The following is a 72,089-nucleotide window of genomic DNA, read 5'->3' on the forward strand; positions in this document are numbered from 1 at the left end:
CTCCTGGAAGCGTCCCCGGTACACCTCCGGCGGCTTCCCCCACCTGGAAGTCTGACACACGCCTGAAATTTTTAAAGTATGAAAATACGCATTTTCATCCAAAAATTCAACTTTCCCCCCGTGCACCGCAATCTTTACCCGCATTTAGGTCACTGCCTTGGGGTGCTTTACAACATATTGACGCCCCCCTGGGGTGGAAGTAGGGGAAATGTGACATTTTTCACAAAATCGATATTTTCTCAAAATTTTTCTAAGTGTCAAGGACTGTTCCAGAAAATCTTCCCCAGGCTCCTGGAAGCGTCCCCGGTACACCTCCGGCGGCTGCCCCCGCCTGGAAGTCTGACACACGCCTGAAATTTTTAAAGTATGAAAATACGCATTTTCATCCAAAAATTCAACTTTCCCCCCGTGCACCGCAAACTTTACCCGCATTTAGCTCACTGCCTCGGGGTGCCTTACAACATATTGACGCCCCCCTGGGGTGGAAGTAGGGGAAATGTGACATTTTCCACAAAATCGAGATTTTCTCAAAATTTTTCTAAGTGTCAAGGACTCTTCCAGAAAATCTCCCCCAGGCTCCTGGAAGCGTCCCCGGTACACCTGCGGCGGCTTCCCCCGCCTGGAAGTCTGACACACGCCTGAAATTTTAAAAGTATGAAAATACGCATTTTCATCCAAAAATTCAACTTTCCCCCCATGCACCGCAAACTTTACCCGCATTTAGGTCACTGCCTTGGGGTGCTTTACAACATATTGACGCCCCCCCCTGGGGTGGAAGTAGGGGAAATGTGACATTTTTCACAAAATCGATATTTTCTCAAAATTTTTCTAAGTGTCAAGGACTCTTCCAGAAAATCTCCCCCAGGCTCCTGGAAGCGTCCCCGGTACACCTCCGGCGGCTTCCCCCGCCTGGAAGTCTGACACACGCCTGAAATTTTTAAAGTATGAAAATACGCATTTTCATCCAAAAATTCAACTTTCCCCAAGTGCACCGCAAACTTTACCCGCATTTAGGTCACTGCCTCGGGGTGCCTTACAACATATTGACGCCCCCCTGGGGTGGAAGTAGGGGAAATGTGACATTTTTCACAAAATCGAGATTTTCTCAAAATTTTTCTAAGTGTCAAGGACTCTTCCAGAAAATCTCCCCCAGGCTCCTGGAAGCGTCCCCGGTACACCTCCGGCGGCTGCCCCCGCCTGGAAGTCTGACACACGCCTGAAATTTTTAAAGTATGAAAATACGCATTTTCATCCAAAAATTCAACTTTCCCCCCGTGCACCGCAAACTTTACCCGCATTTAGGTCACTGCCTTGGGGTGCTTTACAACATATTGACGCCCCCCCCTGGGGTGGAAGTAGGGGAAATGTGACATTTTTCACAAAATCGGAAATTTCTCAAAATTTTTCTAAGTGTCAAGGACTCTTCCAGAAAATCTCCCCCAGGCTCCTGGAAGCGTCCCCGGTACACCTCCGGCGGCTTCCCCCACCTGGAAGTCTGACACACGCCTGAAATTTTTAAAGTATGAATATACGCATTTTCATCCAAAAATTCAACTTTCCCCCCGTGCACCGCAAACTTTACCCGCATTTAGGTCACTGCCTTGGGGTGCTTTACAACATATTGACGCCCCCCTGGGGTGGAAGTAGGGGAAATGTGACATTTTTCACAAAATCGATATTTTCTCAAAATTTTTCTAAGTGTCAAGGACTGTTCCAGAAAATCTTCCCCAGGCTCCTGGAAGCGTCCCCGGTACACCTCCGGCGGCTGCCCCCGCCTGGAAGTCTGACACACGCCTGAAATTTTTAAAGTATGAAAATACGCATTTTCATCCAAAAATTCAACTTTCCCCCCGTGCACCGCAAACTTTACCCGCATTTAGCTCACTGCCTCGGGGTGCCTTACAACATATTGACGCCCCCCTGGGGTGGAAGTAGGGGAAATGTGACATTTTCCACAAAATCGAGATTTTCTCAAAATTTTTCTAAGTGTCAAGGACTCTTCCAGAAAATCTCCCCCAGGCTCCTGGAAGCGTCCCCGGTACACCTGCGGCGGCTTCCCCCGCCTGGAAGTCTGACACACGCCTGAAATTTTAAAAGTATGAAAATTCGCATTTTCATCCAAAAATTCAACTTTCCCCCCATGCACCGCAAACTTTACCCGCATTTAGGTCACTGCCTTGGGGTGCTTTACAACATATTGACGCCCCCCCCTGGGGTGGAAGTAGGGGAAATGTGACATTTTTCACAAAATCGATATTTTCTCAAAATTTTTCTAAGTGTCAAGGACTCTTCCAGAAAATCTCCCCCAGGCTCCTGGAAGCGTCCCCGGTACACCTCCGGCGGCTTCCCCCGCCTGGAAGTCTGACACACGCCTGAAATTTTTAAAGTATGAAAATACGCATTTTCATCCAAAAATTCAACTTTCCCCAAGTGCACCGCAAACTTTACCCGCATTTAGGTCACTGCCTCGGGGTGCCTTACAACATATTGACGCCCCCCTGGGGTGGAAGTAGGGGAAATGTGACATTTTTCACAAAATCGAGATTTTCTCAAAATTTTTCTAAGTGTCAAGGACTCTTCCAGAAAATCTCCCCCAGGCTCCTGGAAGCGTCCCCGGTACACCTCCGGCGGCTGCCCCCGCCTGGAAGTCTGACACACGCCTGAAATTTTTAAAGTATGAAAATACGCATTTTCATCCAAAAATTCAACTTTCCCCCCATGCACCGCAAACTTTACCCGCATTTAGGTCACTGCCTTGGGGTGCTTTACAACATATTGACGCCCCCCCCTGGGGTGGAAGTAGGGGAAATGTGACATTTTTCACAAAATCGATATTTTCTCAAAATTTTTCTAAGTGTCAAGGACTCTTCCAGAAAATCTCCCCCAGGCTCCTGGAAGCGTCCCCGGTACACCTCCGGCGGCTTCCCCCGCCTGGAAGTCTGACACACGCCTGAAATTTTTAAAGTATGAAAATACGCATTTTCATCCAAAAATTCAACTTTCCCCCCGTGCACCGCAAACTTTACCCGCATTTAGGTCACTGCCTTGGGGTGCCTTACAACATATTGACGCCCCGCTGTGGTGGAAGTAGGGGAAATGTGACATTTTTCACAAAATCGGAAATTTCTCAAAATTTTTCTAAGTGTCAAGGACTCTTCCAGAAAATCTCCCCCAGGCTCCTGGAAGCGTCCCCGGTACACCTCCGGCGGCTTCCCCCGCCTGGAAGTCTGACACACGCCTGAAATTTTTAAAGTATGAAAATACGCATTTTCATCCAAAAATTCAACTTTCCCCCCGTGCACCGCAAACTTTACCCGCATTTAGGTCACTGCCTTGGGGTGCCTTACAACATATTGACGCCCCCCTGGGGTGGAAGTAGGGGAAATGTGACATTTTTCACAAAATCGGAAATTTCTCAAAATTTTTCTAAGTGTCAAGGACTCTTCCAGAAAATCTTCCCCAGGCTCCTGGAAGCGTTCCCGTTACACCTCCGGCGGCTTCCCCCGCCTGGAAGTCTGACACACGCCTGAAATTTTTAAAGTATGAAAATACGCATTTTCATCCAAAAATTCAACTTTCCCCCCGTGCACTGCAAACTTTACCCGCATTTAGGTCACTGCCTTGGGGTGCCTTACAACATATTGACGCCCCCCTGGGGTGGAAGTAGGGGAAATGTGACATTTTTCACAAAATCGGAAATTTCTCAAAATTTTTCTAAGTGTCAAGGACTCTTCCAGAAAATCTTCCCCAGGCTCCTGGAAGCGTCCCCGGTACACCTGCGGCGGCTGCCCCCTCCTGGAAGTCTGACACACGCCTGAAATTTTTAAAGTATGAAAATACGCATTTTCATCCAAAAATTCAACTTTCCCCCCGTGCACCGCAAACTTTACCCGCATTTAGGTCACTGCCTTGGGGTGCCTTACAACATATTGACGCCCCCCTGGGGTGGAAGTAGGGGAAATGTGACATTTTTCACAAAATCAGAACTTTCTCAAAATTTTTCTAAGTGTCAAGGACTGTTCCAGAAAATCTTCCCCAGGCTCCTGGAAGCGTCCCCGGTACACCTCCGGCGGCTGCCCCCGCCTGGAAGTCTGACACACGCCTGAAATTTTTAAAGTATGAAAATACGCATTTTCATCCAAAAATTCAACTTTCCCCCCGTGCACCGCAAACTTTACCCGCATTTAGGTCACTGCCTCGGGGTGCCTTACAACATATTGACGCCCCCCTGGGGTGGAAGTAGGGGAAATGTGACATTTTTCACAAAATCGAGATTTTCTCAAAATTTTTCTAAGTGTCAAGGACTCTTCCAGAAAATCTCACCCAGGCTCCTGGAAGCGTCCCCGGTACACCTCCGGCGGCTGCCCCCTCCTGGAAGTCTGACTCACGCCTGAAATTTTTAAAGTATGAAAATACGCATTGTCATCCAAAAATTCAACTTTCCCCCCGTGCACCGCAAACTTTACCCGCATTTAGGTCACTGCCTTGGGGTGCTTTACAACATATTGACGCCCCCCCCTGGGGTGGAAGTAGGGGAAATGTGACATTTTTCACAAAATCGATATTTTCTCAAAATTTTTCTAAGTGTCAAGGACTCTTCCAGAAAATCTCCCCCAGGCTCCTGGAAGCGTCCCCGGTACACCTGCGGCGGCTTCCCCCGCCTGGAAGTCTGACACACGCCTGAAATTTTAAAAGTATGAAAATACGCATTTTCATCCAAAAATTCAACTTTCCCCCCATGCACCGCAAACTTTACCCGCATTTAGGTCACTGCCTTGGGGTGCTTTACAACATATTGACGCCCCCCCCTGGGGTGGAAGTAGGGGAAATGTGACATTTTTCACAAAATCGATATTTTCTCAAAATTTTTCTAAGTGTCAAGGACTCTTCCAGAAAATCTCCCCCAGGCTCCTGGAAGCGTCCCCGGTACACCTCCGGCGGCTTCCCCCGCCTGGAAGTCTGACACACGCCTGAAATTTTTAAAGTATGAAAATACGCATTTTCATCCAAAAATTCAACTTTCCCCAAGTGCACCGCAAACTTTACCCGCATTTAGGTCACTGCCTCGGGGTGCCTTACAACATATTGACGCCCCCCTGGGGTGGAAGTAGGGGAAATGTGACATTTTTCACAAAATCGGAAATTTCTCAAAATTTTTCTAAGTGTCAAGGACTCTTCCAGAAAATCTCCCCCAGGCTCCTGGAAGCGTCCCCGGTACACCTCCGGCGGCTTCCCCCACCTGGAAGTCTGACACACGCCTGAAATTTTTAAAGTATGAAAATACGCATTTTCATCCAAAAATTCAACTTTCCCCCCGTGCACCGCAAACTTTACCCGCATTTAGGTCACTGCCTTGGGGTGCTTTACAACATATTGACGCCCCCCTGGGGTGGAAGTAGGGGAAATGTGACATTTTTCACAAAATCGATATTTTCTCAAAATTTTTCTAAGTGTCAAGGACTGTTCCAGAAAATCTTCCCCAGGCTCCTGGAAGCGTCCCCGGTACACCTCCGGCGGCTGCCCCCGCCTGGAAGTCTGACACACGCCTGAAATTTTTAAAGTATGAAAATACGCATTTTCATCCAAAAATTCAACTTTCCCCCCGTGCACCGCAAACTTTACCCGCATTTAGCTCACTGCCTCGGGGTGCCTTACAACATATTGACGCCCCCCTGGGGTGGAAGTAGGGGAAATGTGACATTTTCCACAAAATCGAGATTTTCTCAAAATTTTTCTAAGTGTCAAGGACTCTTCCAGAAAATCTCCCCCAGGCTCCTGGAAGCGTCCCCGGTACACCTGCGGCGGCTTCCACCGCCTGGAAGTCTGACACACGCCTGAAATTTTAAAAGTATGAAAATACGCATTTTCATCCAAAAATTCAACTTTCCCCCCATGCACCGCAAACTTTACCCGCATTTAGGTCACTGCCTTGGGGTGCTTTACAACATATTGACGCCCCCCCCTGGGGTGGAAGTAGGGGAAATGTGACATTTTTCACAAAATCGATATTTTCTCAAAATTTTTCTAAGTGTCAAGGACTCTTCCAGAAAATCTCCCCCAGGCTCCTGGAAGCGTCCCCGGTACACCTCCGGCGGCTTCCCCCGCCTGGAAGTCTGACACACGCCTGAAATTTTTAAAGTATGAAAATACGCATTTTCATCCAAAAATTCAACTTTCCCCAAGTGCACCGCAAACTTTACCCGCATTTAGGTCACTGCCTCGGGGTGCCTTACAACATATTGACGCCCCCCTGGGGTGGAAGTAGGGGAAATGTGACATTTTTCACAAAATCGAGATTTTCTCAAAATTTTTCTGTGTCAAGGACTCTTCCAGAAAATCTCCCCCAGGCTCCTGGAAGCGTCCCCGGTACACCTCCGGCGGCTGCCCCCGCCTGGAAGTCTGACACACGCCTGAAATTTTTAAAGTATGAAAATACGCATTTTCATCCAAAAATTCAACTTTCCCCCCGTGCACCGCAAACTTTACCCGCATTTAGGTCACTGCCTTGGGGTGCTTTACAACATATTGACGCCCCCCCCTGGGGTGGAAGTAGGGGAAATGTGACATTTTTCACAAAATCGATATTTTCTCAAAATTTTTGTAAGTGTCAAGGACTCTTCCAGAAAATCTCCCCCAGGCTCCTGGAAGCGTCCCCGGTACACCTCCGGCGGCTTCCCCCACCTGGAAGTCTGACACACGCCTGAAATTTTTAAAGTATGAAAATACGCATTTTCATCCAAAAATTCAACTTTCCCCCCGTGCACCGCAAACTTTACCCGCATTTAGGTCACTGCCTTGGGGTGCTTTACAACATATTGACGCCCCCCTGGGGTGGAAGTAGGGGAAATGTGACATTTTTCACAAAATCGATATTTTCTCAAAATTTTTCTGTGTCAAGGACTCTTCCAGAAAATCTCCCCCAGGCTCCTGGAAGCGTCCCCGGTACACCTCCGGCGGCTTCCCCCGCCTGGAAGTCTGACACACGCCTGAAATTTTTAAAGTATGAAAATACGCATTTTCATCCAAAAATTCAACTTTCCCCCCGTGCACCGCAAACTTTACCCGCATTCAGGTCACTGCCTTGGGGTGCCTTACAACATATTGACGCCCCCCTGGGGTGGAAGTAGGGGAAATGTGACATTTTTCACAAAATCGGAAATTTCTCAAAATTTTTCTAAGTGTCAAGGACTCTCCCAGAAAATCTCCCCCAGGCTCCTGGAAGCGTCCCCGGTACACCTCCGGCGGCTTCCCCCACCTGGAAGTCTGACACACGCCTGAAATTTTTAAAGTATGAAAATACGCATTTTCATCCAAAAATTCAACTTTCCCCCCGTGCACCGCAATCTTTACCCGCATTTAGGTCACTGCCTTGGGGTGCTTTACAACATATTGACGCCCCCCTGGGGTGGAAGTAGGGGAAATGTGACATTTTTCACAAAATCGATATTTTCTCAAAATTTTTCTAAGTGTCAAGGACTGTTCCAGAAAATCTTCCCCAGGCTCCTGGAAGCGTCCCCGGTACACCTCCGGCGGCTGCCCCCGCCTGGAAGTCTGACACACGCCTGAAATTTTTAAAGTATGAAAATACGCATTTTCATCCAAAAATTCAACTTTCCCCCCGTGCACCGCAAACTTTACCCGCATTTAGCTCACTGCCTCGGGGTGCCTTACAACATATTGACGCCCCCCTGGGGTGGAAGTAGGGGAAATGTGACATTTTCCACAAAATCGAGATTTTCTCAAAATTTTTCTAAGTGTCAAGGACTCTTCCAGAAAATCTCCCCCAGGCTCCTGGAAGCGTCCCCGGTACACCTGCGGCGGCTTCCCCCGCCTGGAAGTCTGACACACGCCTGAAATTTTAAAAGTATGAAAATACGCATTTTCATCCAAAAATTCAACTTTCCCCCCATGCACCGCAAACTTTACCCGCATTTAGGTCACTGCCTTGGGGTGCTTTACAACATATTGACGCCCCCCCCTGGGGTGGAAGTAGGGGAAATGTGACATTTTTCACAAAATCGATATTTTCTCAAAATTTTTCTAAGTGTCAAGGACTCTTCCAGAAAATCTCCCCCAGGCTCCTGGAAGCGTCCCCGGTACACCTCCGGCGGCTTCCCCCGCCTGGAAGTCTGACACACGCCTGAAATTTTTAAAGTATGAAAATACGCATTTTCATCCAAAAATTCAACTTTCCCCAAGTGCACCGCAAACTTTACCCGCATTTAGGTCACTGCCTCGGGGTGCCTTACAACATATTGACGCCCCCCTGGGGTGGAAGTAGGGGAAATGTGACATTTTTCACAAAATCGAGATTTTCTCAAAATTTTTCTAAGTGTCAAGGACTCTTCCAGAAAATCTCCCCCAGGCTCCTGGAAGCGTCCCCGGTACACCTCCGGCGGCTGCCCCCGCCTGGAAGTCTGACACACGCCTGAAATTTTTAAAGTATGAAAATACGCATTTTCATCCAAAAATTCAACTTTCCCCCCGTGCACCGCAAACTTTACCCGCATTTAGGTCACTGCCTTGGGGTGCTTTACAACATATTGACGCCCCCCCCTGGGGTGGAAGTAGGGGAAATGTGACATTTTTCACAAAATCGGAAATTTCTCAAAATTTTTCTAAGTGTCAAGGACTCTTCCAGAAAATCTCCCCCAGGCTCCTGGAAGCGTCCCCGGTACACCTCCGGCGGCTTCCCCCACCTGGAAGTCTGACACACGCCTGAAATTTTTAAAGTATGAATATACGCATTTTCATCCAAAAATTCAACTTTCCCCCCGTGCACCGCAAACTTTACCCGCATTTAGGTCACTGCCTTGGGGTGCTTTACAACATATTGACGCCCCCCTGGGGTGGAAGTAGGGGAAATGTGACATTTTTCACAAAATCGATATTTTCTCAAAATTTTTCTAAGTGTCAAGGACTGTTCCAGAAAATCTTCCCCAGGCTCCTGGAAGCGTCCCCGGTACACCTCCGGCGGCTGCCCCCGCCTGGAAGTCTGACACACGCCTGAAATTTTTAAAGTATGAAAATACGCATTTTCATCCAAAAATTCAACTTTCCCCCCGTGCACCGCAAACTTTACCCGCATTTAGCTCACTGCCTCGGGGTGCCTTACAACATATTGACGCCCCCCTGGGGTGGAAGTAGGGGAAATGTGACATTTTCCACAAAATCGAGATTTTCTCAAAATTTTTCTAAGTGTCAAGGACTCTTCCAGAAAATCTCCCCCAGGCTCCTGGAAGCGTCCCCGGTACACCTGCGGCGGCTTCCCCCGCCTGGAAGTCTGACACACGCCTGAAATTTTAAAAGTATGAAAATTCGCATTTTCATCCAAAAATTCAACTTTCCCCCCATGCACCGCAAACTTTACCCGCATTTAGGTCACTGCCTTGGGGTGCTTTACAACATATTGACGCCCCCCCCGGGGTGGAAGTAGGGGAAATGTGACATTTTTCACAAAATCGATATTTTCTCAAAATTTTTCTAAGTGTCAAGGACTCTTCCAGAAAATCTCCCCCAGGCTCCTGGAAGCGTCCCCGGTACACCTCCGGCGGCTTCCCCCGCCTGGAAGTCTGACACACGCCTGAAATTTTTAAAGTATGAAAATACGCATTTTCATCCAAAAATTCAACTTTCCCCAAGTGCACCGCAAACTTTACCCGCATTTAGGTCACTGCCTCGGGGTGCCTTACAACATATTGACGCCCCCCTGGGGTGGAAGTAGGGGAAATGTGACATTTTTCACAAAATCGAGATTTTCTCAAAATTTTTCTAAGTGTCAAGGACTCTTCCAGAAAATCTCCCCCAGGCTCCTGGAAGCGTCCCCGGTACACCTCCGGCGGCTGCCCCCGCCTGGAAGTCTGACACACGCCTGAAATTTTTAAAGTATGAAAATACGCATTTTCATCCAAAAATTCAACTTTCCCCCCATGCACCGCAAACTTTACCCGCATTTAGGTCACTGCCTTGGGGTGCTTTACAACATATTGACGCCCCCCCCTGGGGTGGAAGTAGGGGAAATGTGACATTTTTCACAAAATCGATATTTTCTCAAAATTTTTCTAAGTGTCAAGGACTCTTCCAGAAAATCTCCCCCAGGCTCCTGGAAGCGTCCCCGGTACACCTCCGGCGGCTTCCCCCGCCTGGAAGTCTGACACACGCCTGAAATTTTTAAAGTATGAAAATACGCATTTTCATCCAAAAATTCAACTTTCCCCCCGTGCACCGCAAACTTTACCCGCATTTAGGTCACTGCCTTGGGGTGCCTTACAACATATTGACGCCCCGCTGTGGTGGAAGTAGGGGAAATGTGACATTTTTCACAAAATCGGAAATTTCTCAAAATTTTTCTAAGTGTCAAGGACTCTTCCAGAAAATCTCCCCCAGGCTCCTGGAAGCGTCCCCGGTACACCTCCGGCGGCTTCCCCCGCCTGGAAGTCTGACACACGCCTGAAATTTTTAAAGTATGAAAATACGCATTTTCATCCAAAAATTCAACTTTCCCCCCGTGCACCGCAAACTTTACCCGCATTTAGGTCACTGCCTTGGGGTGCCTTACAACATATTGACGCCCCCCTGGGGTGGAAGTAGGGGAAATGTGACATTTTTCACAAAATCGGAAATTTCTCAAAATTTTTCTAAGTGTCAAGGACTCTTCCAGAAAATCTTCCCCAGGCTCCTGGAAGCGTTCCCGTTACACCTCCGGCGGCTTCCCCCGCCTGGAAGTCTGACACACGCCTGAAATTTTTAAAGTATGAAAATACGCATTTTCATCCAAAAATTCAACTTTCCCCCCGTGCACTGCAAACTTTACCCGCATTTAGGTCACTGCCTTGGGGTGCCTTACAACATATTGACGCCCCCCTGGGGTGGAAGTAGGGGAAATGTGACATTTTTCACAAAATCGGAAATTTCTCAAAATTTTTCTAAGTGTCAAGGACTCTTCCAGAAAATCTTCCCCAGGCTCCTGGAAGCGTCCCCGGTACACCTGCGGCGGCTGCCCCCTCCTGGAAGTCTGACACACGCCTGAAATTTTTAAAGTATGAAAATACGCATTTTCATCCAAAAATTCAACTTTCCCCCCGTGCACCGCAAACTTTACCCGCATTTAGGTCACTGCCTTGGGGTGCCTTACAACATATTGACGCCCCCCTGGGGTGGAAGTAGGGGAAATGTGACATTTTTCACAAAATCGGAACTTTCTCAAAATTTTTCTAAGTGTCAAGGACTGTTCCAGAAAATCTTCCCCAGGCTCCTGGAAGCGTCCCCGGTACACCTCCGGCGGCTGCCCCCGCCTGGAAGTCTGACACACGCCTGAAATTTTTAAAGTATGAAAATACGCATTTTCATCCAAAAATTCAACTTTCCCCCCGTGCACCGCAAACTTTACCCGCATTTAGGTCACTGCCTCGGGGTGCCTTACAACATATTGACGCCCCCCTGGGGTGGAAGTAGGGGAAATGTGACATTTTTCACAAAATCGAGATTTTCTCAAAATTTTTCTAAGTGTCAAGGACTCTTCCAGAAAATCTCACCCAGGCTCCTGGAAGCGTCCCCGGTACACCTCCGGCGGCTGCCCCCTCCTGGAAGTCTGACTCACGCCTGAAATTTTTAAAGTATGAAAATACGCATTGTCATCCAAAAATTCAACTTTCCCCCCGTGCACCGCAAACTTTACCCGCATTTAGGTCACTGCCTTGGGGTGCTTTACAACATATTGACGCCCCCCCCTGGGGTGGAAGTAGGGGAAATGTGACATTTTTCACAAAATCGATATTTTCTCAAAATTTTTCTAAGTGTCAAGGACTCTTCCAGAAAATCTTCCCCAGGCTCCTGGAAGCGTCCCCGGTACACCTGCGGCGGCTGCCCCCTCCTGGAAGTCTGACACACGCCTGAAATTTTTAAAGTATGAAAATACGCATTTTCATCCAAAAATTCAACTTTCCCCCCGTGCACCGCAAACTTTACCCGCATTTAGGTCACTGCCTTGGGGTGCCTTACAACATATTGACGCCCCCCTGGGGTGGAAGTAGGGGAAATGTGACATTTTTCACAAAATCGGAAATTTCTCAAAATTTTTCTAAGTGTCAAGGACTCTTCCAGAAAATCTCCCCCAGGCTCCTGGAAGCGTCCCCGGTACACCTCCGGCGGCTTCCCCCGCCTGGAAGTCTGACACACGCCTGAAATTTTTAAAGTATGAAAATACGCATTTTCATCCAAAAATTCAACTTTCCCCCCGTGCACCGCAAACTTTACCCGCATTTAGGTCACTGCCTTGGGGTGCTTTACAACATATTGACGCCCCCCTGGGGTGGAAGTAGGGGAAATGTGACATTTTTCACAAAATCGATATTTTCTCAAAATTTTTCTAAGTGTCAAGGACTCTTCCAGAAAATCTTCCCCAGGCTCCTGGAAGCGTCCCCGGTACACCTCCGGCGGCTGCCCCCGCTTGGAAGTCTGACACACGCCTGAAATTTTTAAAGTATGAAAATACGCATTTTCATCCAAAAATTCAACTTTCCCCCCGTGCACCGCAAACTTTACCCGCATTTAGGTCACTGCCCTTGGGTGCTTTACAACATATTGACGCCCCCCTGGGGTGGAAGTAGGGGAAATGTGACATTTTTCACAAAATCGAGATTTTCTCAAAATTTTTCTAAGTGTCAAGGACTCTTCCAGAAAATCTCCCCCAGGCTCCTGGAAGCGTCCCCGGTACACCTCTGGCGGCTGCCCCCGCCTGGAAGTCCGACACACGCCTGAAATTTTCAAAGTATGAAAATACGCATTTTCATCCAAAAATTCAACTTTCCCCCCGTGCACCGCAAACTTTACCCGCATTTAGGTCACTGCCCTTGGGTGCTTTACAACATATTGACGCCCCCCTGTGGTGGTAGTAAGGGAAATGTGACATTTTTCACAAAATCGAGATTTTCTAAAAATTGCACTAAGTCCCAAGGACTCTTCCAGAAAATCTTCCCCGGGCTCCTGGAAGCGTCCCAGGTACACCTCCGGCGGCTGCCCCCGCCTGGAAGTCTGACACACGCCTGAAATTTTTAAAGTATGAAAATACGCATTTTCATCCAAAAATTCAACTTTCCCCCCGTGCACCGCAAACTTCACCCGCATTTAGGTCACTGCCTTGGGGTGCCTTACAACATATTGACGCCCCCCTGTGGTGGTAGTAGGGGAAATGTGACATTTTTCACAAAATCGAGATTTTCTAAAAATTGCACTAAGTCCCAAGGACTCTTCCAGAAAATCTCCCCCAGGCTCCTGGAAGCGTCCCCGGTACACCTCTGGCGGCTTCCCCCGCCTGGAAGTCCGACACACGCCTGAAATTTTTAAAGTATGAAAATACGCATTTTCATCCAAAAATTCAACTTTCCCCCCGTGCACCGCAAACTTTACCCGCATTTAGGTCACTGCCCTTGGGTGCTTTACAACATATTGACGCCCCCCTGTGGTGGTAGTAGGGGAAATGTGACATTTTTCACAAAATCGAGATTTTCTCAAAATTTTTCTAAGTGTCAAGGACTCTTCCAGAAAATCTCCCCCAGGCTCCTGGAAGCGTCCCCGGTACACCTCCGGCGGCTGCCCCCGCCTGGAAGTCTGACACACGCCTGAAATTTTTAAAGTATGAAAATACGCATTTTCATCCAAAAATTCAACTTTCCCCCCGTGCACCGCAAACTTTACCCGCATTTAGGTCACTGCCTTGGGGTGCTTTACAACATATTGACGCCCCCCCCTGGGGTGGAAGTAGGGGAAATGTGACATTTTTCACAAAATCGATATTTTCTCAAAATTTTTCTAAGTGTCAAGGACTCTTCCAGAAAATCTTCCCCAGGCTCCTGGAAGCGTCCCCGGTACACCTGCGGCGGCTGCCCCCTCCTGGAAGTCTGACACACGCCTGAAATTTTTAAAGTATGAAAATACGCATTTTCATCCAAAAATTCAACTTTCCCCCCGTGCACCGCAAACTTTACCCGCATTTAGGTCACTGCCTTGGGGTGCCTTACAACATATTGACGCCCCCCTGGGGTGGAAGTAGGTGAAATGTGACATTTTTCACAAAATCGGAAATTTCTCAAAATTTTTCTAAGTGTCAAGGACTCTTCCAGAAAATCTCCCCCAGGCTCCTGGAAGCGTCCCCGGTACACCTCCGGCGGCTGCCCCCGCCTGGAAGTCTGACACACGCCTGAAATTTTTAAAGTATGAAAATACGCATTTTCATCCAAAAATTCAACTTTCCCCCCGTGCACCGCAAACTTTACCCGCATTTAGGTCACTGCCTTGGGGTGCCTTACAACATATTGACGCCCCCCTGGGGTGGAAGTAGGGGAAATGTGACATTTTTCACAAAATCGGAAATTTCTCAAAATTTTTCTAAGTGTCAAGGACTCTTCCAGAAAATCTCCCCCAGGCTCCTGGAAGCGTCCCCGGTACACCTCCGGCGGCTTCCCCCGCCTGGAAGTCTGACACACGCCTGAAATTTTTAAAGTATGAAAATACGCATTTTCATCCAAAAATTCAACTTTCCCCCCGTGCACCGCAAACTTTACCCGCATTTAGGTCACTGCCTTGGGGTGCTTTACAACATATTGACGCCCCCCTGGGGTGGAAGTAGGGGAAATGTGACATTTTTCACAAAATCGATATTTTCTCAAAATTTTTCTAAGTGTCAAGGACTCTTCCAGAAAATCTTCCCCAGGCTCCTGGAAGCGTCCCCGGTACACCTCCGGCGGCTGCCCCCGCTTGGAAGTCTGACACACGCCTGAAATTTTTAAAGTATGAAAATACGCATTTTCATCCAAAAATTCAACTTTCCCCCCGTGCACCGCAAACTTTACCCGCATTTAGGTCACTGCCCTTGGGTGCTTTACAACATATTGACGCCCCCCTGGGGTGGAAGTAGGGGAAATGTGACATTTTTCACAAAATCGAGATTTTCTCAAAATTTTTCTAAGTGTCAAGGACTCTTCCAGAAAATCTCCCCCAGGCTCCTGGAAGCGTCCCCGGTACACCTCTGGCGGCTGCCCCCGCCTGGAAGTCCGACACACGCCTGAAATTTTCAAAGTATGAAAATACGCATTTTCATCCAAAAATTCAACTTTCCCCCCGTGCACCGCAAACTTTACCCGCATTTAGGTCACTGCCCTTGGGTGCTTTACAACATATTGACGCCCCCCTGTGGTGGTAGTAAGGGAAATGTGACATTTTTCACAAAATCGAGATTTTCTAAAAATTGCACTAAGTCCCAAGGACTCTTCCAGAAAATCTTCCCCGGGCTCCTGGAAGCGTCCCAGGTACACCTCCGGCGGCTGCCCCCGCCTGGAAGTCTGACACACGCCTGAAATTTTTAAAGTATGAAAATACGCATTTTCATCCAAAAATTCAACTTTCCCCCCGTGCACCGCAAACTTCACCCGCATTTAGGTCACTGCCTTGGGGTGCCTTACAACATATTGACGCCCCCCTGTGGTGGTAGTAGGGGAAATGTGACATTTTTCACAAAATCGAGATTTTCTAAAAATTGCACTAAGTCCCAAGGACTCTTCCAGAAAATCTCCCCCAGGCTCCTGGAAGCGTCCCCGGTACACCTCTGGCGGCTTCCCCCGCCTGGAAGTCCGACACACGCCTGAAATTTTTAAAGTATGAAAATACGCATTTTCATCCAAAAATTCAACTTTCCCCCCGTGCACCGCAAACTTTACCCGCATTTAGGTCACTGCCCTTGGGTGCTTTACAACATATTGACGCCCCCCTGTGGTGGTAGTAGGGGAAATGTGACATTTTTCACAAAATCGAGATTTTCTCAAAATTTTTCTAAGTGTCAAGGACTCTTCCAGAAAATCTCCCCCAGGCTCCTGGAAGCGTCCCCGGTACACCTCCGGCGGCTGCCCCCGCCTGGAAGTCTGACACACGCCTGAAATTTTTAAAGTATGAAAATACGCATTTTCATCCAAAAATTCAACTTTCCCCCCGTGCACCGCAAACTTTACCCGCATTTAGGTCACTGCCTTGGGGTGCTTTACAACATATTGACGCCCCCCCCTGGGGTGGAAGTAGGGGAAATGTGACATTTTTCACAAAATCGATATTTTCTCAAAATTTTTCTAAGTGTCAAGGACTCTTCCAGAAAATCTTCCCCAGGCTCCTGGAAGCGTCCCCGGTACACCTGCGGCGGCTGCCCCCTCCTGGAAGTCTGACACACGCCTGAAATTTTTAAAGTATGAAAATACGCATTTTCATCCAAAAATTCAACTTTCCCCCCGTGCACCGCAAACTTTACCCGCATTTAGGTCACTGCCTTGGGGTGCCTTACAACATATTGACGCCCCCCTGGGGTGGAAGTAGGTGAAATGTGACATTTTTCACAAAATCGGAAATTTCTCAAAATTTTTCTAAGTGTCAAGGACTCTTCCAGAAAATCTCCCCCAGGCTCCTGGAAGCGTCCCCGGTACACCTCCGGCGGCTGCCCCCGCCTGGAAGTCTGACACACGCCTGAAATTTTTAAAGTATGAAAATACGCATTTTCATCCAAAAATTCAACTTTCCCCCCGTGCACCGCAAACTTTACCCGCATTTAGGTCACTGCCTTGGGGTGCCTTACAACATATTGACGCCCCCCTGTGGTGGTAGTAGGGGAAATGTGACATTTTTCACAAAATCGAGATTTTCTAAAAATTGCACTAAGTCCCAAGGACTCTTCCAGAAAATCTCCCCCAGGCTCCTGGAAGCGTCCCCGGTACACCTCTGGCGGCTTCCCCCGCCTGGAAGTCCGACACACGCCTGAAATTTTTAAAGTATGAAAATACGCATTTTCATCCAAAAATTCAACTTTCCCCCCGTGCACCGCAAACTTTACCCGCATTTAGGTCACTGCCCTTGGGTGCTTTACAACATATTGACGCCCCCCTGTGGTGGTAGTAGGGGAAATGTGACATTTTTCACAAAATCGAGATTTTCTCAAAATTTTTCTAAGTGTCAAGGACTCTTCCAGAAAATCTCCCCCAGGCTCCTGGAAGCGTCCCCGGTACACCTCCGGCGGCTGCCCCCGCCTGGAAGTCTGACACACGCCTGAAATTTTTAAAGTATGAAAATACGCATTTTCATCCAAAAATTCAACTTTCCCCCCGTGCACCGCAAACTTTACCCGCATTTAGGTCACTGCCTTGGGGTGCTTTACAACATATTGACGCCCCCCCCTGGGGTGGAAGTAGGGGAAATGTGACATTTTTCACAAAATCGATATTTTCTCAAAATTTTTCTAAGTGTCAAGGACTCTTCCAGAAAATCTTCCCCAGGCTCCTGGAAGCGTCCCCGGTACACCTGCGGCGGCTGCCCCCTCCTGGAAGTCTGACACACGCCTGAAATTTTTAAAGTATGAAAATACGCATTTTCATCCAAAAATTCAACTTTCCCCCCGTGCACCGCAAACTTTACCCGCATTTAGGTCACTGCCTTGGGGTGCCTTACAACATATTGACGCCCCCCTGGGGTGGAAGTAGGGGAAATGTGACATTTTTCACAAAATCGGAAATTTCTCAAAATTTTTCTAAGTGTCAAGGACTCTTCCAGAAAATCTCCCCCAGGCTCCTGGAAGCGTCCCCGGTACACCTCCGGCGGCTGCCCCCGCCTGGAAGTCTGACACACGCCTGAAATTTTTAAAGTATGAAAATACGCATTTTCATCCAAAAATTCAACTTTCCCCCCGTGCACCGCAAACTTTACCCGCATTTAGGTCACTGCCTTGGGGTGCTTTACAACATATTGACGCCCCCCCCTGGGGTGGAAGTAGGGGAAATGTGACATTTTTCACAAAATCGATATTTTCTCAAAATTTTTCTGTGTCAAGGACTCTTCCAGAAAATCTCCCCCAGGCTCCTGGAAGCGTCCCCGGTACACCTCCGGCGGCTTCCCCCGCCTGGAAGTCTGACACACGCCTGAAATTTTTAAAGTATGAAAATACGCATTTTCATCCAAAAATTCAACTTTCCCCCCGTGCACCGCAAACTTTACCCGCATTTAGGTCACTGCCTTGGGGTGCCTTACAACATATTGACGCCCCCCTGGGGTGGAAGTAGGGGAAATGTGACATTTTTCACAAAATCGGAAATTTCTCAAAATTTTTCTAAGTGTCAAGGACTCTTCCAGAAAATCTCCCCCAGGCTCCTGGAAGCGTCCCCGGTACACCTCCGGCGGCTTCCCCCACCTGGAAGTCTGACACACGCCTGAAATTTTTAAAGTATGAAAATACGCATTTTCATCCAAAAATTCAACTTTCCCCCCGTGCACCGCAAACTTTACCCGCATTTAGGTCACTGCCTTGGGGTGCTTTACAACATATTGACGCCCCCCTGGGGTGGAAGTAGGGGAAATGTGACATTTTTCACAAAATCGATATTTTCTCAAAATTTTTTAAGTGTCAAGGACTGTTCCAGAAAATCTTCCCCAGGCTCCTGGAAGCGTCCCCGGTACAGCTCCGGCGGCTGCCCCCGCCTGGAAGTCTGACACACGCCTGAAATTTTTAAAGTATGAAAATACGCATTTTCATCCAAAAATTCAACTTTCCCCCCGTGCACCGCAAACTTTACCCGCATTTAGCTCACTGCCTCGGGGTGCCTTACAACATATTGACGCCCCCCTGGGGTGGAAGTAGGGGAAATGTGACATTTTCCACAAAATCGAGATTTTCTCAAAATTTTTCTAAGTGTCAAGGACTCTTCCAGAAAATCTCCCCCAGGCTCCTGGAAGCGTCCCCGGTACACCTGCGGCGGCTTCCCCCGCCTGGAAGTCTGACACACGCCTGAAATTTTAAAAGTATGAAAATACGCATTTTCATCCAAAAATTCAACTTTCCCCCCATGCACCGCAAACTTTACCCGCATTTAGGTCACTGCCTTGGGGTGCTTTACAACATATTGACGCCCCCCCCTGGGGTGGAAGTAGGGGAAATGTGACATTTTTCACAAAATCGATATTTTCTCAAAATTTTTCTAAGTGTCAAGGACTCTTCCAGAAAATCTCCCCCAGGCTCCTGGAAGCGTCCCCGGTACACCTCCGGCGGCTTCCCCCGCCTGGAAGTCTGACACACGCCTGAAATTTTTAAAGTATGAAAATACGCATTTTCATCCAAAAATTCAACTTTCCCCAAGTGCACCGCAAACTTTACCCGCATTTAGGTCACTGCCTCGGGGTGCCTTACAACATATTGACGCCCCCCTGGGGTGGAAGTAGGGGAAATGTGACATTTTTCACAAAATCGAGATTTTCTCAAAATTTTTCTAAGTGTCAAGGACTCTTCCAGAAAATCTCCCCCAGGCTCCTGGAAGCGTCCCCGGTACACCTCCGGCGGCTGCCCCCGCCTGGAAGTCTGACACACGCCTGAAATTTTTAAAGTATGAAAATACGCATTTTCATCCAAAAATTCAACTTTCCCCCCGTGCACCGCAAACTTTACCCGCATTTAGGTCACTGCCTTGGGGTGCTTTACAACATATTGACGCCCCCCCCTGGGGTGGAAGTAGGGGAAATGTGACATTTTTCACAAAATCGGAAATTTCTCAAAATTTTTCTAAGTGTCAAGGACTCTTCCAGAAAATCTCCCCCAGGCTCCTGGAAGCGTCCCCGGTACACCTCCGGCGGCTTCCCCCACCTGGAAGTCTGACACACGCCTGAAATTTTTAAAGTATGAAAATACGCATTTTCATCCAAAAATTCAACTTTCCCCCCGTGCACCGCAAACTTTACCCGCATTTAGGTCACTGCCTTGGGGTGCTTTACAACATATTGACGCCCCCCTGGGGTGGAAGTAGGGGAAATGTGACATTTTTCACAAAATCGATATTTTCTCAAAATTTTTCTAAGTGTCAAGGACTGTTCCAGAAAATCTTCCCCAGGCTCCTGGAAGCGTCCCCGGTACACCTCCGGCGGCTGCCCCCGCCAGGAAGTCTGACACACGCCTGAAATTTTTAAAGTATGAAAATACGCATTTTCATCCAAAAATTCAACTTTCCCCCCGTGCACCGCAAACTTTACCCGCATTTAGCTCACTGCCTCGGGGTGCCTTACAACATATTGACGCCCCCCTGGGGTGGAAGTAGGGGAAATGTGACATTTTCCACAAAATCGAGATTTTCTCAAAATTTTTCTAAGTGTCAAGGACTCTTCCAGAAAATCTCCCCCAGGCTCCTGGAAGCGTCCCCGGTACACCTGCGGCGGCTTCCCCCGCCTGGAAGTCTGACACACGCCTGAAATTTTAAAAGTATGAAAATACGCATTTTCATCCAAAAATTCAACTTTCCCCCCATGCACCGCAAACTTTACCCGCATTTAGGTCACTGCCTTGGGGTGCTTTACAACATATTGACGCCCCCCCCTGGGGTGGAAGTAGGGGAAATGTGACATTTTTCACAAAATCGAGATTTTCTCAAAATTTTTCTAAGTGTCAAGGACTCTTCCAGAAAATCTCCCCCAGGCTCCTGGAAGTGTCCCCGGTACACCTCCGGCGGCTGCCCCCGCCTGGAAGTCTGACACACGCCTGAAATTTTTAAAGTATGAAAATACGCATTTTCATCCAAAAATTCAACTTTCCCCCCGTGCACCGCAAACTTTACCCGCATTTAGGTCACTGCCTTGGGGTGCTTTACAACATATTGACGCCCCCCCCTGGGGTGGAAGTAGGGGAAATGTGACATTTTTCACAAAATCGATATTTTCTCAAAATTTTTGTAAGTGTCAAGGACTCTTCCAGAAAATCTCCCCCAGGCTCCTGGAAGCGTCCCCGGTACACCTCCGGCGGCTTCCCCCACCTGGAAGTCTGACACACGCCTGAAATTTTTAAAGTATGAAAATACGCATTTTCATCCAAAAATTCAACTTTCCCCCCGTGCACCGCAAACTTTACCCGCATTTAGGTCACTGCCTTGGGGTGCTTTACAACATATTGACGCCCCCCTGGGGTGGAAGTAGGGGAAATGTGACATTTTTCACAAAATCGATATTTTCTCAAAATTTTTCTGTGTCAAGGACTCTTCCAGAAAATCTCCCCCAGGCTCCTGGAAGCGTCCCCGGTACACCTCCGGCGGCTTCCCCCGCCTGGAAGTCTGACACACGCCTGAAATTTTTAAAGTATGAAAATACGCATTTTCATCCAAAAATTCAACTTTCCCCCCGTGCACCGCAAACTTTACCCGCATTTAGGTCACTGCCTTGGGGTGCCTTACAACATATTGACGCCCCCCTGGGGTGGAAGTAGGGGAAATGTGACATTTTTCACAAAATCGGAAATTTCTCAAAATTTTTCTAAGTGTCAAGGACTCTTCCAGAAAATCTCCCCCAGGCTCCTGGAAGCGTCCCCGGTACACCTCCGGCGGCTTCCCCCACCTGGAAGTCTGACACACGCCTGAAATTTTTAAAGTATGAAAATACGCATTTTCATCCAAAAATTCAACTTTCCCCCCGTGCACCGCAATCTTTACCCGCATTTAGGTCACTGCCTTGGGGTGCTTTACAACATATTGACGCCCCCCTGGGGTGGAAGTAGGGGAAATGTGACATTTTTCACAAAATCGATATTTTCTCAAAATTTTTCTAAGTGTCAAGGACTGTTCCAGAAAATCTTCCCCAGGCTCCTGGAAGCGTCCCCGGTACACCTCCGGCGGCTGCCCCCGCCTGGAAGTCTGACACACGCCTGAAATTTTTAAAGTATGAAAATACGCATTTTCATCCAAAAATTCAACTTTCCCCCCGTGCACCGCAAACTTTACCCGCATTTAGCTCACTGCCTCGGGGTGCCTTACAACATATTGACGCCCCCCTGGGGTGGAAGTAGGGGAAATGTGACATTTTCCACAAAATCGAGATTTTCTCAAAATTTTTCTAAGTGTCAAGGACTCTTCCAGAAAATCTCCCCCAGGCTCCTGGAAGCGTCCCCGGTACACCTGCGGCGGCTTCCCCCGCCTGGAAGTCTGACACACGCCTGAAATTTTAAAAGTATGAAAATACGCATTTTCATCCAAAAATTCAACTTTCCCCCCATGCACCGCAAACTTTACCCGCATTTAGGTCACTGCCTTGGGGTGCTTTACAACATATTGACGCCCCCCCCTGGGGTGGAAGTAGGGGAAATGTGACATTTTTCACAAAATCGATATTTTCTCAAAATTTTTCTAAGTGTCAAGGACTCTTCCAGAAAATCTCCCCAGGCTCCTGGAAGCGTCCCCGGTACACCTCCGGCGGCTTCCCCCGCCTGGAAGTCTGACACACGCCTGAAATTTTTAAAGTATGAAAATACGCATTTTCATCCAAAAATTCAACTTTCCCCAAGTGCACCGCAAACTTTACCCGCATTTAGGTCACTGCCTCGGGGTGCCTTACAACATATTGACGCCCCCCTGGGGTGGAAGTAGGGGAAATGTGACATTTTTCACAAAATCGAGATTTTCTCAAAATTTTTCTAAGTGTCAAGGACTCTTCCAGAAAATCTCCCCCAGGCTCCTGGAAGCGTCCCCGGTACACCTCCGGCGGCTGCCCCCGCCTGGAAGTCTGACACACGCCTGAAATTTTTAAAGTATGAAAATACGCATTTTCATCCAAAAATTCAACTTTCCCCCCGTGCACCGCAAACTTTACCCGCATTTAGGTCACTGCCTTGGGGTGCTTTACAACATATTGATGCCCCCCCCTGGGGTGGAAGTAGGGGAAATGTGACATTTTTCACAAAATCGGAAATTTCTCAAAATTTTTCTAAGTGTCAAGGACTCTTCCAGAAAATCTCCCCCAGGCTCCTGGAAGCGTCCCCGGTACACCTCCGGCGGCTTCCCCCACCTGGAAGTCTGACACACGCCTGAAATTTTTAAAGTATGAAAATACGCATTTTCATCCAAAAATTCAACTTTCCCCCCGTGCACCGCAAACTTTACCCGCATTTAGGTCACTGCCTTGGGGTGCTTTACAACATATTGACGCCCCCCTGGGGTGGAAGTAGGGGAAATGTGACATTTTTCACAAAATCGATATTTTCTCAAAATTTTTCTAAGTGTCAAGGACTGTTCCAGAAAATCTTCCCCAGGCTCCTGGAAGCGTCCCCGGTACACCTCCGGCGGCTGCCCCCGCCTGGAAGTCTGACACACGCCTGAAATTTTTAAAGTATGAAAATACGCATTTTCATCCAAAAATTCAACTTTCCCCCCGTGCACCGCAAACTTTACCCGCATTTAGCTCACTGCCTCGGGGTGCCTTACAACATATTGACGCCCCCCTGGGGTGGAAGTAGGGGAAATGTGACATTTTCCACAAAATCGAGATTTTCTCAAAATTTTTCTAAGTGTCAAGGACTCTTCCAGAAAATCTCCCCCAGGCTCCTGGAAGCGTCCCCGGTACACCTGCGGCGGCTTCCCCCGCCTGGAAGTCTGACACACGCCTGAAATTTTAAAAGTATGAAAATTCGCATTTTCATCCAAAAATTCAACTTTCCCCCCATGCACCGCAAACTTTACCCGCATTTAGGTCACTGCCTTGGGGTGCTTTACAACATATTGACGCCCCCCCCTGGGGTGGAAGTAGGGGAAATGTGACATTTTTCACAAAATCGATATTTTCTCAAAATTTTTCTAAGTGTCAAGGACTCTTCCAGAAAATCTCCCCCAGGCTCCTGGAAGCGTCCCCGGTACACCTCCGGCGGCTTCCCCCGCCTGGAAGTCTGACACACGCCTGAAATTTTTAAAGTATGAAAATACGCATTTTCATCCAAAAATTCAACTTTCCCCAAGTGCACCGCAAACTTTACCCGCATTTAGGTCACTGCCTCGGGGTGCCTTACAACATATTGACGCCCCCCTGGGGTGGAAGTAGGGGAAATGTGACATTTTTCACAAAATCGAGATTTTCTCAAAATTTTTCTAAGTGTCAAGGACTCTTCCAGAAAATCTCCCCCAGGCTCCTGGAAGCGTCCCCGGTACACCTCCGGCGGCTGCCCCCTCCTGGAAGTCTGACTCACGCCTGAAATTTTTAAAGTATGAAAATACGCATTTTCATCCAAAAATTCAACTTTCCCCCCGTGCACCGCAAACTTTACCCGCATTTAGGTCACTGCCTTGGGGTGCTTTACAACATATTGACGCCCCCCCCTGGGGTGGAAGTAGGGGAAATGTGACATTTTTCACAAAATCGATATTTTCTCAAAATTTTTCTAAGTGTCAAGGACTCTTCCAGAAAATCTTCCCCAGGCTCCTGGAAGCGTCCCCGGTACACCTGCGGCGGCTGCCCCCTCCTGGAAGTCTGACACACGCCTGAAATTTTTAAAGTATGAAAATACGCATTTTCATCCAAAAATTCAACTTTCCCCCCGTGCACCGCAAACTTTACCCGCATTTAGGTCACTGCCTTGGGGTGCTTTACAACATATTGACGCCCCCCTGGGGTGGAAGTAGGGGAAATGTGACATTTTTCACAAAATCGATATTTTCTCAAAATTTTTCTAAGTGTCAAGGACTCTTCCAGAAAATCTTCCCCAGGCTCCTGGAAGCGTCCCCGGTACACCTCCGGCGGCTGCCCCCGCTTGGAAGTCTGACACACGCCTGAAATTTTTAAAGTATGAAAATACGCATTTTCATCCAAAAATTCAACTTTCCCCCCGTGCACCGCAAACTTTACCCGCATTTAGGTCACTGCCTTGGGGTGCTTTACAACATATTGACGCCCCCCCTGGGGTGGAAGTAGGGGAAATGTGACATTTTTCACAAAATCGATATTTTCTCAAAATTTTTCTAAGTGTCAAGGACTGTTCCAGAAAATCTTCCCCAGGCTCCTGGAAGCGTCCCCGGTACACCTCCGGCGGCTGCCCCCGCCTGGAAGTCTGACACACGCCTGAAATTTTTAAAGTATGAAAATACGCATTTTCATCCAAAAATTCAACTTTCCCCCCGTGCACCGCAAACTTTACCCGCATTTAGCTCACTGCCTCGGGGTGCCTTACAACATATTGACGCCCCCCTGGGGTGGAAGTAGGGGAAATGTGACATTTTCCACAAAATCGAGATTTTCTCAAAATTTTTCTAAGTGTCAAGGACTCTTCCAGAAAATCTCCCCCAGGCTCCTGGAAGCGTCCCCGGTACACCTGCGGCGGCTTCCCCCGCCTGGAAGTCTGACACACGCCTGAAATTTTAAAAGTATGAAAATACGCATTTTCATCCAAAAATTCAACTTTCCCCCCATGCACCGCAAACTTTACCCGCATTTAGGTCACTGCCTTGGGGTGCTTTACAACATATTGACGCCCCCCCCTGGGGTGGAAGTAGGGGAAATGTGACATTTTTCACAAAATCGATATTTTCTCAAAATTTTTCTAAGTGTCAAGGACTCTTCCAGAAAATCTCCCCCAGGCTCCTGGAAGCGTCCCCGGTACACCTCCGGCGGCTTCCCCCGCCTGGAAGTCTGACACACGCCTGAAATTTTTAAAGTATGAAAATACGCATTTTCATCCAAAAATTCAACTTTCCCCAAGTGCACCGCAAACTTTACCCGCATTTAGGTCACTGCCTCGGGGTGCCTTACAACATATTGACGCCCCCCTGGGGTGGAAGTAGGGGAAATGTGACATTTTTCACAAAATCGAGATTTTCTCAAAATTTTTCTAAGTGTCAAGGACTCTTCCAGAAAATCTCCCCCAGGCTCCTGGAAGCGTCCCCGGTACACCTCCGGCGGCTGCCCCCGCCTGGAAGTCTGACACACGCCTGAAATTTTTAAAGTATGAAAATACGCATTTTCATCCAAAAATTCAACTTTCCCCCCGTGCACCGCAAACTTTACCCGCATTTAGGTCACTGCCTTGGGGTGCTTTACAACATATTGACGCCCCCCCCTGGGGTGGAAGTAGGGGAAATGTGACATTTTTCACAAAATCGATATTTTCTCAAAATTTTTCTAAGTGTCAAGGACTCTTCCAGAAAATCTCCCCCAGGCTCCTGGACGCGTCCCCGGTACACCTCCGGCGGCTTCCCCCGCCTGGAAGTCTGACACACGCCTGAAATTTTTAAAGTATGAAAATACGCATTTTCATCCAAAAATTCAACTTTCCCCCCGTGCACCGCAAACTTTACCCGCATTTAGGTCACTGCCTTGGGGTGCCTTACAACATATTGACGCCCCGCTGTGGTGGAAGTAGGGGAAATGTGACATTTTTCACAAAATCGGAAATTTCTCAAAATTTTTCTAAGTGTCAAGGACTCTTCCAGAAAATCTTCCCCAGGCTCCTGGAAGCGTCCCCGGTACACCTGCGGCGGCTGCCCCCTCCTGGAAGTCTGACACACGCCTGAAATTTTTAAAGTATGAAAATACGCATTTTCATCCAAAAATTCAACTTTCCCCCCGTGCACCGCAAACTTTACCCGCATTTAGGTCACTGCCTTGGGGTGCCTTACAACATATTGACGCCCCCCTGGGGTGGAAGTAGGGGAAATGTGACATTTTTCACAAAATCGGAAATTTCTCAAAATTTTTCTAAGTGTCAAGGACTCTTCCAGAAAATCTCCCCCAGGCTCCTGGAAGCGTCCCCGGTACACCTCCGGCGGCTTCCCCCGCCTGGAAGTCTGACACACGCCTGAAATTTTTAAAGTATGAAAATACGCATTTTCATCCAAAAATTCAACTTTCCCCCCGTGCACCGCAAACTTTACCCGCATTTAGGTCACTGCCTTGGGGTGCTTTACAACATATTGACGCCCCCCTGGGGTGGAAGTAGGGGAAATGTGACATTTTTCACAAAATCGATATTTTCTCAAAATTTTTCTAAGTGTCAAGGACTCTTCCAGAAAATCTTCCCCAGGCTCCTGGAAGCGTCCCCGGTACACCTCCGGCGGCTGCCCCCGCTGGGAAGTCTGACACACGCCTGAAATTTTTAAAGTATGAAAATACGCATTTTCATCCAAAAATTCAACTTTCCCCCCGTGCACCGCAAACTTTACCCGCATTTAGGTCACTGCCTTGGGGTGCTTTACAACATATTGACGCCCCCCTGGGGTGGAAGTAGGGGAAATGTGACATTTTTCACAAAATCGATATTTTCTCAAAATTTTTCTAAGTGTCAAGGACTGTTCCAGAAAATCTTCCCCAGGCTCCTGGAAGCGTCCCCGGTACACCTCCGGCGGCTGCCCCCGCCTGGAAGTCTGACACACGCCTGAAATTTTTAAAGTATGAAAATACGCATTTTCATCCAAAAATTCAACTTTCCCCCCGTGCACCGCAAACTTTACCCGCATTTAGCTCACTGCCTCGGGGTGCCTTACAACATATTGACGCCCCCCTGGGGTGGAAGTAGGGGAAATGTGACATTTTCCACAAAATCGAGATTTTCTCAAAATTTTTCTAAGTGTCAAGGACTCTTCCAGAAAATCTCCCCCAGGCTCCTGGAAGCGTCCCCGGTACACCTCCGGCGGCTTCCCCCGCCTGGAAGTCTGACACACGCCTGAAATTTTTAAAGTATGAAAATACGCATTTTCATCCAAAAATTCAACTTTCCCCAAGTGCACCGCAAACTTTACCCGCATTTAGGTCACTGCCTCGGGGTGCCTTACAACATATTGACGCCCCCCTGGGGTGGAAGTAGGGGAAATGTGACATTTTTCACAAAATCGAGATTTTCTCAAAATTTTTCTAAGTGTCAAGGACTCTTCCAGAAAATCTCCCCCAGGCTCCTGGAAGCGTCCCCGGTACACCTCCGGCGGCTGCCCCCGCCTGGAAGTCTGACACACGCCTGAAATTTTTAAAGTATGAAAATACGCATTTTCATCCAAAAATTCAACTTTCCCCCCGTGCACCGCAAACTTTACCCGCATTTAGGTCACTGCCTTGGGGTGCTTTACAACATATTGACGCCCCCCCCTGGGGTGGAAGTAGGGGAAATGTGACATTTTTCACAAAATCGATATTTTCTCAAAATTTTTCTAAGTGTCAAGGACTCTTCCAGAAAATCTCCCCCAGGCTCCTGGACGCGTCCCCGGTACACCTCCGGCGGCTTCCCCCGCCTGGAAGTCTGACACACGCCTGAAATTTTTAAAGTATGAAAATACGCATTTTCATCCAAAAATTCAACTTTCCCCCCGTGCACCGCAAACTTTACCCGCATTTAGGTCACTGCCTTGGGGTGCCTTACAACATATTGACGCCCCGCTGTGGTGGAAGTAGGGGAAATGTGACATTTTTCACAAAATCGGAAATTTCTCAAAATTTTTCTAAGTGTCAAGGACTCTTCCAGAAAATCTCCCCCAGGCTCCTGGAAGCGTCCCCGGTACACCTCCGGCGGCTTCCCCCGCCTGGAAGTCTGACACACGCCTGAAATTTTTAAAGTATGAAAATACGCATTTTCATCCAAAAATTCAACTTTCCCCCCGTGCACCGCAAACTTTACCCGCATTTAGGTCACTGCCTTGGGGTGCCTTACAACATATTGACGCCCCCCTGGGGTGGAAGTAGGGGAAATGTGACATTTTTCACAAAATCGGAAATTTCTCAAAATTTTTCTAAGTGTCAAGGACTCTTCCAGAAAATCTTCCCCAGGCTCCTGGAAGCGTTCCCGTTACACCTCCGGCGGCTTCCCCCGCCTGGAAGTCTGACACACGCCTGAAATTTTTAAAGTATGAAAATACGCATTTTCATCCAAAAATTCAACTTTCCCCCCGTGCACTGCAAACTTTACCCGCATTTAGGTCACTGCCTTGGGGTGCCTTACAACATATTGACGCCCCCCTGGGGTGGAAGTAGGGGAAATGTGACATTTTTCACAAAATCGGAAATTTCTCAAAATTTTTCTAAGTGTCAAGGACTCTTCCAGAAAATCTTCCCCAGGCTCCTGGAAGCGTCCCCGGTACACCTGCGGCGGCTGCCCCCTCCTGGAAGTCTGACACACGCCTGAAATTTTTAAAGTATGAAAATACGCATTTTCATCCAAAAATTCAACTTTCCCCCCGTGCACCGCAAACTTTACCCGCATTTAGGTCACTGCCTTGGGGTGCCTTACAACATATTGACGCCCCCCTGGGGTGGAAGTAGGGGAAATGTGACATTTTTCACAAAATCGGAAATTTCTCAAAATTTTTCTAAGTGTCAAGGACTCTTCCAGAAAATCTCCCCCAGGCTCCTGGAAGAGTCCCCGGTACACCTCCGGCGGCTTCCCCCGCCTGGAAGTCTGACACACGCCTGAAATTTTTAAAGTATGAAAATACGCATTTTCATCCAAAAATTCAACTTTCCCCCCGTGCACCGCAAACTTTACCCGCATTTAGGTCACTGCCTCGGGGTGCTTTACAACATATTGACGCCCCCCTGGGGTGGAAGTAGGGGAAATGTGACATTTTTCACAAAATCGGAACTTTCTCAAAATTTTTCTAAGTGTCAAGGACTGTTCCAGAAAATCTTCCCCAGGCTCCTGGAAGCGTCCCCGGTACACCTCCGGCGGCTGCTCCCGCCTGGAAGTCTGACACACGCCTGAAATTTTTAAAGTATGAAAATACGCATTTTCATCCAAAAATTCAACTTTCCCCCCGTGCACCGCAAACTTTACCCGCATTTAGGTCACTGCCTCGGGGTGCCTTACAACATATTGACGCCCCCCTGGGGTGGAAGTAGGGGAAATGTGACATTTTTCACAAAATCGAGATTTTCTCAAAATTTTTCTAAGTGTCAAGGACTCTTCCAGAAAATCTCACCCAGGCTCCTGGAAGCGTCCCCGGTACACCTCCGGCGGCTGCCCCCTCCTGGAAGTCTGACTCACGCCTGAAATTTTTAAAGTATGAAAATACGCATTTTCATCCAAAAATTCAACTTTCCCCCCGTGCACCGCAAACTTTACCCGCATTTAGGTCACTGCCTTGGGGTGCTTTACAACATATTGACGCCCCCCCCTGGGGTGGAAGTAGGGGAAATGTGACATTTTTCACAAAATCGATATTTTCTCAAAATTTTTCTAAGTGTCAAGGACTCTTCCAGAAAATCTTCCCCAGGCTCCTGGAAGCGTCCCCGGTACACCTGCGGCGGCTGCCCCCTCCTGGAAGTCTGACACACGCCTGAAATTTTTAAAGTATGAAAATACGCATTTTCATCCAAAAATTCAACTTTCCCCCCGTGCACCGCAAACTTTACCCGCATTTAGGTCACTGCCTTGGGGTGCCTTACAACATATTGACGCCCCCCTGGGGTGGAAGTAGGGGAAATGTGACATTTTTCACAAAATCGGAAATTTCTCAAAATTTTTCTAAGTGTCAAGGACTCTTCCAGAAAATCTCCCCCAGGCTCCTGGAAGCGTCCCCGGTACACCTCCGGCGGCTTCCCCCGCCTGGAAGTCTGACACACGCCTGAAATTTTTAAAGTATGAAAATACGCATTTTCATCCAAAAATTCAACTTTCCCCCCGTGCACCGCAAACTTTACCCGCATTTAGGTCACTGCCTTGGGGTGCTTTACAACATATTGACGCCCCCCTGGGGTGGAAGTAGGGTAAATGTGACATTTTTCACAAAATCGATATTTTCTCAAAATTTTTCTAAGTGTCAAGGACTGTTCCAGAAAATCTTCCCCAGGCTCCTGGAAGCGTCCCCGGTACACCTCCGGCGGCTGCCCCCGCTTGGAAGTCTGACACACGCCTGAAATTTTTAAAGTATGAAAATACGCATTTTCATCCAAAAATTCAACTTTCCCCCCGTGCACCGCAAACTTTACCCGCATTTAGGTCACTGCCTTGGGGTGCTTTACAACATATTGACGCCCCCCTGGGGTGGAAGTAGGGGAAATGTGACATTTTTCACAAAATTGATATTTTCTCAAAATTTTTCTAAGTGTCAAGGACTCTTCCAGAAAATCTTCCCCAGGCTGCTGGAAGCGTCCCCGGTACACCTCCGGCGGCTGCCCCCGCTTGGAAGTCTGACACACGCCTGAAATTTTTAAAGTATGAAAATACGCATTTTCATCCAAAAATTCAACTTTCCCCCCGTGCACCGCAAACTTTACCCGCATTTAGGTCACTGCCTTGGGGTGCTTTACAACATATTGACGCCCCCCTGGGGTGGAAGTAGGGGAAATGTGACATTTTTCACAAAATCAATATTTTCTCAAAATTTTTCTAAGTGTCAAGGACTGTTCCAGAAAATCTTCCCCAGGCTCCTGGAAGCGTCCCCGGTACACCTCCGGCGGCTGCCCCAGCCTGGAAGTCTGACACACGCCTGAAATTTTTAAAGTATGAAAATACGCATTTTCATCCAAAAATTCAACTTTCCCCCCGTGCACCGCAAACTTTACCCGCATTTAGCTCACTGCCTCGGGGTGCCTTACAACATATTGACGCCCCCCTGGGGTGGAAGTAGGGGAAATGTGACATTTTCCACAAAATCGAGATTTTCTCAAAATTTTTCTAAGTGTCAAGGACTCTTCCAGAAAATCTCCCCCAGGCTCCTGGAAGCGTCCCCGGTACACCTCCGGCGGCTTCCCCCGCCTGGAAGTCTGACACACGCCTGAAATTTTAAAAGTATGAAAATACGCATTTTCATCCAAAAATTCAACTTTCCCCCCATGCACCGCAAACTTTACCCGCATTTAGGTCACTGCCTTGGGGTGCTTTACAACATATTGACGCCCCCCCGTGGGGTGGAAGTAGGGGAAATGTGACATTTTTCACAAAATCGATATTTTCTCAAAATTTTTCTAAGTGTCAAGGACTCTTCCAGAAAATCTCCCCCAGGCTCCTGGAAGCGTCCCCGGTACACCTCCGGCAGCTGCCCCCGCCTGGAAGTCTGACACACGCCTGAAATTTTTAAAGTATGAAAATACGCATTTTCATCCAAAAATTCAACTTTCCCCAAGTGCACCGCAAACTTTACCCGCATTTAGGTCACTGCCTCGGGGTGCCTTACAACATATTGACGCCCCCCTGGGGTGGAAGTAGGGGAAATGTGACATTTTTCACAAAATCGAGATTTTCTCAAAATTTTTCTAAGTGTCAAGGACTCTTCCAGAAAATCTCCCCCAGGCTCCTGGAAGCGTCCCCGGTACACCTCCGGCGGCTGCCCCCGCCTGGAAGTCTGACACACGCCTGAAATTTTTAAAGTATGAAAATACGCATTTTCATCCAAAAATTCAACTTTCCCCCCGTGCACCGCAAACTTTACCCGCATTTAGGTCACTGCCTTGGGGTGCTTTACAACATATTTACGCCCCCCCCTGGGGTGGAAGTAGGGGAAATGTGACATTTTTCACAAAATCGATATTTTCTCAAAATTTTTCTAAGTGTCAAGGACTCTTCCAGAAAATCTCCCCCAGGCTCCTGGAAGCGTCCCCGGTACACCTCCGGCGGCTTCCCCCGCCTGGAAGTCTGACACACGCCTGAAATTTTTAAAGTATGAAAATACGCATTTTCATCCAAAAATTCAACTTTCCCCCCGTGCACCGCAAACTTTACCCGCATTTAGGTCACTGCCTTGGGGGTGCCTTACAACATATTGACGCCCCGCTGGGGTGGAAGTAGGGGAAATGTGACATTTTTCACAAAATCGGAAATTTCTCAAAATTTTTCTAAGTGTCAAGGACTCTTCCAGAAAATCTCCCCCAGGCTCCTGGAAGCGTCCCCGGTACACCTCCGGCGGCTTCCCCCGCCTGGAAGTCTGACACACGCCTGAAATTTTTAAAGTATGAAAATACGCATTTTCATCCAAAAATTCAACTTTCCCCCCGTGCACCGCAAACTTTACCCGCATTTAGGTCACTGCCTTGGGGTGCTTTACAACATATTGACGCCCCCCTGGGGTGGAAGTAGGGGAAATGTGACATTTTTCACAAAATCGAGATTTTCTCAAAATTTTTCTAAGTGTCAAGGACTCTTCCAGAAAATCTCACCCAGGCTCCTGGAAGCGTCCCCGGTACACCTCCGGCGGCTGCACCCTCCTGGAAGTCTGACACACGCCTGAAATTTTTAAAGTATGAAAATACGCATTTTCATCCAAAAATTCAACTTTCCCCCCGTGCACCGCAAACTTTACCCGCATTTAGGTCACTGCCTTGGGGTGCTTTACAACATATTGACGCCCCCCACTGGGGTGGAAGTAGGGGAAATGTGACATTTTTCACAAAATCGATATTTTCTCAAAATTTTTCTAAGTGTCAAGGACTCTTCCAGAAAATCTTCCCCAGGCTCCTGGAAGCGTCCCCGGTACACCTGCGGCGGCTGCCCCCTCCTGGAAGTCTGACACACGCCTGAAATTTTTAAAGTATGAAAATACGCATTTTCATCCAAAAATTCAACTTTCCCCCCGTGCACCGCAAACTTTACCCGCATTTAGGTCACTGCCTTGGGGTGCCTTACAACATATTGACGCCCCCCTGGGGTGGAAGTAGGGGAAATGTGACATTTTTCACAAAATCGGAAATTTCTCAAAATTTTTCTAAGTGTCAAGGACTCTTCCAGAAAATCTCCCCCAGGCTCCTGGAATCGTCCCCGGTACACCTCCGGCGGCTTCCCCCGCCTGGAAGTCTGACACACGCCTGAAATGTTTAAAGTATGAAAATACGCATTTTCATCCAAAAATTCAACTTTCCCCCCGTGCACCGCAAACTTTACCCGCATTTAGGTCACTGCCTCGGGGTGCCTTACAACATATTGACGCCCCCCTGGGGTGGAAGTAGGGGAAATGTGACATTTTTCACAAAATCGAGATTTTCTCAAAATTTTTCTAAGTGTCAAGGACTCTTCCAGAAAATCTCACCCAGGCTCCTGGAAGCGTCCCCGGTACACCTCCGGCGGCTGCCCCCTCCTGGAAGTCTGACACACGCCTGAAATTTTTAAAGTATGAAAATACGCATTTTCATCCAAAAATTCAACTTTCCCCCCATGCACCGCAAACTTTACCCGCATTTAGGTCACTGCCTTGGGGTGCTTTACAACATATTGACGCCCCCCCTGGGGTGGAAGTAGGGGAAATGTGACATTTTTCACAAAATCGATATTTTCTCAAAATTTTTCTAAGTGTCAAGGACTCTTCCAGAAAATCTTCCCCAGGCTCCTGGAAGCGTCCCCGGTACACCTGCGGCGGCTGCCCCCTCCTGGAAGTCTGACACACGCCTGAAATTTTTAAAGTATGAAAATACGCATTTTCATCCAAAAATTCAACTTTCCCCCCGTGCACCGCAAACTTTACCCGCATTTAGGTCACTGCCTTGGGGTGCCTTACAACATATTGACGCCCCCCCTGGGGTGGAAGTAGGGGAAATGTGACATTTTTCACAAAATCGGAAATTTCTCAAAATTTTTCTAAGTGTCAAGGACTCTTCCAGAAAATCTCCCCCAGGCTCCTGGAAGCGTCCCCGGTACACCTCCGGCGGCTTCCCCCGCCTGGAAGTCTGACACACGCCTGAAATTTTTAAAGTATGAAAATACGCATTTTCATCCAAAAATTCAACTTTCCCCCCGTGCACCGCAAACTTTACCCGCATTTAGGTCACTGCCTTGGGGTGCTTTACAACATATTGACGCCCCCCCTGGGGTGGAAGTAGGGGAAATGTGACATTTTTCACAAAATCGATATTTTCTCAAAATTTTTCTAAGTGTCAAGGACTCTTCCAGAAAATCTTCCCCAGGCTCCTGGAAGCGTCCCCGGTACACCTGCGGCGGCTGCCCCCTCCTGGAAGTCTGACACACGCCTGAAATTTTTAAAGTATGAAAATACGCATTTTCATCCAAAAATTCAACTTTCCCCCCGTGCACCGCAAACTTTACCCGCATTTAGGTCACTGCCTTGGGGTGCCTTACAACATATTGACGCCCCCCCTGGGGTGGAAGTAGGGGAAATGTGACATTTTTCACAAAATCGGAAATTTCTCAAAATTTTTCTAAGTGTCAAGGACTCTTCCAGAAAATCTCCCCCAGGCTCCTGGAAGCGTCCCCGGTACACCTCCGGCGGCTTCCCCCGCCTGGAAGTCTGACACACGCCTGAAATTTTTAAAGTATGAAAATACGCATTTTCATCCAAAAATTCAACTTTCCCCCCGTGCACCGCAAACTTTACCCGCATTTAGGTCACTGCCTTGGGGTGCTTTACAACATATTGACGCCCCCCTGGGGTGGAAGTAGGGGAAATGTGACATTTTTCACAAAATCAATATTTTCTCAAAATTTTTCTAAGTGTCAAGGACTGTTCCAGAAAATCTTCCCCAGGCTCCTGGAAGCGTCCCCGGTACACCTCCGGCGGCTGCCCCAGCCTGGAAGTCTGACACACGCCTGAAATTTTTAAAGTATGAAAATACGCATTTTCATCCAAAAATTCAACTTTCCCCCCGTGCACCGCAAACTTTACCCGCATTTAGCTCACTGCCTCGGGGTGCCTTACAACATATTGACGCCCCCCTGGGGTGGAAGTAGGGGAAATGTGACATTTTCCACAAAATCGAGATTTTCTCAAAATTTTTCTAAGTGTCAAGGACTCTTCCAGAAAATCTCCCCCAGGCTCCTGGAAGCGTCCCCGGTACACCTCCGGCGGCTTCCCCCGCCTGGAAGTCTGACACACGCCTGAAATTTTAAAAGTATGAAAATACGCATTTTCATCCAAAAATTCAACTTTCCCCCCATGCACCGCAAACTTTACCCGCATTTAGGTCACTGCCTTGGGGTGCTTTACAACATATTGACGCCCCCCCGTGGGGTGGAAGTAGGGGAAATGTGACATTTTTCACAAAATCGATATTTTCTCAAAATTTTTCTAAGTGTCAAGGACTCTTCCAGAAAATCTCCCCCAGGCTCCTGGAAGCGTCCCCGGTACACCTCCGGCAGCTGCCCCCGCCTGGAAGTCTGACACACGCCTGAAATTTTTAAAGTATGAAAATACGCATTTTCATCCAAAAATTCAACTTTCCCCAAGTGCACCGCAAACTTTACCCGCATTTAGGTCACTGCCTCGGGGTGCCTTACAACATATTGACGCCCCCCTGGGGTGGAAGTAGGGGAAATGTGACATTTTTCACAAAATCGAGATTTTCTCAAAATTTTTCTAAGTGTCAAGGACTCTTCCAGAAAATCTCCCCCAGGCTCCTGGAAGCGTCCCCGGTACACCTCCGGCGGCTGCCCCCGCCTGGAAGTCTGACACACGCCTGAAATTTTTAAAGTATGAAAATACGCATTTTCATCCAAAAATTCAACTTTCCCCCCGTGCACCGCAAACTTTACCCGCATTTAGGTCACTGCCTTGGGGTGCTTTACAACATATTTACGCCCCCCCCTGGGGTGGAAGTAGGGGAAATGTGACATTTTTCACAAAATCGATATTTTCTCAAAATTTTTCTAAGTGTCAAGGACTCTTCCAGAAAATCTCCCCCAGGCTCCTGGAAGCGTCCCCGGTACACCTCCGGCGGCTTCCCCCGCCTGGAAGTCTGACACACGCCTGAAATTTTTAAAGTATGAAAATACGCATTTTCATCCAAAAATTCAACTTTCCCCCCGTGCACCGCAAACTTTACCCGCATTTAGGTCACTGCCTTGGGGTGCTTTACAACATATTGACGCCCCCCTGGGGTGGAAGTAGGGGAAATGTGACATTTTTCACAAAATCGAGATTTTCTCAAAATTTTTCTAAGTGTCAAGGACTCTTCCAGAAAATCTCCCCCAGGCTCCTGGAAGTGTCCCCGGTACACCTCCGGCGGCTGCCCCCGCCTGGAAGTCTGACACACGCCTGAAATTTTTAAAGTATGAAAATACGCATTTTCATCCAAAAATTCAACTTTCCCCCCGTGCACCGCAAACTTTACCCGCATTTAGGTCACTGCCTTGGGGTGCTTTACAACATATTGACGCCCCCCCCTGGGGTGGAAGTAGGGGAAATGTGACATTTTTCACAAAATCGATATTTTCTCAAAATTTTTGTAAGTGTCAAGGACTCTTCCAGAAAATCTCCCCCAGGCTCCTGGAAGCGTCCCCGGTACACCTCCGGCGGCTTCCCCCACCTGGAAGTCTGACACACGCCTGAAATTTTTAAAGTATGAAAATACGCATTTTCATCCAAAAATTCAACTTTCCCCCCGTGCACCGCAAACTTTACCCGCATTTAGGTCACTGCCTTGGGGTGCTTTACAACATATTGACGCCCCCCTGGGGTGGAAGTAGGGGAAATGTGACATTTTTCACAAAATCGATATTTTCTCAAAATTTTTCTGTGTCAAGGACTCTTCCAGAAAATCTCCCCCAGGCTCCTGGAAGCGTCCCCGGTACACCTCCGGCGGCTTCCCCCGCCTGGAAGTCTGACACACGCCTGAAATTTTTAAAGTATGAAAATACGCATTTTCATCCAAAAATTCAACTTTCCCCCCGTGCACCGCAAACTTTACCCGCATTTAGGTCACTGCCTTGGGGTGCCTTACAACATATTGACGCCCCCCTGGGGTGGAAGTAGGGGAAATGTGACATTTTTCACAAAATCGGAAATTTCTCAAAATTTTTCTAAGTGTCAAGGACTCTTCCAGAAAATCTCCCCCAGGCTCCTGGAAGCGTCCCCGGTACACCTCCGGCGGCTTCCCCCACCTGGAAGTCTGACACACGCCTGAAATTTTTAAAGTATGAAAATACGCATTTTCATCCAAAAATTCAACTTTCCCCCCGTGCACCGCAATCTTTACCCGCATTTAGGTCACTGCCTTGGGGTGCTTTACAACATATTGACGCCCCCCTGGGGTGGAAGTAGGGGAAATGTGACATTTTTCACAAAATCGATATTTTCTCAAAATTTTTCTAAGTGTCAAGGACTGTTCCAGAAAATCTTCCCCAGGCTCCTGGAAGCGTCCCCGGTACACCTCCGGCGGCTGCCCCCGCCTGGAAGTCTGACACACGCCTGAAATTTTTAAAGTATGAAAATACGCATTTTCATCCAAAAATTCAACTTTCCCCCCGTGCACCGCAAACTTTACCCGCATTTAGCTCACTGCCTCGGGGTGCCTTACAACATATTGACGCCCCCCTGGGGTGGAAGTAGGGGAAATGTGACATTTTCCACAAAATCGAGATTTTCTCAAAATTTTTCTAAGTGTCAAGGACTCTTCCAGAAAATCTCCCCCAGGCTCCTGGAAGCGTCCCCGGTACACCTGCGGCGGCTTCCCCCGCCTGGAAGTCTGACACACGCCTGAAATTTTAAAAGTATGAAAATACGCATTTTCATCCAAAAATTCAACTTTCCCCCCATGCACCGCAAACTTTACCCGCATTTAGGTCACTGCCTTGGGGTGCTTTACAACATATTGACGCCCCCCCCTGGGGTGGAAGTAGGGGAAATGTGACATTTTTCACAAAATCGATATTTTCTCAAAATTTTTCTAAGTGTCAAGGACTCTTCCAGAAAATCTCCCCAGGCTCCTGGAAGCGTCCCCGGTACACCTCCGGCGGCTTCCCCCGCCTGGAAGTCTGACACACGCCTGAAATTTTTAAAGTATGAAAATACGCATTTTCATCCAAAAATTCAACTTTCCCCAAGTGCACCGCAAACTTTACCCGCATTTAGGTCACTGCCTCGGGGTGCCTTACAACATATTGACGCCCCCCTGGGGTGGAAGTAGGGGAAATGTGACATTTTTCACAAAATCGAGATTTTCTCAAAATTTTTCTAAGTGTCAAGGACTCTTCCAGAAAATCTCCCCCAGGCTCCTGGAAGCGTCCCCGGTACACCTCCGGCGGCTGCCCCCGCCTGGAAGTCTGACACACGCCTGAAATTTTTAAAGTATGAAAATACGCATTTTCATCCAAAAATTCAACTTTCCCCCCGTGCACCGCAAACTTTACCCGCATTTAGGTCACTGCCTTGGGGTGCTTTACAACATATTGACGCCCCCCTGGGGTGGAAGTAGGGGAAATGTGACATTTTTCACAAAATCGATATTTTCTCAAAATTTTTCTAAGTGTCAAGGACTGTTCCAGAAAATCTTCCCCAGGCTCCTGGAAGCGTCCCCGGTACACCTCCGGCGGCTGCCCCCGCCTGGAAGTCTGACACACGCCTGAAATTTTTAAAGTATGAAAATACGCATTTTCATACAAAAATTCAACTTTCCCCCCGTGCACCGCAAACTTTACCCGCATTTAGCTCACTGCCTCGGGGTGCCTTACAACATATTGACGCCCCCCTGGGGTGGAAGTAGGGGAAATGTGACATTTTCCACAAAATCGAGATTTTCTCAAAATTTTTCTAAGTGTCAAGGACTCTTCCAGAAAATCTCCCCCAGGCTCCTGGAAGCGTCCCCGGTACACCTGCGGCGGCTTCCCCCGCCTGGAAGTCTGACACACGCCTGAAATTTTAAAAGTATGAAAATTCGCATTTTCATCCAAAAATTCAACTTTCCCCCCATGCACCGCAAACTTTACCCGCATTTAGGTCACTGCCTTGGGGTGCTTTACAACATATTGACGCCCCCCCCTGGGGTGGAAGTAGGGGAAATGTGACATTTTTCACAAAATCGATATTTTCTCAAAATTTTTCTAAGTGTCAAGGACTCTTCCAGAAAATCTCCCCCAGGCTCCTGGAAGCGTCCCCGGTACACCTCCGGCGGCTTCCCCCGCCTGGAAGTCTGACACACGCCTGAAATTTTTAAAGTATGAAAATACGCATTTTCATCCAAAAATTCAACTTTCCCCAAGTGCACCGCAAACTTTACCCGCATTTAGGTCACTGCCTCGGGGTGCCTTACAACATATTGACGCCCCCCTGGGGTGGAAGTAGGGGAAATGTGACATTTTTCACAAAATCGAGATTTTCTCAAAATTTTTCTAAGTGTCAAGGACTCTTCCAGAAAATCTCCCCCAGGCTCCTGGAAGCGTCCCCGGTACACCTCCGGCGGCTGCCCCCTCCTGGAAGTCTGACTCACGCCTGAAATTTTTAAAGTATGAAAATACGCATTTTCATCCAAAAATTCAACTTTCCCCCCGTGCACCGCAAACTTTACCCGCATTTAGGTCACTGCCTTGGGGTGCTTTACAACATATTGACGCCCCCCCCTGGGGTGGAAGTAGGGGAAATGTGACATTTTTCACAAAATCGATATTTTCTCAAAATTTTTCTAAGTGTCAAGGACTCTTCCAGAAAATCTTCCCCAGGCTCCTGGAAGCGTCCCCGGTACACCTGCGGCGGCTGCCCCCTCCTGGAAGTCTGACACACGCCTGAAATTTTTAAAGTATGAAAATACGCATTTTCATCCAAAAATTCAACTTTCCCCCCGTGCACCGCAAACTTTACCCGCATTTAGGTCACTGCCTTGGGGTGCTTTACAACATATTGACGCCCCCCTGGGGTGGAAGTAGGGGAAATGTGACATTTTTCACAAAATCGATATTTTCTCAAAATTTTTCTAAGTGTCAAGGACTCTTCCAGAAAATCTTCCCCAGGCTCCTGGAAGCGTCCCCGGTACACCTCCGGCGGCTGCCCCCGCTTGGAAGTCTGACACACGCCTGAAATTTTTAAAGTATGAAAATACGCATTTTCATCCAAAAATTCAACTTTCCCCCCGTGCACCGCAAACTTTACCCGCATTTAGGTCACTGCCTTGGGGTGCTTTACAACATATTGACGCCCCCCCTGGGGTGGAAGTAGGGGAAATGTGACATTTTTCACAAAATCGATATTTTCTCAAAATTTTTCTAAGTGTCAAGGACTGTTCCAGAAAATCTTCCCCAGGCTCCTGGAAGCGTCCCCGGTACACCTCCGGCGGCTGCCCCCGCCTGGAAGTCTGACACACGCCTGAAATTTTTAAAGTATGAAAATACGCATTTTCATCCAAAAATTCAACTTTCCCCCCGTGCACCGCAAACTTTACCCGCATTTAGCTCACTGCCTCGGGGTGCCTTACAACATATTGACGCCCCCCTGGGGTGGAAGTAGGGGAAATGTGACATTTTCCACAAAATCGAGATTTTCTCAAAATTTTTCTAAGTGTCAAGGTCTCTTCCAGAAAATCTCCCCCAGGCTCCTGGAAGCGTCCCCGGTACACCTGCGGCGGCTTCCCCCGCCTGGAAGTCTGACACACGCCTGAAATTTTAAAAGTATGAAAATACGCATTTTCATCCAAAAATTCAACTTTCCCCCCATGCACCGCAAACTTTACCCGCATTTAGGTCACTGCCTTGGGGTGCTTTACAACATATTGACGCCCCCCCCTGGGGTGGAAGTAGGGGAAATGTGACATTTTTCACAAAATCGATATTTTCTCAAAATTTTTCTAAGTGTCAAGGACTCTTCCAGAAAATCTCCCCCAGGCTCCTGGAAGCGTCCCCGGTACACCTCCGGCGGCTTCCCCCGCCTGGAAGTCTGACACACGCCTGAAATTTTTAAAGTATGAAAATACGCATTTTCATCCAAAAATTCAACTTTCCCCAAGTGCACCGCAAACTTTACCCGCATTTAGGTCACTGCCTCGGGGTGCCTTACAACATATTGACGCCCCCCTGGGGTGGAAGTAGGGGAAATGTGACATTTTTCACAAAATCGAGATTTTCTCAAAATTTTTCTAAGTGTCAAGGACTCTTCCAGAAAATCTCCCCCAGGCTCCTGGAAGCGTCCCCGGTACACCTCCGGCGGCTGCCCCCGCCTGGAAGTCTGACACACGCCTGAAATTTTTAAAGTATGAAAATACGCATTTTCATCCAAAAATTCAACTTTCCCCCCGTGCACCGCAAACTTTACCCGCATTTAGGTCACTGCCTTGGGGTGCTTTACAACATATTGACGCCCCCCCCTGGGGTGGAAGTAGGGGAAATGTGACATTTTTCACAAAATCGATATTTTCTCAAAATTTTTCTAAGTGTCAAGGACTCTTCCAGAAAATCTCCCCCAGGCTCCTGGACGCGTCCCCGGTACACCTCCGGCGGCTTCCCCCGCCTGGAAGTCTGACACACGCCTGAAATTTTTAAAGTATGAAAATACGCATTTTCATCCAAAAATTCAACTTTCCCCCCGTGCACCGCAAACTTTACCCGCATTTAGGTCACTGCCTTGGGGTGCCTTACAACATATTGACGCCCCGCTGTGGTGGAAGTAGGGGAAATGTGACATTTTTCACAAAATCGGAAATTTCTCAAAATTTTTCTAAGTGTCAAGGACTCTTCCAGAAAATCTTCCCCAGGCTCCTGGAAGCGTCCCCGGTACACCTGCGGCGGCTGCCCCCTCCTGGAAGTCTGACACACGCCTGAAATTTTTAAAGTATGAAAATACGCATTTTCATCCAAAAATTCAACTTTCCCCCCGTGCACCGCAAACTTTACCCGCATTTAGGTCACTGCCTTGGGGTGCCTTACAACATATTGACGCCCCCCTGGGGTGGAAGTAGGGGAAATGTGACATTTTTCACAAAATCGGAAATTTCTCAAAATTTTTCTAAGTGTCAAGGACTCTTCCAGAAAATCTCCCCCAGGCTCCTGGAAGCGTCCCCGGTACACCTCCGGCGGCTTCCCCCGCCTGGAAGTCTGACACACGCCTGAAATTTTTAAAGTATGAAAATACGCATTTTCATCCAAAAATTCAACTTTCCCCCCGTGCACCGCAAACTTTACCCGCATTTAGGTCACTGCCTTGGGGTGCTTTACAACATATTGACGCCCCCCTGGGGTGGAAGTAGGGGAAATGTGACATTTTTCACAAAATCGATATTTTCTCAAAATTTTTCTAAGTGTCAAGGACTCTTCCAGAAAATCTTCCCCAGGCTCCTGGAAGCGTCCCCGGTACACCTCCGGCGGCTGCCCCCGCTTGGAAGTCTGACACACGCCTGAAATTTTTAAAGTATGAAAATACGCATTTTCATCCAAAAATTCAACTTTCCCCCCGTGCACCGCAAACTTTACCCGCATTTAGGTCACTGCCTTGGGGTGCTTTACAACATATTGACGCCCCCCTGGGGTGGAAGTAGGGGAAATGTGACATTTTTCACAAAATCGATATTTTCTCAAAATTTTTCTAAGTGTCAAGGACTGTTCCAGAAAATCTTCCCCAGGCTCCTGGAAGCGTCCCCGGTACACCTCCGGCGGCTGCCCCCGCCTGGAAGTCTGACACACGCCTGAAATTTTTAAAGTATGAAAATACGCATTTTCATCCAAAAATTCAACTTTCCCCCCGTGCACCGCAAACTTTACCCGCATTTAGCTCACTGCCTCGGGGTGCCTTACAACATATTGACGCCCCCCTGGGGTGGAAGTAGGGGAAATGTGACATTTTCCACAAAATCGAGATTTTCTCAAAATTTTTCTAAGTGTCAAGGACTCTTCCAGAAAATCTCCCCCAGGCTCCTGGAAGCGTCCCCGGTACACCTCCGGCGGCTTCCCCCGCCTGGAAGTCTGACACACGCCTGAAATTTTTAAAGTATGAAAATACGCATTTTCATCCAAAAATTCAACTTTCCCCAAGTGCACCGCAAACTTTACCCGCATTTAGGTCACTGCCTCGGGGTGCCTTACAACATATTGACGCCCCCCTGGGGTGGAAGTAGGGGAAATGTGACATTTTTCACAAAATCGAGATTTTCTCAAAATTTTTCTAAGTGTCAAGGACTCTTCCAGAAAATCTCCCCCAGGCTCCTGGAAGCGTCCCCGGTACACCTCCGGCGGCTGCCCCCGCCTGGAAGTCTGACACACGCCTGAAATTTTTAAAGTATGAAAATACGCATTTTCATCCAAAAATTCAACTTTCCCCCCGTGCACCGCAAACTTTACCCGCATTTAGGTCACTGCCTTGGGGTGCTTTACAACATATTGACGCCCCCCCCTGGGGTGGAAGTAGGGGAAATGTGACATTTTTCACAAAATCGATATTTTCTCAAAATTTTTCTAAGTGTCAAGGACTCTTCCAGAAAATCTCCCCCAGGCTCCTGGACGCGTCCCCGGTACACCTCCGGCGGCTTCCCCCGCCTGGAAGTCTGACACACGCCTGAAATTTTTAAAGTATGAAAATACGCATTTTCATCCAAAAATTCAACTTTCCCCCCGTGCACCGCAAACTTTACCCGCATTTAGGTCACTGCCTTGGGGTGCCTTACAACATATTGACGCCCCGCTGTGGTGGAAGTAGGGGAAATGTGACATTTTTCACAAAATCGGAAATTTCTCAAAATTTTTCTAAGTGTCAAGGACTCTTCCAGAAAATCTCCCCCAGGCTCCTGGAAGCGTCCCCGGTACACCTCCGGCGGCTTCCCCCGCCTGGAAGTCTGACACACGCCTGAAATTTTTAAAGTATGAAAATACGCATTTTCATCCAAAAATTCAACTTTCCCCCCGTGCACCGCAAACTTTACCCGCATTTAGGTCACTGCCTTGGGGTGCCTTACAACATATTGACGCCCCCCTGGGGTGGAAGTAGGGGAAATGTGACATTTTTCACAAAATCGGAAATTTCTCAAAATTTTTCTAAGTGTCAAGGACTCTTCCAGAAAATCTTCCCCAGGCTCCTGGAAGCGTTCCCGTTACACCTCCGGCGGCTTCCCCCGCCTGGAAGTCTGACACACGCCTGAAATTTTTAAAGTATGAAAATACGCATTTTCATCCAAAAATTCAACTTTCCCCCCGTGCACTGCAAACTTTACCCGCATTTAGGTCACTGCCTTGGGGTGCCTTACAACATATTGACGCCCCCCTGGGGTGGAAGTAGGGGAAATGTGACATTTTTCACAAAATCGGAAATTTCTCAAAATTTTTCTAAGTGTCAAGGACTCTTCCAGAAAATCTTCCCCAGGCTCCTGGAAGCGTCCCCGGTACACCTGCGGCGGCTGCCCCCTCCTGGAAGTCTGACACACGCCTGAAATTTTTAAAGTATGAAAATACGCATTTTCATCCAAAAATTCAACTTTCCCCCCGTGCACCGCAAACTTTACCCGCATTTAGGTCACTGCCTTGGGGTGCCTTACAACATATTGACGCCCCCCTGGGGTGGAAGTAGGGGAAATGTGACATTTTTCACAAAATCGGAAATTTCTCAAAATTTTTCTAAGTGTCAAGGACTCTTCCAGAAAATCTCCCCCAGGCTCCTGGAAGAGTCCCCGGTACACCTCCGGCGGCTTCCCCCGCCTGGAAGTCTGACACACGCCTGAAATTTTTAAAGTATGAAAATACGCATTTTCATCCAAAAATTCAACTTTCCCCCCGTGCACCGCAAACTTTACCCGCATTTAGGTCACTGCCTCGGGGTGCTTTACAACATATTGACGCCCCCCTGGGGTGGAAGTAGGGGAAATGTGACATTTTTCACAAAATCGGAACTTTCTCAAAATTTTTCTAAGTGTCAAGGACTGTTCCAGAAAATCTTCCCCAGGCTCCTGGAAGCGTCCCCGGTACACCTCCGGCGGCTGCTCCCGCCTGGAAGTCTGACACACGCCTGAAATTTTTAAAGTATGAAAATACGCATTTTCATCCAAAAATTCAACTTTCCCCCCGTGCACCGCAAACTTTACCCGCATTTAGGTCACTGCCTCGGGGTGCCTTACAACATATTGACGCCCCCCTGGGGTGGAAGTAGGGGAAATGTGACATTTTTCACAAAATCGAGATTTTCTCAAAATTTTTCTAAGTGTCAAGGACTCTTCCAGAAAATCTCACCCAGGCTCCTGGAAGCGTCCCCGGTACACCTCCGGCGGCTGCCCCCTCCTGGAAGTCTGACTCACGCCTGAAATTTTTAAAGTATGAAAATACGCATTTTCATCCAAAAATTCAACTTTCCCCCCGTGCACCGCAAACTTTACCCGCATTTAGGTCACTGCCTTGGGGTGCTTTACAACATATTGACGCCCCCCCCTGGGGTGGAAGTAGGGGAAATGTGACATTTTTCACAAAATCGATATTTTCTCAAAATTTTTCTAAGTGTCAAGGACTCTTCCAGAAAATCTTCCCCAGGCTCCTGGAAGCGTCCCCGGTACACCTGCGGCGGCTGCCCCCTCCTGGAAGTCTGACACACGCCTGAAATTTTTAAAGTATGAAAATACGCATTTTCATCCAAAAATTCAACTTTCCCCCCGTGCACCGCAAACTTTACCCGCATTTAGGTCACTGCCTTGGGGTGCCTTACAACATATTGACGCCCCCCTGGGGTGGAAGTAGGGGAAATGTGACATTTTTCACAAAATCGGAAATTTCTCAAAATTTTTCTAAGTGTCAAGGACTCTTCCAGAAAATCTCCCCCAGGCTCCTGGAAGCGTCCCCGGTACACCTCCGGCGGCTTCCCCCGCCTGGAAGTCTGACACACGCCTGAAATTTTTAAAGTATGAAAATACGCATTTTCATCCAAAAATTCAACTTTCCCCCCGTGCACCGCAAACTTTACCCGCATTTAGGTCACTGCCTTGGGGTGCTTTACAACATATTGACGCCCCCCTGGGGTGGAAGTAGGGTAAATGTGACATTTTTCACAAAATCGATATTTTCTCAAAATTTTTCTAAGTGTCAAGGACTGTTCCAGAAAATCTTCCCCAGGCTCCTGGAAGCGTCCCCGGTACACCTCCGGCGGCTGCCCCCGCTTGGAAGTCTGACACACGCCTGAAATTTTTAAAGTATGAAAATACGCATTTTCATCCAAAAATTCAACTTTCCCCCCGTGCACCGCAAACTTTACCCGCATTTAGGTCACTGCCTTGGGGTGCTTTACAACATATTGACGCCCCCCTGGGGTGGAAGTAGGGGAAATGTGACATTTTTCACAAAATTGATATTTTCTCAAAATTTTTCTAAGTGTCAAGGACTCTTCCAGAAAATCTTCCCCAGGCTGCTGGAAGCGTCCCCGGTACACCTCCGGCGGCTGCCCCCGCTTGGAAGTCTGACACACGCCTGAAATTTTTAAAGTATGAAAATACGCATTTTCATCCAAAAATTCAACTTTCCCCCCGTGCACCGCAAACTTTACCCGCATTTAGGTCACTGCCTTGGGGTGCTTTACAACATATTGACGCCCCCCTGGGGTGGAAGTAGGGGAAATGTGACATTTTTCACAAAATCAATATTTTCTCAAAATTTTTCTAAGTGTCAAGGACTGTTCCAGAAAATCTTCCCCAGGCTCCTGGAAGCGTCCCCGGTACACCTCCGGCGGCTGCCCCAGCCTGGAAGTCTGACACACGCCTGAAATTTTTAAAGTATGAAAATACGCATTTTCATCCAAAAATTCAACTTTCCCCCCGTGCACCGCAAACTTTACCCGCATTTAGCTCACTGCCTCGGGGTGCCTTACAACATATTGACGCCCCCCTGGGGTGGAAGTAGGGGAAATGTGACATTTTCCACAAAATCGAGATTTTCTCAAAATTTTTCTAAGTGTCAAGGACTCTTCCAGAAAATCTCCCCCAGGCTCCTGGAAGCGTCCCCGGTACACCTCCGGCGGCTTCCCCCGCCTGGAAGTCTGACACACGCCTGAAATTTTAAAAGTATGAAAATACGCATTTTCATCCAAAAATTCAACTTTCCCCCCATGCACCGCAAACTTTACCCGCATTTAGGTCACTGCCTTGGGGTGCTTTACAACATATTGACGCCCCCCCGTGGGGTGGAAGTAGGGGAAATGTGACATTTTTCACAAAATCGATATTTTCTCAAAATTTTTCTAAGTGTCAAGGACTCTTCCAGAAAATCTCCCCCAGGCTCCTGGAAGCGTCCCCGGTACACCTCCGGCAGCTGCCCCCGCCTGGAAGTCTGACACACGCCTGAAATTTTTAAAGTATGAAAATACGCATTTTCATCCAAAAATTCAACTTTCCCCAAGTGCACCGCAAACTTTACCCGCATTTAGGTCACTGCCTCGGGGTGCCTTACAACATATTGACGCCCCCCTGGGGTGGAAGTAGGGGAAATGTGACATTTTTCACAAAATCGAGATTTTCTCAAAATTTTTCTAAGTGTCAAGGACTCTTCCAGAAAATCTCCCCCAGGCTCCTGGAAGCGTCCCCGGTACACCTCCGGCGGCTGCCCCCGCCTGGAAGTCTGACACACGCCTGAAATTTTTAAAGTATGAAAATACGCATTTTCATCCAAAAATTCAACTTTCCCCCCGTGCACCGCAAACTTTACCCGCATTTAGGTCACTGCCTTGGGGTGCTTTACAACATATTTACGCCCCCCCCTGGGGTGGAAGTAGGGGAAATGTGACATTTTTCACAAAATCGATATTTTCTCAAAATTTTTCTAAGTGTCAAGGACTCTTCCAGAAAATCTCCCCCAGGCTCCTGGAAGCGTCCCCGGTACACCTCCGGCGGCTTCCCCCGCCTGGAAGTCTGACACACGCCTGAAATTTTTAAAGTATGAAAATACGCATTTTCATCCAAAAATTCAACTTTCCCCCCGTGCACCGCAAACTTTACCCGCATTTAGGTCACTGCCTTGGGGGTGCCTTACAACATATTGACGCCCCGCTGGGGTGGAAGTAGGGGAAATGTGACATTTTTCACAAAATCGGAAATTTCTCAAAATTTTTCTAAGTGTCAAGGACTCTTCCAGAAAATCTCCCCCAGGCTCCTGGAAGCGTCCCCGGTACACCTCCGGCGGCTTCCCCCGCCTGGAAGTCTGACACACGCCTGAAATTTTTAAAGTATGAAAATACGCATTTTCATCCAAAAATTCAACTTTCCCCCCGTGCACCGCAAACTTTACCCGCATTTAGGTCACTGCCTTGGGGTGCTTTACAACATATTGACGCCCCCCTGGGGTGGAAGTAGGGGAAATGTGACATTTTTCACAAAATCGAGATTTTCTCAAAATTTTTCTAAGTGTCAAGGACTCTTCCAGAAAATCTCACCCAGGCTCCTGGAAGCGTCCCCGGTACACCTCCGGCGGCTGCACCCTCCTGGAAGTCTGACACACGCCTGAAATTTTTAAAGTATGAAAATACGCATTTTCATCCAAAAATTCAACTTTCCCCCCGTGCACCGCAAACTTTACCCGCATTTAGGTCACTGCCTTGGGGTGCTTTACAACATATTGACGCCCCCCACTGGGGTGGAAGTAGGGGAAATGTGACATTTTTCACAAAATCGATATTTTCTCAAAATTTTTCTAAGTGTCAAGGACTCTTCCAGAAAATCTTCCCCAGGCTCCTGGAAGCGTCCCCGGTACACCTGCGGCGGCTGCCCCCTCCTGGAAGTCTGACACACGCCTGAAATTTTTAAAGTATGAAAATACGCATTTTCATCCAAAAATTCAACTTTCCCCCCGTGCACCGCAAACTTTACCCGCATTTAGGTCACTGCCTTGGGGTGCCTTACAACATATTGACGCCCCCCTGGGGTGGAAGTAGGGGAAATGTGACATTTTTCACAAAATCGGAAATTTCTCAAAATTTTTCTAAGTGTCAAGGACTCTTCCAGAAAATCTCCCCCAGGCTCCTGGAATCGTCCCCGGTACACCTCCGGCGGCTTCCCCCGCCTGGAAGTCTGACACACGCCTGAAATTTTTAAAGTATGAAAATACGCATTTTCATCCAAAAATTCAACTTTCCCCCCGTGCACCGCAAACTTTACCCGCATTTAGGTCACTGCCTCGGGGTGCCTTACAACATATTGACGCCCCCCTGGGGTGGAAGTAGGGGAAATGTGACATTTTTCACAAAATCGAGATTTTCTCAAAATTTTTCTAAGTGTCAAGGACTCTTCCAGAAAATCTCACCCAGGCTCCTGGAAGCGTCCCCGGTACACCTCCGGCGGCTGCCCCCTCCTGGAAGTCTGACACACGCCTGAAATTTTTAAAGTATGAAAATACGCATTTTCATCCAAAAATTCAACTTTCCCCCCATGCACCGCAAACTTTACCCGCATTTAGGTCACTGCCTTGGGGTGCTTTACAACATATTGACGCCCCCCCTGGGGTGGAAGTAGGGGAAATGTGACATTTTTCACAAAATCGATATTTTCTCAAAATTTTTCTAAGTGTCAAGGACTCTTCCAGAAAATCTTCCCCAGGCTCCTGGAAGCGTCCCCGGTACACCTGCGGCGGCTGCCCCCTCCTGGAAGTCTGACACACGCCTGAAATTTTTAAAGTATGAAAATACGCATTTTCATCCAAAAATTCAACTTTCCCCCCGTGCACCGCAAACTTTACCCGCATTTAGGTCACTGCCTTGGGGTGCCTTACAACATATTGACGCCCCCCCTGGGGTGGAAGTAGGGGAAATGTGACATTTTTCACAAAATCGGAAATTTCTCAAAATTTTTCTAAGTGTCAAGGACTCTTCCAGAAAATCTCCCCCAGGCTCCTGGAAGCGTCCCCGGTACACCTCCGGCGGCTTCCCCCGCCTGGAAGTCTGACACACGCCTGAAATTTTTAAAGTATGAAAATACGCATTTTCATCCAAAAATTCAACTTTCCCCCCGTGCACCGCAAACTTTACCCGCATTTAGGTCACTGCCTTGGGGTGCTTTACAACATATTGACGCCCCCCTGGGGTGGAAGTAGGGGAAATGTGACATTTTTCACAAAATCAATATTTTCTCAAAATTTTTCTAAGTGTCAAGGACTGTTCCAGAAAATCTTCCCCAGGCTCCTGGAAGCGTCCCCGGTACACCTCCGGCGGCTGCCCCAGCCTGGAAGTCTGACACACGCCTGAAATTTTTAAAGTATGAAAATACGCATTTTCATCCAAAAATTCAACTTTCCCCCCGTGCACCGCAAACTTTACCCGCATTTAGCTCACTGCCTCGGGGTGCCTTACAACATATTGACGCCCCCCTGGGGTGGAAGTAGGGGAAATGTGACATTTTCCACAAAATCGAGATTTTCTCAAAATTTTTCTAAGTGTCAAGGACTCTTCCAGAAAATCTCCCCCAGGCTCCTGGAAGCGTCCCCGGTACACCTCCGGCGGCTTCCCCCGCCTGGAAGTCTGACACACGCCTGAAATTTTAAAAGTATGAAAATACGCATTTTCATCCAAAAATTCAACTTTCCCCCCATGCACCGCAAACTTTACCCGCATTTAGGTCACTGCCTTGGGGTGCTTTACAACATATTGACGCCCCCCCGTGGGGTGGAAGTAGGGGAAATGTGACATTTTTCACAAAATCGATATTTTCTCAAAATTTTTCTAAGTGTCAAGGACTCTTCCAGAAAATCTCCCCCAGGCTCCTGGAAGCGTCCCCGGTACACCTCCGGCAGCTGCCCCCGCCTGGAAGTCTGACACACGCCTGAAATTTTTAAAGTATGAAAATACGCATTTTCATCCAAAAATTCAACTTTCCCCAAGTGCACCGCAAACTTTACCCGCATTTAGGTCACTGCCTCGGGGTGCCTTACAACATATTGACGCCCCCCTGGGGTGGAAGTAGGGGAAATGTGACATTTTTCACAAAATCGAGATTTTCTCAAAATTTTTCTAAGTGTCAAGGACTCTTCCAGAAAATCTCCCCCAGGCTCCTGGAAGCGTCCCCGGTACACCTCCGGCGGCTGCCCCCGCCTGGAAGTCTGACACACGCCTGAAATTTTTAAAGTATGAAAATACGCATTTTCATCCAAAAATTCAACTTTCCCCCCGTGCACCGCAAACTTTACCCGCATTTAGGTCACTGCCTTGGGGTGCTTTACAACATATTTACGCCCCCCCCTGGGGTGGAAGTAGGGGAAATGTGACATTTTTCACAAAATCGATATTTTCTCAAAATTTTTCTAAGTGTCAAGGACTCTTCCAGAAAATCTCCCCCAGGCTCCTGGAAGCGTCCCCGGTACACCTCCGGCGGCTTCCCCCGCCTGGAAGTCTGACACACGCCTGAAATTTTTAAAGTATGAAAATACGCATTTTCATCCAAAAATTCAACTTTCCCCCCGTGCACCGCAAACTTTACCCGCATTTAGGTCACTGCCTTGGGGGTGCCTTACAACATATTGACGCCCCGCTGGGGTGGAAGTAGGGGAAATGTGACATTTTTCACAAAATCGGAAATTTCTCAAAATTTTTCTAAGTGTCAAGGACTCTTCCAGAAAATCTCCCCCAGGCTCCTGGAAGCGTCCCCGGTACACCTCCGGCGGCTTCCCCCGCCTGGAAGTCTGACACACGCCTGAAATTTTTAAAGTATGAAAATACGCATTTTCATCCAAAAATTCAACTTTCCCCCCGTGCACCGCAAACTTTACCCGCATTTAGGTCACTGCCTTGGGGTGCTTTACAACATATTGACGCCCCCCTGGGGTGGAAGTAGGGGAAATGTGACATTTTTCACAAAATCGAGATTTTCTCAAAATTTTTCTAAGTGTCAAGGACTCTTCCAGAAAATCTTCCCCAGGCTCCTGGAAGCGTCCCCGGTACACCTGCGGCGGCTGCCCCCTCCTGGAAGTCTGACACACGCCTGAAATTTTTAAAGTATGAAAATACGCATTTTCATCCAAAAATTCAACTTTCCCCCCGTGCACCGCAAACTTTACCCGCATTTAGGTCACTGCCTTGGGGTGCCTTACAACATATTGACGCCCCCCTGGGGTGGAAGTAGGGGAAATGTGACATTTTTCACAAAATCGGAAATTTCTCAAAATTTTTCTAAGTGTCAAGGACTCTTCCAGAAAATCTCCCCCAGGCTCCTGGAATCGTCCCCGGTACACCTCCGGCGGCTTCCCCCGCCTGGAAGTCTGACACACGCCTGAAATTTTTAAAGTATGAAAATACGCATTTTCATCCAAAAATTCAACTTTCCCCCCGTGCACCGCAAACTTTACCCGCATTTAGGTCACTGCCTCGGGGTGCCTTACAACATATTGACGCCCCCCTGGGGTGGAAGTAGGGGAAATGTGACATTTTTCACAAAATCGAGATTTTCTCAAAATTTTTCTAAGTGTCAAGGACTCTTCCAGAAAATCTCACCCAGGCTCCTGGAAGCGTCCCCGGTACACCTCCGGCGGCTGCCCCCTCCTGGAAGTCTGACACACGCCTGAAATTTTTAAAGTATGAAAATACGCATTTTCATCCAAAAATTCAACTTTCCCCCCATGCACCGCAAACTTTACCCGCATTTAGGTCACTGCCTTGGGGTGCTTTACAACATATTGACGCCCCCCCTGGGGTGGAAGTAGGGGAAATGTGACATTTTTCACAAAATCGATATTTTCTCAAAATTTTTCTAAGTGTCAAGGACTCTTCCAGAAAATCTTCCCCAGGCTCCTGGAAGCGTCCCCGGTACACCTGCGGCGGCTGCCCCCTCCTGGAAGTCTGACACACGCCTGAAATTTTTAAAGTATGAAAATACGCATTTTCATCCAAAAATTCAACTTTCCCCCCGTGCACCGCAAACTTTACCCGCATTTAGGTCACTGCCTTGGGGTGCCTTACAACATATTGACGCCCCCCTGGGGTGGAAGTAGGGGAAATGTGACATTTTTCACAAAATCGGAAATTTCTCAAAATTTTTCTAAGTGTCAAGGACTCTTCCAGAAAATCTCCCCCAGGCTCCTGGAAGCGTCCCCGGTACACCTCCGGCGGCTTCCCCCGCCTGGAAGTCTGACACACGCCTGAAATTTTTAAAGTATGAAAATACGCATTTTCATCCAAAAATTCAACTTTCCCCCCGTGCACCGCAAACTTTACCCGCATTTAGGTCACTGCCTTGGGGTGCTTTACAACATATTGACGCCCCCCTGGGGTGGAAGTAGGGGAAATGTGACATTTTTCACAAAATCGATATTTTCTCAAAATTTTTCTAAGTGTCAAGGACTCTTCCAGAAAATCTTCCCCAGGCTCCTGGAAGCGTCCCCGGTACACCTCCGGCGGCTGCCCCCGCCTGGAAGTCTGACACACGCCTGAAATTTTTAAAGTATGAAAATACGCATTTTCATCCAAAAATTCAACTTTCCCCCCGTGCACCGCAAACTTTACCCGCATTTAGGTCACTGCCTCGGGGTGCCTTACAACATATTGACGCCCCCCTGGGGTGGAAGTAGGGGAAATGTGACATTTTTCACAAAATCGGAAATTTCTCAAAATTTTTCTAAGTGTCAAGGACTCTTCCAGAAAATCTCCCCCAGGCTCCTGGAAGCGTCCCCGGTACACCTCCGGCGGCTTCCCCCGCCTGGAAGTCTGACACACGCCTGAAATTTTTAAAGTATGAAAATACGCATTTTCATCCAAAAATTCAACTTTCCCCCCGTGCACCGCAAACTTTACCCGCATTTAGGTCACTGCCTCGGGGTGCCTTACAACATATTGACGCCCCCCTGGGGTGGAAGTAGGGGAAATGTGACATTTTTCACAAAATCGAGATTTTCTCAAAATTTTTCTAAGTGTCAAGGACTCTTCCAGAAAATCTCACCCAGGCTCCTGGAAGCGTCCCCGGTACACCTCCGGCGGCTGCCCCCTCCTGGAAGTCTGACACACGCCTGAAATTTTTAAAGTATGAAAATACGCATTTTCATCCAAAAATTCAACTTTCCCCCCATGCACCGCAAACTTTACCCGCATTTAGGTCACTGCCTTGGGGTGCTTTACAACATATTGACGCCCCCCCCTGGGGTGGAAGTAGGGGAAATGTGACATTTTTCACAAAATCGATATTTTCTCAAAATTTTTCTAAGTGTCAAGGACTCTTCCAGAAAATCTTCCCCAGGCTCCTGGAAGCGTCCCCGGTACACCTGCGGCGGCTGCCCCCTCCTGGAAGTCTGACACACGCCTGAAATTTTTAAAGTATGAAAATACGCATTTTCATCCAAAAATTCAACTTTCCCCCCGTGCACCGCAAACTTTACCCGCATTTAGGTCACTGCCTTGGGGTGCCTTACAACATATTGACGCCCCCCTGGGGTGGAAGTAGGGGAAATGTGACATTTTTCACAAAATCGGAAATTTCTCAAAATTTTTCTAAGTGTCAAGGACTCTTCCAGAAAATCTCCCCCAGGCTCCTGGAAGCGTCCCCGGTACACCTCCGGCGGCTTCCCCCGCCTGGAAGTCTGACACACGCCTGAAATTTTTAAAGTATGAAAATACGCATTTTCATCCAAAAATTCAACTTTCCCCCCGTGCACTGCAAACTTTACCCGCATTTAGGTCACTGCCTTGGGGTGCCTTACAACATATTGACGCCCCCCTGGGGTGGAAGTAGGGGAAATGTGACATTTTTCACAAAATCGGAAATTTCTCAAAATTTTTCTAAGTGTCAAGGACTCTTCCAGAAAATCTCCCCCAGGCTCCTGGAAGCGTCCCCGGTACACCTCCGGCGGCTTCCCCCGCCTGGAAGTCTGACACACGCCTGAAATTTTTAAAGTATGAAAATACGCATTTTCATCCAAAAATTCAACTTTCCCCAAGTGCACCGCAAACTTTACCCGCATTTAGGTCACTGCCTCGGGGTGCCTTACAACATATTGACGCCCCCCTGGGGTGGAAGTAGGGGAAATGTGACATTTTTCACAAAATCGAGATTTTCTCAAAATTTTTCTAAGTGTCAAGGACTCTTCCAGAAAATCTCCCCCAGGCTCCTGGAAGCGTCCCCGGTACACCTCCGGCGGCTGCCCCCGCCTGGAAGTCTGACACACGCCTGAAATTTTTAAAGTATGAAAATACGCATTTTCATCCAAAAATTCAACTTTCCCCCCGTGCACCGCAAACTTTACCCGCATTTAGGTCACTGCCTTGGGGTGCTTTACAACATATTGACGCCCCCCCCCTGGGGTGGAAGTAGGGGAAATGTGACATTTTTCACAAAATCGATATTTTCTCAAAATTTTTCTAAGTGTCAAGGACTCTTCCAGAAAATCTCCCCCAGGCTCCTGGAAGCGTCCCCGGTACACCTCCGGCGGCTTCCCCCGCCTGGAAGTCTGACACACGCCTGAAATTTTTAAAGTATGAAAATACGCATTTTCATCCAAAAATTCAACTTTCCCCCCGTGCACCGCAAACTTTACCCGCATTTAGGTCACTGCCTCGGGGTGCCTTACAACATATTGACGCCCCCCTGGGGTGGAAGTAGGGGAAATGTGACATTTTTCACAAAATCGGAAATTTCTCAAAATTTTTCTAAGTGTCAAGGACTCTTCCAGAAAATCTCCCCCAGGCTCCTGGAAGCGTCCCCGGTACACCTCCGGCGGCTTCCCCCGCCTGGAAGTCTGACACACGCCTGAAATTTTTAAAGTATGAAAATACGCATTTTCATCCAAAAATTCAACTTTCCCCCCGTGCACCGCAAACTTTACCCGCATTTAGGTCACTGCCTCGGGGTGCCTTACAACATATTGACGCCCCCCTGGGGTGGAAGTAGGGGAAATGTGACATTTTTCACAAAATCGAGATTTTCTCAAAATTTTTCTAAGTGTCAAGGACTCTTCCAGAAAATCTCACCCAGGCTCCTGGAAGCGTCCCCGGTACACCTCCGGCGGCTGCCCCCTCCTGGAAGTCTGACACACGCCTGAAATTTTTAAAGTATGAAAATACGCATTTTCATCCAAAAATTCAACTTTCCCCCCATGCACCGCAAACTTTACCCGCATTTAGGTCACTGCCTTGGGGTGCTTTACAACATATTGACGCCCCCCCCTGGGGTGGAAGTAGGGGAAATGTGACATTTTTCACAAAATCGATATTTTCTCAAAATTTTTCTAAGTGTCAAGGACTCTTCCAGAAAATCTTCCCCAGGCTCCTGGAAGCGTCCCCGGTACACCTGCGGCGGCTGCCCCCTCCTGGAAGTCTGACACACGCCTGAAATTTTTAAAGTATGAAAATACGCATTTTCATCCAAAAATTCAACTTTCCCCCCGTGCACCGCAAACTTTACCCGCATTTAGGTCACTGCCTTGGGGTGCCTTACAACATATTGACGCCCCCCTGGGGTGGAAGTAGGGGAAATGTGACATTTTTCACAAAATCGGAAATTTCTCAAAATTTTTCTAAGTGTCAAGGACTCTTCCAGAAAATCTCCCCCAGGCTCCTGGAAGCGTCCCCGGTACACCTCCGGCGGCTTCCCCCGCCTGGAAGTCTGACACACGCCTGAAATTTTTAAAGTATGAAAATACGCATTTTCATCCAAAAATTCAACTTTCCCCCCGTGCACTGCAAACTTTACCCGCATTTAGGTCACTGCCTTGGGGTGCCTTACAACATATTGACGCCCCCCTGGGGTGGAAGTAGGGGAAATGTGACATTTTTCACAAAATCGGAAATTTCTCAAAATTTTTCTAAGTGTCAAGGACTCTTCCAGAAAATCTCCCCCAGGCTCCTGGAAGCGTCCCCGGTACACCTCCGGCGGCTTCCCCCGCCTGGAAGTCTGACACACGCCTGAAATTTTTAAAGTATGAAAATACGCATTTTCATCCAAAAATTCAACTTTCCCCAAGTGCACCGCAAACTTTACCCGCATTTAGGTCACTGCCTCGGGGTGCCTTACAACATATTGACGCCCCCCTGGGGTGGAAGTAGGGGAAATGTGACATTTTTCACAAAATCGAGATTTTCTCAAAATTTTTCTAAGTGTCAAGGACTCTTCCAGAAAATCTCCCCCAGGCTCCTGGAAGCGTCCCCGGTACACCTCCGGCGGCTGCCCCCGCCTGGAAGTCTGACACACGCCTGAAATTTTTAAAGTATGAAAATACGCATTTTCATCCAAAAATTCAACTTTCCCCCCGTGCACCGCAAACTTTACCCGCATTTAGGTCACTGCCTTGGGGTGCTTTACAACATATTGACGCCCCCCCCCTGGGGTGGAAGTAGGGGAAATGTGACATTTTTCACAAAATCGATATTTTCTCAAAATTTTTCTAAGTGTCAAGGACTCTTCCAGAAAATCTCCCCCAGGCTCCTGGAAGCGTCCCCGGTACACCTCCGGCGGCTTCCCCCGCCTGGAAGTCTGACACACGCCTGAAATTTTTAAAGTATGAAAATACGCATTTTCATCCAAAAATTCAACTTTACCCCCGTGCACCGCAAACTTTACCCGCATTTAGGTCACTGCCTTGGGGTGCCTTACAACATATTGACGCCCCCGCTGGGGTGGAAGTAGGGGAAATGTGACATTTTTCACAAAATCGGAAATTTCTCAAAATTTTTCTAAGTGTCAAGGACTCTTCCAGAAAATCTCCCCCAGGCTCCTGGAAGCGTCCCCGGTACACCTCCGGCGGCTTCCCCCGCCTGGAAGTCTGACACACGCCTGAAATTTTTAAAGTATGAAAATACGCATTTTCATCCAAAAATTCAACTTTCCCCCCGTGCACCGCAAACTTTACCCGCATTTAGGTCACTGCCTCGGGGTGCTTTACAACATATTGACGCCCCCCTGGGGTGGAAGTAGGGGAAATGTGACATTTTTCACAAAATCGGAACTTTCTCAAAATTTTTCTAAGTGTCAAGGACTGTTCCAGAAAATCTTCCCCAGGCTCCTGGAAGCGTCCCCGGTACACCTCCGGCGGCTGCCCCCGCCTGGAAGTCTGACACACGCCTGAAATTTTTAAAGTATGAAAATACGCATTTTCATCCAAAAATTCAACTTTCCCCCCGTGCACCGCAAACTTTACCCGCATTTAGGTCACTGCCTCGGGGTGCCTTACAACATATTGACGCCCCCCTGGGGTGGAAGTAGGGGAAATGTGACATTTTTCACAAAATCGGAAATTTCTCAAAATTTTTCTAAGTGTCAAGGACTCTTCCAGAAAATCTCCCCCAGGCTCCTGGAAGCGTCCCCGGTACACCTCCGGCGGCTTCCCCCGCCTGGAAGTCTGACACACGCCTGAAATTTTTAAAGTATGAAAATACGCATTTTCATCCAAAAATTCAACTTTCCCCCCGTGCACCGCAAACTTTACCCGCATTTAGGTCACTGCCTTGGGGTGCTTTACAACATATTGACGCCCCCCTGGGGTGGAAGTAGGGGAAATGTGACATTTTTCACAAAATCGATATTTTCTCAAAATTTTTCTAAGTGTCAAGGACTCTTCCAGAAAATCTTCCCCAGGCTCCTGGAAGCGTCCCCGGTACACCTCCGGCGGCTGCCCCCGCTTGGAAGTCTGACACACGCCTGAAATTTTTAAAGTATGAAAATACGCATTTTCATCCAAAAATTCAACTTTCCCCCCGTGCACCGCAAACTTTACCCGCATTTAGGTCACTGCCTTGGGGTGCTTTACAACATATTGACGCCCCCCTGGGGTGGAAGTAGGGGAAATGTGACATTTTTCACAAAATCGATATTTTCTCAAAATTTTTCTAAGTGTCAAGGACTCTTCCAGAAAATCTTCCCCAGGCTGCTGGAAGCGTCCCCGGTACACCTCCGGCGGCTGCCCCCGCTTGGAAGTCTGACACACGCCTGAAATTTTTAAAGTATGAAAATACGCATTTTCATCCAAAAATTCAACTTTCCCCCCGTGCACCGCAAACTTTACCCGCATTTAGGTCACTGCCTTGGGGGTGCCTTACAACATATTGACGCCCCGCTGGGGTGGAAGTAGGGGAAATGTGACATTTTTCACAAAATCGGAAATTTCTCAAAATTTTTCTAAGTGTCAAGGACTCTTCCAGAAAATCTCCCCCAGGCTCCTGGAAGCGTCCCCGGTACACCTCCGGCGGCTTCCCCCGCCTGGAAGTCTGACACACGCCTGAAATTTTTAAAGTATGAAAATACGCATTTTCATCCAAAAATTCAACTTTCCCCCCGTGCACCGCAAACTTTACCCGCATTTAGGTCACTGCCTTGGGGTGCTTTACAACATATTGACGCCCCCCTGGGGTGGAAGTAGGGGAAATGTGACATTTTTCACAAAATCGAGATTTTCTCAAAATTTTTCTGTGTCAAGGACTCTTCCAGAAAATCTCACCCAGGCTCCTGGAAGCGTCCCCGGTACACCTCCGGCGGCTGCACCCTCCTGGAAGTCTGACACACGCCTGAAATTTTTAAAGTATGAAAATACGCATTTTCATCCAAAAATTCAACTTTCCCCCCGTGCACCGCAAACTTTACCCGCATTTAGGTCACTGCCTTGGGGTGCTTTACAACATATTGACGCCCCCCTGGGGTGGAAGTAGGGGAAATGTGACATTTTTCACAAAATTGATATTTTCTCAAAATTTTTCTAAGTGTCAAGGACTCTTCCAGAAAATCTTCCCCAGGCTGCTGGAAGCGTCCCCGGTACACCTCCGGCGGCTGCCCCCGCTTGGAAGTCTGACACACGCCTGAAATTTTTAAAGTATGAAAATACGCATTTTCATCCAAAAATTCAACTTTCCCCCCGTGCACCGCAAACTTTACCCGCATTTAGGTCACTGCCTTGGGGTGCTTTACAACATATTGACGCCCCCCTGGGGTGGAAGTAGGGGAAATGTGACATTTTTCACAAAATTGATATTTTCTCAAAATTTTTCTAAGTGTCAAGGACTCTTCCAGAAAATCTTCCCCAGGCTGCTGGAAGCGTCCCCGGTACACCTCCGGCGGCTGCCCCCGCTTGGAAGTCTGACACACGCCTGAAATTTTTAAAGTATGAAAATACGCATTTTCATCCAAAAATTCAACTTTCCCCCCGTGCACCGCAAACTTTACCCGCATTTAGGTCACTGCCTTGGGGTGCTTTACAACATATTGACGCCCCCCTGGGGTGGAAGTAGGGGAAATGTGACATTTTTCACAAAATCAATATTTTCTCAAAATTTTTCTAAGTGTCAAGGACTGTTCCAGAAAATCTTCCCCAGGCTCCTGGAAGCGTCCCCGGTACACCTCCGGCGGCTGCCCCAGCCTGGAAGTCTGACACACGCCTGAAATTTTTAAAGTATGAAAATACGCATTTTCATCCAAAAATTCAACTTTCCCCCCGTGCACCGCAAACTTTACCCGCATTTAGCTCACTGCCTCGGGGTGCCTTACAACATATTGACGCCCCCCTGGGGTGGAAGTAGGGGAAATGTGACATTTTCCACAAAATCGAGATTTTCTCAAAATTTTTCTAAGTGTCAAGGACTCTTCCAGAAAATCTCCCCCAGGCTCCTGGAAGCGTCCCCGGTACACCTCCGGCGGCTTCCCCCGCCTGGAAGTCTGACACACGCCTGAAATTTTAAAAGTATGAAAATACGCATTTTCATCCAAAAATTCAACTTTCCCCCCATGCACCGCAAACTTTACCCGCATTTAGGTCACTGCCTTGGGGTGCTTTACAACATATTGACGCCCCCCCGTGGGGTGGAAGTAGGGGAAATGTGACATTTTTCACAAAATCGATATTTTCTCAAAATTTTTCTAAGTGTCAAGGACTCTTCCAGAAAATCTCCCCCAGGCTCCTGGAAGCGTCCCCGGTACACCTCCGGCAGCTGCCCCCGCCTGGAAGTCTGACACACGCCTGAAATTTTTAAAGTATGAAAATACGCATTTTCATCCAAAAATTCAACTTTCCCCAAGTGCACCGCAAACTTTACCCGCATTTAGGTCACTGCCTCGGGGTGCCTTACAACATATTGACGCCCCCCTGGGGTGGAAGTAGGGGAAATGTGACATTTTTCACAAAATCGAGATTTTCTCAAAATTTTTCTAAGTGTCAAGGACTCTTCCAGAAAATCTCCCCCAGGCTCCTGGAAGCGTCCCCGGTACACCTCCGGCGGCTGCCCCCGCCTGGAAGTCTGACACACGCCTGAAATTTTTAAAGTATGAAAATACGCATTTTCATCCAAAAATTCAACTTTCCCCCCGTGCACCGCAAACTTTACCCGCATTTAGGTCACTGCCTTGGGGTGCTTTACAACATATTTACGCCCCCCCCTGGGGTGGAAGTAGGGGAAATGTGACATTTTTCACAAAATCGATATTTTCTCAAAATTTTTCTAAGTGTCAAGGACTCTTCCAGAAAATCTCCCCCAGGCTCCTGGAAGCGTCCCCGGTACACCTCCGGCGGCTTCCCCCGCCTGGAAGTCTGACACACGCCTGAAATTTTTAAAGTATGAAAATACGCATTTTCATCCAAAAATTCAACTTTCCCCCCGTGCACCGCAAACTTTACCCGCATTTAGGTCACTGCCTTGGGGGTGCCTTACAACATATTGACGCCCCGCTGGGGTGGAAGTAGGGGAAATGTGACATTTTTCACAAAATCGGAAATTTCTCAAAATTTTTCTAAGTGTCAAGGACTCTTCCAGAAAATCTCCCCCAGGCTCCTGGAAGCGTCCCCGGTACACCTCCGGCGGCTTCCCCCGCCTGGAAGTCTGACACACGCCTGAAATTTTTAAAGTATGAAAATACGCATTTTCATCCAAAAATTCAACTTTCCCCCCGTGCACCGCAAACTTTACCCGCATTTAGGTCACTGCCTTGGGGTGCTTTACAACATATTGACGCCCCCCTGGGGTGGAAGTAGGGGAAATGTGACATTTTTCACAAAATCGAGATTTTCTCAAAATTTTTCTAAGTGTCAAGGACTCTTCCAGAAAATCTCACCCAGGCTCCTGGAAGCGTCCCCGGTACACCTCCGGCGGCTGCACCCTCCTGGAAGTCTGACACACGCCTGAAATTTTTAAAGTATGAAAATACGCATTTTCATCCAAAAATTCAACTTTCCCCCCGTGCACCGCAAACTTTACCCGCATTTAGGTCACTGCCTTGGGGTGCTTTACAACATATTGACGCCCCCCCCCTGGGGTGGAAGTAGGGGAAATGTGACATTTTTCACAAAATCGATATTTTCTCAAAATTTTTCTAAGTGTCAAGGACTCTTCCAGAAAATCTCCCCCAGGCTCCTGGAAGCGTCCCCGGTACACCTCCGGCGGCTTCCCCCGCCTGGAAGTCTGACACACGCCTGAAATTTTTAAAGTATGAAAATACGCATTTTCATCCAAAAATTCAACTTTACCCCCGTGCACCGCAAACTTTACCCGCATTTAGGTCACTGCCTTGGGGTGCCTTACAACATATTGACGCCCCCGCTGGGGTGGAAGTAGGGGAAATGTGACATTTTTCACAAAATCGGAAATTTCTCAAAATTTTTCTAAGTGTCAAGGACTCTTCCAGAAAATCTCCCCCAGGCTCCTGGAAGCGTCCCCGGTACACCTCCGGCGGCTTCCCCCGCCTGGAAGTCTGACACACGCCTGAAATTTTTAAAGTATGAAAATACGCATTTTCATCCAAAAATTCAACTTTCCCCCCGTGCACCGCAAACTTTACCCGCATTTAGGTCACTGCCTCGGGGTGCTTTACAACATATTGACGCCCCCCTGGGGTGGAAGTAGGGGAAATGTGACATTTTTCACAAAATCGGAACTTTCTCAAAATTTTTCTAAGTGTCAAGGACTGTTCCAGAAAATCTTCCCCAGGCTCCTGGAAGCGTCCCCGGTACACCTCCGGCGGCTGCCCCCGCCTGGAAGTCTGACACACGCCTGAAATTTTTAAAGTATGAAAATACGCATTTTCATCCAAAAATTCAACTTTCCCCCCGTGCACCGCAAACTTTACCCGCATTTAGGTCACTGCCTCGGGGTGCCTTACAACATATTGACGCCCCCCTGGGGTGGAAGTAGGGGAAATGTGACATTTTTCACAAAATCGGAAATTTCTCAAAATTTTTCTAAGTGTCAAGGACTCTTCCAGAAAATCTCCCCCAGGCTCCTGGAAGCGTCCCCGGTACACCTCCGGCGGCTTCCCCCGCCTGGAAGTCTGACACACGCCTGAAATTTTTAAAGTATGAAAATACGCATTTTCATCCAAAAATTCAACTTTCCCCCCGTGCACCGCAAACTTTACCCGCATTTAGGTCACTGCCTTGGGGTGCTTTACAACATATTGACGCCCCCCTGGGGTGGAAGTAGGGGAAATGTGACATTTTTCACAAAATCGATATTTTCTCAAAATTTTTCTAAGTGTCAAGGACTCTTCCAGAAAATCTTCCCCAGGCTCCTGGAAGCGTCCCCGGTACACCTCCGGCGGCTGCCCCCGCTTGGAAGTCTGACACACGCCTGAAATTTTTAAAGTATGAAAATACGCATTTTCATGCAAAAATTCAACTTTCCCCCCGTGCACCGCAAACTTTACCCGCATTTAGGTCACTGCCTTGGGGTGCTTTACAACATATTGACGCCCCCCTGGGGTGGAAGTAGGGGAAATGTGACATTTTTCACAAAATCGATATTTTCTCAAAATTTTTCTAAGTGTCAAGGACTCTTCCAGAAAATCTTCCCCAGGCTGCTGGAAGCGTCCCCGGTACACCTCCGGCGGCTGCCCCCGCTTGGAAGTCTGACACACGCCTGAAATTTTTAAAGTATGAAAATACGCATTTTCATCCAAAAATTCAACTTTCCCCCCGTGCACCGCAAACTTTACCCGCATTTAGGTCACTGCCTTGGGGGTGCCTTACAACATATTGACGCCCCGCTGGGGTGGAAGTAGGGGAAATGTGACATTTTTCACAAAATCGGAAATTTCTCAAAATTTTTCTAAGTGTCAAGGACTCTTCCAGAAAATCTCCCCCAGGCTCCTGGAAGCGTCCCCGGTACACCTCCGGCGGCTTCCCCCGCCTGGAAGTCTGACACACGCCTGAAATTTTTAAAGTATGAAAATACGCATTTTCATCCAAAAATTCAACTTTCCCCCCGTGCACCGCAAACTTTACCCGCATTTAGGTCACTGCCTTGGGGTGCTTTACAACATATTGACGCCCCCCTGGGGTGGAAGTAGGGGAAATGTGACATTTTTCACAAAATCGAGATTTTCTCAAAATTTTTCTGTGTCAAGGACTCTTCCAGAAAATCTCACCCAGGCTCCTGGAAGCGTCCCCGGTACACCTCCGGCGGCTGCACCCTCCTGGAAGTCTGACACACGCCTGAAATTTTTAAAGTATGAAAATACGCATTTTCATCCAAAAATTCAACTTTCCCCCCGTGCACCGCAAACTTTACCCGCATTTAGGTCACTGCCTTGGGGTGCTTTACAACATATTGACGCCCCCCTGGGGTGGAAGTAGGGGAAATGTGACATTTTTCACAAAATTGATATTTTCTCAAAATTTTTCTAAGTGTCAAGGACTCTTCCAGAAAATCTTCCCCAGGCTGCTGGAAGCGTCCCCGGTACACCTCCGGCGGCTGCCCCCGCTTGGAAGTCTGACACACGCCTGAAATTTTTAAAGTATGAAAATACGCATTTTCATCCAAAAATTCAACTTTCCCCCCGTGCACCGCAAACTTTACCCGCATTTAGGTCACTGCCTTGGGGTGCTTTACAACATATTGACGCCCCCCTGGGGTGGAAGTAGGGGAAATGTGACATTTTTCACAAAATTGATATTTTCTCAAAATTTTTCTAAGTGTCAAGGACTCTTCCAGAAAATCTTCCCCAGGCTGCTGGAAGCGTCCCCGGTACACCTCCGGCGGCTGCCCCCGCTTGGAAGTCTGACACACGCCTGAAATTTTTAAAGTATGAAAATACGCATTTTCATCCAAAAATTCAACTTTCCCCCCGTGCACCGCAAACTTTACCCGCATTTAGGTCACTGCCTTGGGGTGCTTTACAACATATTGACGCCCCCCTGGGGTGGAAGTAGGGGAAATGTGACATTTTTCACAAAATCAATATTTTCTCAAAATTTTTCTAAGTGTCAAGGACTGTTCCAGAAAATCTTCCCCAGGCTCCTGGAAGCGTCCCCGGTACACCTCCGGCGGCTGCCCCAGCCTGGAAGTCTGACACACGCCTGAAATTTTTAAAGTATGAAAATACGCATTTTCATCCAAAAATTCAACTTTCCCCCCGTGCACCGCAAACTTTACCCGCATTTAGCTCACTGCCTCGGGGTGCCTTACAACATATTGACGCCCCCCTGGGGTGGAAGTAGGGGAAATGTGACATTTTCCACAAAATCGAGATTTTCTCAAAATTTTTCTAAGTGTCAAGGACTCTTCCAGAAAATCTCCCCCAGGCTCCTGGAAGCGTCCCCGGTACACCTCCGGCGGCTTCCCCCGCCTGGAAGTCTGACACACGCCTGAAATTTTAAAAGTATGAAAATACGCATTTTCATCCAAAAATTCAACTTTCCCCCCATGCACCGCAAACTTTACCCGCATTTAGGTCACTGCCTTGGGGTGCTTTACAACATATTGACGCCCCCCCGTGGGGTGGAAGTAGGGGAAATGTGACATTTTTCACAAAATCGATATTTTCTCAAAATTTTTCTAAGTGTCAAGGACTCTTCCAGAAAATCTCCCCCAGGCTCCTGGAAGCGTCCCCGGTACACCTCCGGCAGCTGCCCCCGCCTGGAAGTCTGACACACGCCTGAAATTTTTAAAGTATGAAAATACGCATTTTCATCCAAAAATTCAACTTTCCCCAAGTGCACCGCAAACTTTACCCGCATTTAGGTCACTGCCTCGGGGTGCCTTACAACATATTGACGCCCCCCTGGGGTGGAAGTAGGGGAAATGTGACATTTTTCACAAAATCGAGATTTTCTCAAAATTTTTCTAAGTGTCAAGGACTCTTCCAGAAAATCTCCCCCAGGCTCCTGGAAGCGTCCCCGGTACACCTCCGGCGGCTGCCCCCGCCTGGAAGTCTGACACACGCCTGAAATTTTTAAAGTATGAAAATACGCATTTTCATCCAAAAATTCAACTTTCCCCCCGTGCACCGCAAACTTTACCCGCATTTAGGTCACTGCCTTGGGGTGCTTTACAACATATTTACGCCCCCCCCTGGGGTGGAAGTAGGGGAAATGTGACATTTTTCACAAAATCGATATTTTCTCAAAATTTTTCTAAGTGTCAAGGACTCTTCCAGAAAATCTCCCCCAGGCTCCTGGAAGCGTCCCCGGTACACCTCCGGCGGCTTCCCCCGCCTGGAAGTCTGACACACGCCTGAAATTTTTAAAGTATGAAAATACGCATTTTCATCCAAAAATTCAACTTTCCCCCCGTGCACCGCAAACTTTACCCGCATTTAGGTCACTGCCTTGGGGGTGCCTTACAACATATTGACGCCCCGCTGGGGTGGAAGTAGGGGAAATGTGACATTTTTCACAAAATCGGAAATTTCTCAAAATTTTTCTAAGTGTCAAGGACTCTTCCAGAAAATCTCCCCCAGGCTCCTGGAAGCGTCCCCGGTACACCTCCGGCGGCTTCCCCCGCCTGGAAGTCTGACACACGCCTGAAATTTTTAAAGTATGAAAATACGCATTTTCATCCAAAAATTCAACTTTCCCCCCGTGCACCGCAAACTTTACCCGCATTTAGGTCACTGCCTTGGGGTGCTTTACAACATATTGACGCCCCCCTGGGGTGGAAGTAGGGGAAATGTGACATTTTTCACAAAATCGAGATTTTCTCAAAATTTTTCTAAGTGTCAAGGACTCTTCCAGAAAATCTCACCCAGGCTCCTGGAAGCGTCCCCGGTACACCTCCGGCGGCTGCACCCTCCTGGAAGTCTGACACACGCCTGAAATTTTTAAAGTATGAAAATACGCATTTTCATCCAAAAATTCAACTTTCCCCCCGTGCACCGCAAACTTTACCCGCATTTAGGTCACTGCCTTGGGGTGCTTTACAACATATTGACGCCCCCCACTGGGGTGGAAGTAGGGGAAATGTGACATTTTTCACAAAATCGATATTTTCTCAAAATTTTTCTAAGTGTCAAGGACTCTTCCAGAAAATCTTCCCCAGGCTCCTGGAAGCGTCCCCGGTACACCTGCGGCGGCTGCCCCCTCCTGGAAGTCTGACACACGCCTGAAATTTTTAAAGTATGAAAATACGCATTTTCATCCAAAAATTCAACTTTCCCCCCGTGCACCGCAAACTTTACCCGCATTTAGGTCACTGCCTTGGGGTGCCTTACAACATATTGACGCCCCCCTGGGGTGGAAGTAGGGGAAATGTGACATTTTTCACAAAATCGGAAATTTCTCAAAATTTTTCTAAGTGTCAAGGACTCTTCCAGAAAATCTCCCCCAGGCTCCTGGAATCGTCCCCGGTACACCTCCGGCGGCTTCCCCCGCCTGGAAGTCTGACACACGCCTGAAATTTTTAAAGTATGAAAATACGCATTTTCATCCAAAAATTCAACTTTCCCCCCGTGCACCGCAAACTTTACCCGCATTTAGGTCACTGCCTCGGGGTGCCTTACAACATATTGACGCCCCCCTGGGGTGGAAGTAGGGGAAATGTGACATTTTTCACAAAATCGAGATTTTCTCAAAATTTTTCTAAGTGTCAAGGACTCTTCCAGAAAATCTCACCCAGGCTCCTGGAAGCGTCCCCGGTACACCTCCGGCGGCTGCCCCCTCCTGGAAGTCTGACACACGCCTGAAATTTTTAAAGTATGAAAATACGCATTTTCATCCAAAAATTCAACTTTCCCCCCATGCACCGCAAACTTTACCCGCATTTAGGTCACTGCCTTGGGGTGCTTTACAACATATTGACGCCCCCCCCTGGGGTGGAAGTAGGGGAAATGTGACATTTTTCACAAAATCGATATTTTCTCAAAATTTTTCTAAGTGTCAAGGACTCTTCCAGAAAATCTTCCCCAGGCTCCTGGAAGCGTCCCCGGTACACCTGCGGCGGCTGCCCCCTCCTGGAAGTCTGACACACGCCTGAAATTTTTAAAGTATGAAAATACGCATTTTCATCCAAAAATTCAACTTTCCCCCCGTGCACCGCAAACTTTACCCGCATTTAGGTCACTGCCTTGGGGTGCCTTACAACATATTGACGCCCCCCTGGGGTGGAAGTAGGGGAAATGTGACATTTTTCACAAAATCGGAAATTTCTCAAAATTTTTCTAAGTGTCAAGGACTCTTCCAGAAAATCTCCCCCAGGCTCCTGGAAGCGTCCCCGGTACACCTCCGGCGGCTTCCCCCGCCTGGAAGTCTGACACACGCCTGAAATTTTTAAAGTATGAAAATACGCATTTTCATCCAAAAATTCAACTTTCCCCCCGTGCACCGCAAACTTTACCCGCATTTAGGTCACTGCCTTGGGGTGCTTTACAACATATTGACGCCCCCCTGGGGTGGAAGTAGGGGAAATGTGACATTTTTCACAAAATCGATATTTTCTCAAAATTTTTCTAAGTGTCAAGGACTCTTCCAGAAAATCTTCCCCAGGCTCCTGGAAGCGTCCCCGGTACACCTCCGGCGGCTGCCCCCGCCTGGAAGTCTGACACACGCCTGAAATTTTTAAAGTATGAAAATACGCATTTTCATCCAAAAATTCAACTTTCCCCCCGTGCACCGCAAACTTTACCCGCATTTAGGTCACTGCCTCGGGGTGCCTTACAACATATTGACGCCCCCCTGGGGTGGAAGTAGGGGAAATGTGACATTTTTCACAAAATCGGAAATTTCTCAAAATTTTTCTAAGTGTCAAGGACTCTTCCAGAAAATCTCCCCCAGGCTCCTGGAAGCGTCCCCGGTACACCTCCGGCGGCTTCCCCCGCCTGGAAGTCTGACACACGCCTGAAATTTTTAAAGTATGAAAATACGCATTTTCATCCAAAAATTCAACTTTCCCCCCGTGCACCGCAAACTTTACCCGCATTTAGGTCACTGCCTCGGGGTGCCTTACAACATATTGACGCCCCCCTGGGGTGGAAGTAGGGGAAATGTGACATTTTTCACAAAATCGAGATTTTCTCAAAATTTTTCTAAGTGTCAAGGACTCTTCCAGAAAATCTCACCCAGGCTCCTGGAAGCGTCCCCGGTACACCTCCGGCGGCTGCCCCCTCCTGGAAGTCTGACACACGCCTGAAATTTTTAAAGTATGAAAATACGCATTTTCATCCAAAAATTCAACTTTCCCCCCATGCACCGCAAACTTTACCCGCATTTAGGTCACTGCCTTGGGGTGCTTTACAACATATTGACGCCCCCCCTGGGGTGGAAGTAGGGGAAATGTGACATTTTTCACAAAATCGATATTTTCTCAAAATTTTTCTAAGTGTCAAGGACTCTTCCAGAAAATCTTCCCCAGGCTCCTGGAAGCGTCCCCGGTACACCTGCGGCGGCTGCCCCCTCCTGGAAGTCTGACACACGCCTGAAATTTTTAAAGTATGAAAATACGCATTTTCATCCAAAAATTCAACTTTCCCCCCGTGCACCGCAAACTTTACCCGCATTTAGGTCACTGCCTTGGGGTGCCTTACAACATATTGACGCCCCCCTGGGGTGGAAGTAGGGGAAATGTGACATTTTTCACAAAATCGGAAATTTCTCAAAATTTTTCTAAGTGTCAAGGACTCTTCCAGAAAATCTCCCCCAGGCTCCTGGAAGCGTCCCCGGTACACCTCCGGCGGCTTCCCCCGCCTGGAAGTCTGACACACGCCTGAAATTTTTAAAGTATGAAAATACGCATTTTCATCCAAAAATTCAACTTTCCCCCCGTGCACTGCAAACTTTACCCGCATTTAGGTCACTGCCTTGGGGTGCCTTACAACATATTGACGCCCCCCTGGGGTGGAAGTAGGGGAAATGTGACATTTTTCACAAAATCGGAAATTTCTCAAAATTTTTCTAAGTGTCAAGGACTCTTCCAGAAAATCTCCCCCAGGCTCCTGGAAGCGTCCCCGGTACACCTCCGGCGGCTTCCCCCGCCTGGAAGTCTGACACACGCCTGAAATTTTTAAAGTATGAAAATACGCATTTTCATCCAAAAATTCAACTTTCCCCAAGTGCACCGCAAACTTTACCCGCATTTAGGTCACTGCCTCGGGGTGCCTTACAACATATTGACGCCCCCCTGGGGTGGAAGTAGGGGAAATGTGACATTTTTCACAAAATCGAGATTTTCTCAAAATTTTTCTAAGTGTCAAGGACTCTTCCAGAAAATCTCCCCCAGGCTCCTGGAAGCGTCCCCGGTACACCTCCGGCGGCTGCCCCCGCCTGGAAGTCTGACACACGCCTGAAATTTTTAAAGTATGAAAATACGCATTTTCATCCAAAAATTCAACTTTCCCCCCGTGCACCGCAAACTTTACCCGCATTTAGGTCACTGCCTTGGGGTGCTTTACAACATATTGACGCCCCCCCCTGGGGTGGAAGTAGGGGAAATGTGACATTTTTCACAAAATCGATATTTTCTCAAAATTTTTCTAAGTGTCAAGGACTCTTCCAGAAAATCTCCCCCAGGCTCCTGGAAGCGTCCCCGGTACACCTCCGGCGGCTTCCCCCGCCTGGAAGTCTGACACACGCCTGAAATTTTTAAAGTATGAAAATACGCATTTTCATCCAAAAATTCAACTTTCCCCCCGTGCACCGCAAACTTTACCCGCATTTAGGTCACTGCCTTGGGGTGCTTTACAACATATTGACGCCCCCCTGGGGTGGAAGTAGGGGAAATGTGACATTTTTCACAAAATCGATATTTTCTCAAAATTTTTCTAAGTGTCAAGGACTCTTCCAGAAAATCTTCCCCAGGCTCCTGGAAGCGTCCCCGGTACACCTCCGGCGGCTGCCCCCGCCTGGAAGTCTGACACACGCCTGAAATTTTTAAAGTATGAAAATACGCATTTTCATCCAAAAATTCAACTTTCCCCCCGTGCACCGCAAACTTTACCCGCATTTAGGTCACTGCCTTGGGGTGCTTTACAACATATTGACGCCCCCCCCCTGGGGTGGAAGTAGGGGAAATGTGACATTTTTCACAAAATCGATATTTTCTCAAAATTTTTCTAAGTGTCAAGGACTCTTCCAGAAAATCTTCCCCAGGCTCCTGGAAGCGTCCCCGGTACACCTGCGGCGGCTGCCCCCTCCTGGAAGTCTGACACACGCCTGAAATTTTTAAAGTATGAAAATACGCATTTTCATCCAAAAATTCAACTTTCCCCCCGTGCACCGCAAACTTTACCCGCATTTAGGTCACTGCCTTGGGGTGCCTTACAACATATTGACGCCCCCCTGGGGTGGAAGTAGGGGAAATGTGACATTTTTCACAAAATCGGAAATTTCTCAAAATTTTTCTAAGTGTCAAGGACTCTTCCAGAAAATCTCCCCCAGGCTCCTGGAATCGTCCCCGGTACACGTCCGGCGGCTTCCCCCGCCTGGAAGTCTGACACACGCCTGAAATTTTTAAAGTATGAAAATACGCATTTTCATCCAAAAATTCAACTTTCCCCCCGTGCACCGCAAACTTTACCCGCATTTAGGTCACTGCCTCGGGGTGCCTTACAACATATTGACGCCCCCCTGGGGTGGAAGTAGGGGAAATGTGACATTTTTCACAAAATCGAGATTTTCTCAAAATTTTTCT

Source organism: Ranitomeya variabilis, chromosome 2 (assembly GCF_051348905.1).
Source record: "Ranitomeya variabilis isolate aRanVar5 chromosome 2, aRanVar5.hap1, whole genome shotgun sequence".
NCBI classification, from domain to species: domain Eukaryota; kingdom Metazoa; phylum Chordata; class Amphibia; order Anura; family Dendrobatidae; genus Ranitomeya; species Ranitomeya variabilis.